The sequence below is a fragment of the Peromyscus eremicus genome, chromosome 17 (assembly GCF_949786415.1).
Source record: "Peromyscus eremicus chromosome 17, PerEre_H2_v1, whole genome shotgun sequence".
NCBI lineage: Eukaryota > Metazoa > Chordata > Mammalia > Rodentia > Cricetidae > Peromyscus > Peromyscus eremicus.
This window is the reverse complement of record NC_081433.1, coordinates 49216190-49288278: the sequence shown is the minus strand read 5'-3', so window position 1 is coordinate 49288278 and position 72089 is coordinate 49216190. Positions and strand designations below refer to the sequence as shown.

At 45.0% G+C, this 72089-nt stretch overlaps 1 protein-coding gene across 4 annotated transcripts; it reads right to left on the bottom strand.

The window, feature by feature from the left end:
• Window positions 1-19875: 19875 nt before the first annotated feature.
• On the bottom strand, window positions 19876-37110 carry Mfap3l (microfibril associated protein 3 like). 4 transcript variants are annotated; one of them, XM_059244313.1, is made up of 3 exons: window positions 37093-37110; window positions 35101-35531; window positions 19876-21221 (listed from the first exon to the last, which is right to left on the bottom strand). In XM_059244313.1, exons 2-3 carry the CDS (start codon window positions 35396-35398, stop codon window positions 20290-20292), a joined length of 1230 nt encoding a protein of 409 aa, XP_059100296.1. In that variant the 5' UTR covers window positions 35399-35531; window positions 37093-37110; the 3' UTR covers window positions 19876-20289. The 4 variants fall into 4 exon arrangements, with proteins under 4 accessions (XP_059100296.1, XP_059100295.1, XP_059100294.1 ...); XM_059244312.1 differs by lacking the exon at window positions 37093-37110 and adding an exon at window positions 36486-36680; XM_059244311.1 differs by lacking the exon at window positions 37093-37110 and adding an exon at window positions 36525-36680.
• Window positions 37111-72089: the final 34979 nt, after the last annotated feature.

Here is a 72089-nt window from a genome sequence, read left to right as displayed (position 1 = left end):
CAAGAAGATCAGCTGTGTAGCTCAGGAGGATTTGCTCTGATTCAATTAGTGCAAGGACAGATTACAAGATAAGCTCCTTTATAATTGGCAAAATCAAGTTCCTGAGTGTTTAGCAAAAACAAGTCAGGTTTTATTTGTCTAATCTTCTCATAAAAGTAAGAACACAACAGGGCTGACCTTCTGCCCACATGTTTATCAATAGTTTCTTTATCAAGTGGTGATCTCAGAAGCCATGAGGTTCTCAGAGATAAGACCAGTAAGGCAGGAGATATGGATTGATGAAGGGTTGAAAAGGATTTCTATTATTTAGTCAAACAATACCAAGAATACAGCTGTTCACCATTTTGCAAATGCTGGAAAAGAGGTTTTCACAGGGAGGTTTAGCAGGATGTTACTCAAGAAGGCAGCTGCTGAGTCCCACCCTCAGATACCAGGTTGTGGAGAACTGTGAGACTCAAGATCCTTCTCAGGTTAAGAACACAACGCTTGTCGAAATCAGACATTCAGGAGAGTGGGACAGAGGCCCTGAACTTAAGCAAAAAGTTTAGAATCTGGCTTTAAATTCTAACCTTAACCTGATCACTGCCTGCAGACTGGTTTGGACCTTTAGGATGGCAGCATTAGAGGCAGACAAAGAATAAACTGCTTTGAATGCACTAGTGTTTGTACAAAGTTCTGGACAATGTGGGAGGGATGAATAGGCTTCATTCTTGGCATTAGAAGACCTCTATGTGCCATATGCTGGGATGGTTCTGCTAACGTAAACTCGGCATTCTTGATTTTTCCATAGTTACTATTTTTTCAGGTGTATCAGGTCTTCTCTCCTGTCTCTGGTCATCAGTGGTGTGCTAGGCTGTGTATAATGTTTGTAGGAAGCGTAGAATGTAGGCTGTGTACATGCGTAAGCAGTTTGCCACACATGTTCAGGGTCAAATAGCTTGAGGTTTCTAGGATGAATTCTCTCCATGTTTTGACAATGGTAACAGTAGCAGAGTGCATTCTCATAGCGGGGAGCCTCAGAAGAAAATGAGATGTACTTGTGAGATCTTAGGGACAGGACAGTAAGGTGGTTGGTAGAGATAAATGAAGCCTGTCACTTTTAAGTCTGAAAAGTGTGGAGGAATTAAGGAGGTATCCAGCTCTAAAAAATTTTGCCTGTGTATATATGTTTGATATTTGTGTATATGTGTGTTCTTACATGTGTGGATGCACATGCATTTGGAGGCCTGTAGTTGAGGACGGATGTGTTCCTCAGTTCCTCTCCACTGTGTTTGAATCAGGGTCTTTCTTTGAACCGGGAGCTCACCAATTCTAGCTCGTCTAGCTGGCCAGCTTGCCATAGCGATCCCTTCTCAGCCTTTGTAGTGCTGGGAACACTGATGGCCATCAATCAAGCCTGCCTGCCTTTTGTGTTGGTTAAACCCTGGCCTGCATGTTTGCATGACAAGCCCTTCATCCGCTGAGCATTCTTCCCAGCCCATGGAAGGGCCAACCTCAACTTGCAGAGGCTCTTGTAAAATAAGGGGGAGGGAGATTTTAAAATAATACCTGGGCATTTTATGAACGTCAGTGGATGCACATGGTGACTAAGAATGTTGGGGGTTGACCAGAAGTATTTTTGAGGGCCATGGCCAATCTGAGATGTCAACTTGACTTGACTAAGAGATGCCTAAAACATTTGTAAAGCACACTTCTAGGTATGTCTGTGGGTGGGTCTCTAGAGACAGTTACTGAGTGGGATAAACCCATCCTGAACGTCGGCATCACTGACCACCCTGCTGACCACAGGTCTGAATAGAACAAAAAATAAAAGCAGTGAAGAGTTCCTGGGCACGCGGGCTCCAGTTTTCTGGAGTGGATGCACTTTTTCTTTTCTTCTGTTTCTGCTGTCATCACCCGCAGATGTCACACTTGAGATCCTTCAGCCTGGGAACTCAGACTTGCACCAGACTCTCCAGGAAGCTTCCGGATCTTCGGTCTCAATACTGTGCTCCTATCACTGGTGTCTGTTTGGCTGCATCCAGATTCCTGGCCTGAGCAGCGAATGGCTTACCCTGGTTTTCTAGCTTGCAGACAGCTGTAGTGAGATTGTCCAGCCTCCGACTGTTTAAGCCAGCATTAGAAACTCCCTCTAATAATTATATGCACATTCTATTGGCAAAAGATGAGAATCAGGAATGGCTAGCTAGCGTCCTCCCAGTTAAGAAGTTGACTTTGTAAATTCAAATACTAGCCTACCTACAAGCACTGGGCTAACTTCAGACAGGAAGAAAGCAGGAATGTTTATTTCTAGGAAGCCGAATAACTGGCCCAGTATGTCCCATAATAGATCAAGATGGAGGGGTACAGAAGGTCAAGGGGAGACCTGACTTCCTTAAGGAGAGGAAATGGTGAGTTCTTGGAAAAAGGAAGTGGCAGCAGGCTGTGGAAGCCCTCCCTCCATGGATGCTGTGAATGGTGGCCCTCCTCAACCATGGACTCTGACTGGATAAAAAGTGAATGTAAGTGAGCAACACCAGAATACAGGCTCAGGACTTTGGACTCAGTGTGCTTTGCAATCTGTTTACTGTGTCTGGGTCTTTTCCCTCCCCAGTCTTGAACCAGTCCCTTCCAGTGCTCTTTTTCCTTCTCTTGCAGCAAAGACTGGCAGGGCCATGGGAGCAAGTCAGAGCAGATAACGCCGCTTCTCAATGGGGAAAGGAATATGTAAACCCCTCACTGTTGCCTAGTTAGAGGAAGTCTATGGTGAAGATGACGGAGAAGGTAGAACAGCCTCCAGGGGGTGGAGCCTCCAATTTTGTTTCTCACTAACTTTTGTTACTATTTCCTTTGCTAGAAAAGAAACCTAGCGTTAAGCCAGGACTTTCTGAACAGTAAAGTGTTTTCATCTATCGCTGGGCACCCATACTGTCCCCCCAAATATCTACACTGTAGAAAGGAGGTGGTTTTGTTTTTCCTAATCCCAGAGCGACTATGAAGTGTTGACCCAGGAGATGATACACAACGGCATAGAAGTCATTTCAGCATCCCAATTGACCTGTCTTGAGTTTAGTACAGATTTCTAATTGTAAAAAAAAAAAAAAATATTTTATTCTGACAGAAATGAGTGGCATAAGCCTTTTTAAAAATGAGGCTAAAGGGAAAACTAGAAAATAAGGAAAATTGAAAGGTCGTCTTGTTTGCTTGAGATTTGATCCATGGCGTTTCACACTATAACCCGGATCGACACAGAACTCACAGGGTAGAGATGGCTGACAGCAATCCTCCCATCATGCCTTCTCAGCCCCTGGATCTCAAGCACAAGCCAACACGGCTATTATTCTTGCAAAGAGGAAGCACACTGAGAAAAAGCATTGTCTTAGTCTATTTGGCTGCTGTAACAGCAATACCATAGACTAGGTGGTATACAAACAACAGAACGTTCCCTCTCACAGTTCTGGAGGTTAGGAAGCCTGGGGTAAGGTGACAGCTGAGGAGGGGTTCAGTAAGGGTCAGCTTTCTCAAGCATGGCACCTCCTCCTTGGGACCCCTCTTGGTAGAAGGGGCGAAAGATTCCCCCTTAGGGCCCTTTTGTTGGACTTCAATCCTGTTCTTGAGGGCTCCACATTCACGAACTAATTACTTTGTGAAGGTCCCATCTTCTAATACTATGACACTGTGGATTATATTTCAACCTACAAACGTTAGGTGCACAGAAACATCTGGATTATAGAAGCTACCCTGGATATGGAGGTCTATATAAATGAAGTTTAAGATTTAAAGAGAATCTTCAAAATGTGCTTTTGGGGCTTAGGGGCATACCTCAGTTGCAGAGGGCTTGTAGGAAGACTGGTGTATGAGCCTCTTGGTTTGATCCCAGTACTGTCCTTCATTGGTGTTACTTGTTTAATACAATTCCAATAAATCCTAATTAATTGGTAGAGATACTATTTTCCTTTAATCAACATGTAGTAAGGCTAATAGTCTCTAGGATTTCTTGGGGGGGGGGCATGTGCAGATGCGGACACGGTCTGATCTTTGCCCTTATACCACTTGCTACAGAATCTGTATGGACTTGCTATTTGTAGCCTTGGGGATATTTGTTTTATTTTTTGTGCACGTGTGTGTGTGTGTGTGTGTGTGTGTGTGTGTGTACATATGAGGGCCAGAGGTGAAGCTTGGCTATTATTTCTCAGGATGGCCAGATGGTCACTCATCTGGTTTTTTGGGGACAAGGCTTTCCACTGGGACCTGGGGTTCCATGCTTAGGCTAACTGTTCAGAGAGCCTCAGGGATCTTTTGCTCTGCCTCCTATGACCCACCATGCCTGGCCTTTTACATTGATGCTGGAGCTCAAGCTTAGGCACTCTGCCAGCACTTTGTGGGTGAGTGATCTCCCCAGCTCTAGTTATTTCTTTCTCTCTGTCTTATAGATGAATATTATCATGGAGACAAACTAAAGAAAAGACATATAGGCTTACCTCGCTGTAGCAAGATATTCTGATACCAAGAAAGCAACAAGAATTGTCAAACCCTGCTATTGATAAATAGGTATAAATGAATTTTTAAAACTGAGAAATATATCATATGCAGAAAAAAATCTGAGTACAATTTAGAACAAGTCTGAACCTCATAGTTGGAGCATGGTGTACATAATTTCATTCTTAACCCTGAGTTTTGATCATAAACCACTGAATAGCAATATTACTGATGAGGCAATTATAGGGAACATTTTTGAGGCTGATGAACTAAAGCATTCCAATTAATTCTTCATACTCTGAATAAATGAGCATTTGAAAAATGCCTTAATATTGCTACTTGGACTGAAAATCTACCTACCTTCCACTGTTGTTGGGAATAATTTCTTGAAAAAGAGCTGACAATTTGATTTTTAACATAGTACACCAATTAACTTTGAACCAAATGCTTTAAGCACTGAGGTTCTGTCTGTTGAAGAAATAACAATAGCAAACGTGGAAGAAATTACTTAGCTGAAAATTAGGTAGTGAATGTAATTTTCTTATGATTTTGCTGATTAATTTACATATGCAAATACAGATATGATATGCTGTATGTTACAAATTGATTAGTATCTAGGCGTGGCTATCAATGGTTGACAGTATGAAGAAGATGCTTTTTAATATTCTCAGTCTTCTTAGACAGCTCCTATCTTCAATGGTTTCAGGATGCTCCCCTGTGCTGAGCATCTCCATCTCTACCGACCCTTTCGAAGTCTCTTTGGAGTCAAAGTTGCTCTTGTTTATCTCCTTCAACATTCCTACCTCCTGGGATGCTCAGGTTTCAGTGGGTTAGGTAGATGAATAAAACCGCCCCTCCATTCACACAATTGAGTGCCTGTGAAATGGGGAAACTGAGCAAGACTGGTGTCATGGTTTGGGTGTGAGATATCTCTCACCATCTCATGTGTTTGAACACATGGTCCCTAGTAAAAGATAAACGGCACGGATGTGGCGCTGGTTACTGTGTGGAAAGGTCACGGTCATGACAGAACCCACTATCAGTATTCAGAGCTTTATTTTGAGGAAGGGAGGGGGGACTGGAGACAAGGCCTGGTGGGGCAGGGGAGGGAGAGAGAGCAGAGTGGAGAGAGCAGAAGTGAGCCTGGGGTCTGCATCTGGCTTTTAAGGGCTCCCGGTAAGGAGCTACACCACGCACGCGCTGATTGTGTGACCACACCCGGCGCATGTAGTCGCCAGCGCACACTGATAATGTAAGATGCAAGACCCTGAACTGCGCATGTGCAGCTGGAGTAAGGCAGAGTTCTAACATCCAGATGCTACTTTGGGAGGTTTTGAAGCCTTTCAGACATGGAGTCTCGTGGGCAGTCACGGAGACAGGGCTAAAGTGTTTTATAGGCTAACCATGCTTTCTGGCCCAGCCCTTTGCTTCTTCACTGTGAAAATGACATGACCACCCTCTTCCTCTGCTCCTGCTGCCACAGCCACGGGCCACTCTGTTGCCATGCCTTTCCTGCCATGATGGACTGTGCTTCCACTCCGTGAGCCAAGTCAACCCTTCCTGCCTTTGGTTGCTTATGGCAGACCTTTGGCCGTAGCAATGAGAAAAGTAACAGACAACAGAGGAACTGTACAAAGGTCAATGTACTGGCAGTAATACAGTGTAACAAGATCTCGCCACTAGAGAAATTGGGTAAAGGACTCACTGGACTTAAAAAGAGTCAATGTGCACCTATAGTTATACCAAAATAAAATGTCTTGATGAAATACATGCTCTGTTTTTGATCTTAGCCATTCTGATGGGTGTAAGATGGTATCTCAGAGTCGTTTTGATTTGCGTTTCCGTGATGATTAAGGATGTTGAGCAATTCCTTAAATGTCTTTCAGCCATTTGAGCTTCCTCTGTTGAGAATTCTCTGTTTAGCTCTATAGCCCATTTTTTAATTGGACTGTTGGGTAGTTTGATGTCTAATATCTTGAGTTCTTTATACATTCTGGATATCAGCCCTCTGTCAGATGTGGGGTTGGTGAAGATCTTTTCCCATTCTGTAGGCTGTCGTTTTGTCTTGTTGACTGTGTCCTTTGCCCTGAAAAGCTTCTCAGTTTCAAGAGGTCCCATTGATTGATTGTTTCTCTCAGTGTCTGTGCTACTGGTGTTATATTTAGGAAATGATCTCCGGTGCCAATGCGTTCAAGACTACTTCCTACTTTCTCTTCTATCAGATTAAGAGTAACTGGATTTATGTTGAGATCTTTAATCCACTTGGACTTAAGTTTTGTGCACGGTGACAGATATGGATCTATTTGTAATCTTCTACATGTTGACATCCAGTTGTGCCAGGACCATTTGTTGAAGATGCTTTTTTTTCCCATTGTACAGTGTTGGCTTCTTTGTTGAAAATCATATATTCAGATATGGAGCAAGGGGAACACTCCTACACTGGTGGTGGGAATGCAAACTTGTACAACCACTTTGGAAATCAATATGGCGATTTCTTAGAAAATTGGGAATCAATCTCCCTCAAGACCCAGCTATACCACTCTTCGGCATATTCCCAAGGAATGTTCAATCATACCACAAGGACACATGCTCAACTATGTTCATAGCAGCATTATTTGTAATAGCCAGAACCTGAAAACAACCTAGATGCCCTTCAACTAAAGAATGGATAAATAAAATGTGGTACATATACACAATGGAGTACTACTCAGCAGAGAAAAACAATGACATCATGAGGTTTGCAGGCAAATGGATGGAACTAGAAAAAATTATACTGAGTGAGGTAACCCAGAATCAGAAAGACAAACATGGTATGTACTCACTTATAAGTGGATACTAGATGTAAAGCAAAGGATAACCAGACTGCAACTCACAACTCCAGGGAGGCTACCTAGTAAAGAGGACCCTTAGAAAGACACAGGGATTGCCCAATGACAGAGAAATGGATGAGATCCACATATGCAAACTGGATGTGAGGGGGGGTAATGGAGGGCAAGGGTTGGGGAAAGAAAGCTTAGGGGAGCGGAAGGTCCCAGCTGGATCAGGAACAGAGTGGGAGAACAAGGAAAGAGATACCATGATAAATGAAGACCCCATGGGAATAGAAAGAAGCAGAGTGCTAGAGAGGTCCCCAGAAATCCACAAAGATACCTCCACAATAGACTACTGGCAATGGTTGAGAGAGTGCCTGAGCAGACCTACTCTGGTGATCGGATGGCGGAACACCCTAACTGTCATGACAGAACTCTCATCCAGTGACTGATGGAAGCAGATGCAGAGATCCATGGCCAAGCCCCAGGTGGAGCTCCAGGAGTCCAACTGGCGAGAGAGAGGAGGGATTATATGAGCAAGAAATATTGAGACCATGATTAGAAAAAGCACAGGGGCAAATAGCCAAACTAGTGGAAACATACGAACTATGAACCAATAGCTGAGGAGCCCCCATGGAACTGGATCAGGCCCTCTGGATAAGTGAGACAGTTGATTAGTTTGAACTGTTTGGGAGGCTCAGTGGGACCAGGACCTCTCCTTAGTGCATGAGCTGGCTTTTTGGAACCTAGGGCCTATGCTGAGACATTTTGCTCAGCCTTGGTGTAGGGAGGAGGGGACTGGACCTGCCTCAGTTGAATCTACCAGGCTGAGATGAATCCGCAGGGGAGACCTTGCCTTGGAGGAAGTGGGAATCGGGGGTGAATTGGGGGGGGAAGGCTGGGGGGTGGGAGGAGGGAGGACAGGGGAACCTATGGTTGATATGTAAAATTAAATAAATTATAAAATAAAATAATAATTTTTTAAAAAAGAAAGAAAATAAAACAGAAAAAAAGAATAAAAGACAAATTTTAAATATGAACAAAAAAGAAGTTCTGGGAATTCACCTTTGATTGTACGTGGACCCACCAGTCCAGCGCAATGACAGAGGGTGTCCAGTTGTGCTCAGGGATTGAGGGTCTGAGAAACCAGCAGTACGCTTTCTCAGAAGTGAGAAGAAGAAAGAAATACATGCTCTGTGTCCCAGTTTTAGAGCATTCAGAAAGATAATGTTCATCCACATGACATATAAGCCAAACCCAGGCTCACAACAGTAGTCAAGACTTAGATGACCATTATGAGCACGTACACGTTTTGTGCTATTAAATTCACATTCAGGGAACAGAGCGACTCTAAAGCAGGTGTCGTAAAGACAGCTATCCTCTCGATTTTTTTAAAGATGCCTCAAGATTGCCACAGGAGTCCCCCAGTCAACAGGAAACGGTAGAAATGCTTGTCCTGTGACCAAATAGGACTTCTTGAGAAGTTGGGTTCTATGAGGGAGTTGGTCTTCACAGCTCCTCCTAGGACTAGAGTTGTGAGAAGTTGTCCAATCATTTCTCTCTCCTTACATGTTGAAAGGGAAGTACAGGCAAAAGGAGCTTTTCTGTTGAAGATCCTAATGCTCTCAAGTAACAATGCCAACGGGGATCTTTTAAAGTCTTTATGTTCTTCGGTGTCCTCAGACCCTTGGTGTCTCTGCCTGTGTCAGTGGTTCACCCCAATATTCAATAAGTGACTTGTGCTTCTAGTAATCAGTGTTGTTGCTACCTATGCTGCTGCTGTATAGACTTAATCTATACACATCCCTGGGCAACCTCACCTGCATCTTCCATATTAATTGGCAGTTCTGGCTTAGGTTACTGTGCTGAGCTTTAGTCCTCATTTCAACCATGTGGATAACCATAATGTTCTGCTAAACAATATATCATTCTCATAACCACTCAATCCTCACTCTGAGATGCTCTAAAAACAATCTCTTCCTGCCTCATGAATGGCACTATTGTCTAGTGACCAACTCAGGTCAAAACCAAGAGTAGTATTCCTCTCAAGTGTTGGGATTACAAGTGTGAACCACCAACATCTGGCTTGTATAATGATGTAAAGTGAAGTTATGTTGAATTGTTCAATGAAATAGAATTAAATAATCCAGGGTAAGCTTATGTTTGAATGTATTCTGCTCTCGTAGAACAGCTAACTAGCTATTTTGCATGTTTAGGACCATCTTCTGCAGTCAGAAGGGAGTGGGAATTATTGTCTTATTATATTTTACTGATTGGCGCTTTGAACAGCAGCATGAATCACAGAATTCCCAAAGCAGTTATGATCACAGAGCCAACTAGTAACTAGAGAAAAACGGCAAGTGTGTTTAATAACAGACAAGAGACACCCAGTGGCTACACCCCTTCCTTCTCATTGGTCTCCCCAACTCTTGGGTCCTCTCTACTGTTGTTGAGTTTGAATAGTTATAGCTAGTTTTGTCAAAAACTGACCTTAGAAAACATAGCTCAAAGATGTTGACTATAATTCCAAAAGAAGCACAAACTCAGCACATTTTATTTAAAAACAAACAATAAACAAAACAAAACAAAAAACTAGCAAAGAACTTACTTAAAAACAACAACAACAACAAAAACATCTTCAAATATTCACATAGCTGTCTGAGGAGATCTTGAACCTCCCACTTAAACAGATCTCTTATCCACGGAAGGATGTTTGGGTGAAGATTTTGCTTGGCTTCTCTGTCTGTGACCTTACAGGGGATCTGCATTACCTGTCACAGGACCTGCTTCAGTGGCACCCTGGACTCTCACTCCTATGCTTTTCTTGGAGGGGATGTCCTAATTTTCTTTCTACTACTGAGATAAAGACCATGACCCAAAGCACCTGGGGAGGAATGGGTTTATTTAGCTTCCATGTTCCAATCACAGTCTATCACTGAGGGTCGCCAAGGCAGGAACTCAAGGAAGGCAAGAACCTGGAGGCAAGAACTTTGGCAGAGACCACAGGGGAACACTGCTTATTGCTGCTTTTTGTGAATTGTTCAGTTGCTTTCCTCTACAGCTGAGGACCACCTGCCCAGGGATGGCACCTCCCACATCTGTCATTAACAAAGATAGGCAACCTGATGGCGGCAGTCCCTCAGTTGAGATTCTCTCTTCCCCAGATGACTCTGGCTTCTGCCAGCACAGTGAAGGGCTTCTTTTGGGTGCTGGATTCTACCTCCAGCTCCTCTAGTAGCAAACAGACGGATTCTCCAGAGTGGAGAGGGGACCCGAGGGTGGTGTTTTAGCTTGTCTGGCAGAGCTCAAACCTTTATGCTTGGGTGTAGGGTGAGTTCCCTTTCTCCCAAAAGTTGGTTTAGGTTATTGTGGGGGATTAGATAATCCAGACAAAGAAAAGGAAGCTGATTGGTTCCTAACACAGGAGTCCTGCTGGTGGGAGATTTGAAAGTCCAAGGGGAGGGGGCACCAAGTCTTTGTCTTGGGGGGAGGGGGCAGAGCAGGAAGTTGGTTATTTTAAGCATTACTCTACCTAGGACTTCTTATCCCTGTGCATCTGCCTGCTGTGGTCTGCCTGACTCCTAGTCTTTTGAGTGATCTAGAAGTCTTTAAAAAAATTAAGAAGGAAAAAGCTAAATCCATACATAAGGACGCGGAGGAAATGTGGGGAATTTCCTGTTCTGTGTGTTTGCGTGTCATCTCGTTGGCGAGGCTGTGTGGTCCTTGTGTCTCTTGGCGCTTCCCCTATTATCTGCAGCTCCTCTGCTTTCACAGTCATGCTGCAAATTCCTCATTGATTCAGCATGTCTGGGTGTGGGATGTTTGATTAATGTAGTTTGGCTATGGAGAGCCTGCATGTGCTTGTCTGAAACACAGCAATTAGCAATTTCAAAGGATTCCTAGAAGTAAAACATACTTAACTCCTTCAAATTCAGAAGGGAATGAGAGAAGGTATCATAAAATACTCAACAGATTACAAAAATACACATAATTTTACATTTACATTCTTTTCAGGATCTGGCAGCGTTCACAGACATCTCTAATGCATCCCAATTATTGTGAAGACAGAAATTGAGATGAGCTGATACATGGAAAGCAACACTTTTCACATTGTAAAAATCTGGTGATCACCAAATTCCCCTTTCTGTTTTCCCTACAAAAGAATGTAGAACATGAAATTACATTGTCTGAGGCCTCAACACTTTCAAATTTTTGCATCAGCCGACAAATCTCTGTAACAATGCAATTCCGAACAAGGAGGACAGTGTGTAGAGCTGTGACACACTTCTTCAGACAGACTTTCTGTTTCTGTGTGTAGTGGTTTGAAAGAAAATGGCCCCCAAAGGGAGTGGCACTATTAGGAGGTGTGGCCTTGTTGGAGTAGGTGTGGCCTTGTTGGAGAAAATGTGTCACTGTGGAGGCGGGCTTTGAGGTCTCATATATGCTCAAGTCATGCCCAGTGAGACAGTTGACCTCTTGTTGCCTGAATGATGTAGGATTCTCATCTCCAGCACCACATCTGCCTGCATGTCACGATGCTCTCTGCCGTGATGATAATGGACTGAACCTCTGAAACTGTAAGCTGCCATCTCAATGAAATGTTTTCTTTATGAGTTGCGATGGTCATGGTGTCTCTTCACAGCAATAAAACCCTAAGACATTGTGTCATGTGAGAACCCTGGTGGTTAGGATTCTGAAGCCTCTTGAAGCTTCAGGACTTTGTTCCTTTGCTTGTCCAGGTTAGATGTCAGCAGCACCAACAGGCAGTCCAGCCAGGTTTAAATACAGAGACACTGATCACTTTAAATGTCTCCAGTGTGGAAGAGCTTTGTATCAATCATGAGCAATTCCAAGAGCATGCTGTGCGGGTGTTAAACCTGAGATTTGAGAGAGAAAAACCAGTCCCGAAATTTGAGCCAAATTTAAGCTAGCTTTAATTAAATACTGACCAGGATGGACTCTGGTCAGGTCCACTTGGAGATCCTCAGGAGTGATTCACATTTTGCAGACTTAAAAAGGCAAAACTTACAATTCATTGCATTTCCCATCAGGTCCAACAGGGGCAAGAATACATCCTGATGTATTTCCTGCCTAAGTACCCTCTGCCTACACGCAGTCATGCACATCTGTTGTAGTCGGGTCCAACAAACTTGTTTAGGGAAGTGAAAACATGTGGGTAATAAATCTGTTATTTCCCGAGAACTACGACTCCTAGCATTCCAGGAAGTTACCTTGTTCTAGGAGAAGTGGGGCTTACAGGGTGACTAACTTTTACACAGGATTTACAAGGAACAAGAAAAAGCCTCCCAATTTTGCTAGAGGTCTATGCACAGGTGATTTGTTTGGTTCTCTGGGTTTCCTATTCTACTGTGAATCTTAAAACCCCAGTCAACTGTAAGAAAAACCATTCTACTTAGTGAATGAAATGAGGACATGACCTCTCCCAGATATGGTTGAGGAGGATTTTATTGTAGATATGAGGGAAAGAACAGCCAGAGGCATCGGGCAGGGTCCAGAGAGAGCATGGTCAGCAGAATAGACCAGGCCATGAGAGGAGAGAGAAGGGGAAAGGCAAGAGAGGAAGGGAAGAGAGAGGGAAGAAGAGAGGAGCCAAGGACCCAGGGAGCACCTGGCCAAAATGGCGGAGTTATACAGGAAAGAGAAGCTGGGGGAAGGGCAGTGAAGTGCTGGGTCTGGAGAGGTTTAGGGTAGGGGGTGGCTGTGGGTGAGAAGTGCTGAGAGGAGCCGGGACTCTGTAGTAGATACTTGAGATGCTGAGAGAACCTGATGACCAGTGTCTGCCATAACATGTTAATAGGCGCCTCAGTTAGCCTCCGGTCCCAGGGTTCCTCCGGACCTAACAGTTAGTTAGTTGCAGGTACTCACCAAAGTAACTCAGCTTTGCAATAAATATTGGGCAAGAAGTAGAAAATATGTGGATAATGATCAATTTAGTGAGATGTACTGTTTAGAGAAAGTCATATTACCATATTACACCTCATTTTAAATTTTATTTTATTTCATATTTGTCACTATCTTAGGAACATTATTTTAACTTCGGTGATTTCACCTAACATTTGAAGGCAATTAGTGCTGGCCATTTAAGAAAGGATCTTGAGATAACATATGATACATACTTTTTTCAAGTCGATTCTAGTAATTCCTTGAAAACATAGTGATCTACTTGGTAATAAATATGTTGAACAGAATTTAAGAATAGATTCAAACAAAGTTTGATGACAATTTTACTATTGAAAAACAAACAACAAAAACCCCTCCTGTCGGGCCAGCTGTAAATCTCAGCAGCTGTCCAGAAATGATTAATGGAGGAGAGAAGGAAAATGTCATGTCAATTAAGCCAGCATGGAGGGCAGACCTAAGACCGGCAAGCAGCCACATGGCAGTGTTGGTGAGGCTTTAGGAAAAAATAAGGAAGCCCAAAGTATCAGGAAAAGGATACTTAGGTTCTAAAAGGATACTTAGGTTCTGGCCAACATCCAAAAAAAGAGATGGGGGAGAAAAGAGGAAAGGTTGTGTTGTTATTCTGACTCAGCCCCCAGAAAGGCAGGAAGAACCAGCTGAACCTCCTGGTGGCTTCTCTGGGGCAGGGGTGGGGTGGGGTGGGGGAATTCCTGAGAAGGAAAAGCATAGTATCTCATTAAATGAAACTTACTCTGCCTATCTCTAGCCTGGCTTATGGCGAGTGCCCGTTCTGAGGGGTAGTCCCATGACCAGGTAACTGACTTGACCTAACTAGAATGTTAGGTCTCCACCCTGGCTAGAGATTCTCTTCTCTCGGCCAGTTGTTTTAATGGGTTTTATTGCTACTTTGAGACTATGGTTTGAATGTAGCTATATCCCCTAACATTTCAGTGAGGTGGTAGTGGGACTTTAAGGAGGTGGAGCCCAGTAGGAGGCCCTGGGGTCACTGGGGAGTGTATTCTCAGAAGGGCTAGGCCTCCTTGTCTTCCTGTTCAGAAATACAATATTTTCATCTACAATCCTGCCATTGCCATCCATGCTGAAGGGAACAGCCCAGGTGGGTCCTGCGTAGAGTACTGTGCTCTCTTTAGCAGCTAAATTTGTGAGCTAAGGAAACCTCTTCTTCATAGTTAGCCTGTGCCATCATAGTACCGGAAATGCAATAATGTCCCTTTTGATGAAAGCCCTTCCCTCACTCATATTCTCCAATGGCACAGCTCATGCAATAGGGTCAGAAATGCCCAATCATTTGTTATAATCCTCCATGTTGGGCGCATTAAATTTGGTTTGTGTAGACAGTATAGAAGACAGTTTTATCATGGAAGGACCAAGTCATGCTTCCCATTCAAAGGACCACCCAGAGACAAGCATTTAAGATTTTTTGACTCAGCACCTAAAACTTTCCACAGCTGAATATTTTGCTTCCTGGGGTAAAGAGTTCTCCCCCTTGTAATTCTAAGAAGAGTGGAACTACCTGTCAGTGACGCCACAGGGAAGAACCTCACACTTGCTTTCCAAGTCTACAACTATATGCTTCTCAGAGAGTCACTCCCACACACTGCACGTGACCTATCCACTTGGAGACCACAGCATTCCAGAACCTGAAAGTAATATTTTTGGTACTGTTTGGGTCTTTAAGATACAAATCAGCTTAAATTTACCAGAACAAACTTATTCTTTCCTGTTACGATGCAGCTGACAATCTGTTCCTTAACACCAATATAAATCTCATTAACGTTTTTTGTTGTTCAAGCAATAATTTTTTTTAGTCTCCTGTCTTACTCACCCTACATCTCCTCTAAAAGGATTTGAGTTTCTGCAGGTTACTCGCTCACTGAAGATCCTACCCAGTGTGTCTCTGGAGTCAGCCCGGGTCTCCAGTCGTCCAGGTGACTGGAAGAATTTCTACTATGATGCATTCTTCCTTGCAATGTGTGAGTTTCCTAGTCCAAAATTCATTTCAGAAGGATCCGCTGCTTGGTGTTATGGCTAAAACTGAAACAGTCTAGATAAACTGCTTTATAAAGGTTGTCAAGGTAGCACTAAGGGCCCTGAGCTAGGATCAACATGACTTTTCCACCTTTCCCAAGAAATGCTGCAGATACACACACACACACACACACACACACACACACACACACACACAAAACAAAAACAAAAGAAAGTGGGGAAATGATTTGGGGCACCGATGAATTGGGCACAGATTTTATATAACTTGCAAGGAGTCAATCAAGCCGCAATTACGTTCCCTTCAGATGGGACATGACACATGAGCCACACACCTGTGTAAACCCTTTATTGAAGCAATAATCAGACTACAGGATGGATCACACATCATGTTTTCTCCTTACTACAGTGATATCAACGTATACCTTAGTCATTTGTTTATAGCTTTGAATGATTTCGTATTTCTTCCTGACACATTTTTCCATCTCATTTCCGGTCTCACAAAGAATGTTCAGAACTAGTGAAGCACAGTAAACCAAACATAGATGCAAACATATTCTCTGAAATGAACTCACTGTTCGTGGTTCTGTAATATTAGAAAGAGACATCTTGAGGCTTTTATAATTAGTTAAATAATAAAATTAATTTATTCCATAATATTCTTAGAATGACTTCCTTTCTACTTTTATTCTATCTATCTTTAATGATTGAAGCATTCTCAGCGTTAGCCCCTTTACATTTATATTTGAGGGGAAAAAAAGTCATTTAAAGAGCATCCTTCTCACATGAGATTTTCTTGTATAATAGTCAAATACCTAGCCTTTTGGAAAATATAAGTAATTCTGTTCTATTTGATGATTTTTACCAATAAATGATTTGTTTTGTCAAGACCTGTTAATCTCTGAAGAAATCATAAAGAGGTCATTAAGAAAATGAATTTTGTTAATGGTTTGAAGGCTTTAACGGTGAAATGTAAAATCGATATCTTAAAGTTAACTGATGTTCAAAGCTAGGTGTGTGAATATATAATGAAGTTTGGTTGATAGTTAAAGAGTTTCAGTAAGTGTTTAAGGAGTAACAATAGAAATGGGGATTACTTGGGGGGAGGGGTGGTGAGAGGATGCGTGAAGACATGAAGAATAGCAGTCAAGAATGTGCTGAAAAAATAGTGTTTGAAATAGACTTTAATGCTCCATTTCTTATCAAATGAAAACACGGACATCCCCAGTTAAGCTAACCATTGGGACTGCCATTTAAAGGCTCTAACACAGAATAAACATCCTCCTTCAAACCACGAAAGAAAAGATAATTGACTTGTTTTTCTAAAACATTTCTTCCAGTGCCAGATGGGTGTCCCCATAGTCCCCAAGAGCGGCTGCACTGCGTATCCACTGTGCCTATTCAAAACATGCAAGCATTCTTCATGCTCTACACTTTGTGTGCCACAGAGCTAAGGAGATGCTCCGTCACCAGGGAATGACAACCCAGGCATGGGATTTAATGCATGTTCTCAGTCTGTTAATGTGGTTTACACATTCATAACTAGATTCATTCACGTTCCTTTCTCATCATCTCCCATTTGCCCTTCACAAGGACGTGTCCAGTTAAGGAAGAAACAAACAAGATAAAGAAGGAAAAGAGATTCCAAAATCCATTGAGTGGGCTATCCGGCCTTTCAGTCTTCCCTGTGAAAAAGTAATGTTCATGAGCACCCCAGACGTTCTGGCCGTAATGGCACGAAGCAACAATGCTTGGCATGGGTGAGAACATTCAGATATTTCCAGAGCAATTTATATACAGTATGTATCACATAGATCACATTTGGTTCCTAGAGATTTTAGTCAAGTATTAGCATTTCTTTTTGCCAACTGTGATGTACAAAAAAGATGAGAACAACAGATATGCCCTAAAGATATGAAAATATAAATATATAAAACAAAACATTATAAATTACATAGATTTTTTCCCCCATATAAAATTTTGGGTATTTTTCCCATTTAGAATAAATACCATCCAAGTTTATAGACCATCTAAGAGAATTAAATATGCATATGTATGTGAATCATTTTCAGAATTTCAAGAAAAAAATTGCTAGAGGTATGACTAGGATGACTCAGAAACTAGAAACTGATTTTTTTTTTTAAAGGATGACTATAGAAGACCCAAAGGACATACATAGGTTGGGATTGAGTGTTGAGCTTTTAAAAGTGCTCCAAACAAGTCCATTGTGCACAAGCATGTGTGCATCTGTGTTCAATGGAACTCCATGAATGATTCTAAGAACCTGAATGGTTCCCTGTTTTGGGGAAACTATCAGCCGAGTGTTATGAGGTCTTCCACCTTTCATATTCTAGTATGAGGCTGTTCTCATTTGGGAAGGTCCTGTGGAGGGGCAGCAAGAGCATAGAATTTCCAGACGGACAAATTCCATATCAAGCCAAGTTCCCTTTAAGGTTGGATACTGTTATACCGATAACATTTGATACCTTAAAGAGGGAGGTTTGAAAATCATCCACTTGTTTTCTATCCCACTTCAGTCTAAAGAATCAAAATCAATCTGGACACATTCTTTGGTCATATATTTTAGCTCTTGCTAAATCTGCCTACTTTAGCTTATTATCCTTAATCAGTGTCTGTATGGCATGGATACTTTGCCCTCCACTTTCCATGGGGAAGTCTGCACATGGGCTTGGATGAACTGAGAATTGAGGAGAACAGAGTTCACATATCATCACAGAAGATTTACTAGTCAGTCCCTGTTGTTACTCTGGGTATCTATGTCAAAAGTAAGCATTTGTCAATTCCATTACAGTCATGGAATCTGTATATTGCAAGAGCTGGGACTAAAACTTTTCTTCAATGTGACTTTATAGAACCAGAGAGCCCCACAAGAAGTCCTGGCTCCTTATGGATGCAGGCTACAAGTTTCTTCAGGTGACCCATAAGACTTTTCAACTAGGTGCCAATAAAGAATTCCTCTTAAAGGGGAAATCGGTCAAACTCCAAATCCCGTCAGATTGCTTTGCACATGAATTGTCTATAACCCTGTCATGGTCATTAGTATAGTCAACCCTGCTACCCTCAGTTACAGATGCACCCACAGTAAAGTATGTACCACATAAGCTGTTCCTATTGACTTAAGGGTTATTACAGTTTGAAGACTTTCCACAAGATTCTAAATGAGCTTCGAGGGGTCATCTAGGCTACTGACCATTACTTGCATATTCTATTCACACTCAAATGAAATGATCAACGCCTCAGTAAGAAAGGATGTCCAAGGACATTTCCTCTGGTAGAGGGGTGATTACTAAACATCTGGGGTTGTTCTGATGACCCATGCGACCTCTGACATCACAAGCCTGTCACACTCATCACCCTTGAGATGGCCTTGACTCTGATACATTCTTTTAGGTTTCAGTCTCCCTTGTTTGTGTCTGAAAATAAAATCACGGCACTCATCATTCTTATCATTAAATCTAAATTGTAGAAGTGGGACACATTATTTTTTGGAGGGGAAAAGTTCCAGAATTTGTTGAAGATGCTATGATCTCTTTCATTTGAGTAAGTAACAGGGCATCAAAATGGCATGGGAACCCAGAGATGAAAACAAAAATCTTTAAAACAATTGTGAAAAAAAGTAAAAAAAAAAATTAAATAAAAAGAAAAAGTTTTACTATTGGGTTCTTTCTCTGAATGTGATGCCATGGAAAAAGAGCAACACTCAGAGCTCATGCCAGCTTGCCCTCTCTTACAGAGAGGGGTTTTAAAATCAAGGCCCAGATTTGCTAAAAGCCTGGCAGCTGGTTGGTTGTTGGCACAGTCAAGAATTAAATCTATGGATGGCTGGATTGTCTTGGTTCTCTAATATCAAGCTGCCTTACACACTGCATTTTGGCCAAAGAATCCAATCACTTCAGGATAAAGTCCTCTATGTCATTATCCTAATTTTGCAAGTTGCCTTTCGACAATCAACAAGTTAAGCATGCAGTCTAAAGGGGACCTGGCTACACTCTTCACAGAGTGGCTAGTTGCTGCCCTAGGTCTAGTGCTGAGCTGAACAGCATCCTAAGGGCCCTGCAAGGCCTTCTGGGAAGCAGACATGCTGTACCTACAGGAATTCACCAAATGCCTCTGTCTTCGGAAGCAATACATCTTCCAGGTAAAGAACCTGTCTTCATCTGGAGGGCGAGGGCACTTCCATGGAAAACCATTTTCATGAGTGCTGTGGGTATATCTAAGCATTTATAATCTTGCTCCTCACCTCAAGCTGCGCTCACCTAAATTCTCTCAGAACTGGACAGCTAAACTTTTTTTTTTTTTATTTGACTGTTAAAGTGCTATTTGGGGGCAAAGTTTTTCTCAGTTTCACAATAGCAGCTTCATTGGAAACAAAAAGTGTATGAACATAGGTGTGCAGGTTTTTGTTTTTGTTTTTAAGGAGAAAATTAGAAAAGAGAAGTGTAATAACTACTTTGGAGCATTACAAATGACATAGATATCAGCCGTGTCAGTGACTGACACCCAAGACTCTGAGGTAAACATACTAAGCAAAAAGAAGGACAAAGGTGACATGAAAGGCTCCGTCAGAAAGAGCAATTAATATTAATATAATAACAACTACTCTACTATAAAAGAACCGTGATGATTAAAACTGAGAAGAAAGTGCAACAAACCCATGTATGAGCATTTGCTACTGTAGCAGACTTATAATTTTCCAAAGAAAAGCAATGCAGTGTGCATTAGACAGGGCTCCTGAACTCAGAATGTCTTACAAGAGTGTACTCTTGGCCAAAAGGACATCGCCAATTAAGAGATTTGGCAGAGAACGGCCTCTACAATTCAGATCACATGGACAGACAAACCTCTGCCCCATCTTATCAGTTCTGTGCCCCAGCACTTCTCACGTCTTTTCCTACCGGGGTGAGTCTAGTCATATGAACTCCATGCAGGTGTCTTCCCTATCACGGGGGCATCACTCCTTCTAAGGGATGAGAGTCTCCTGGTAAGGCTTAGCGGCAAGTGCATACTACATTTGTATTACAAGGAGCAGCCCCTGATTTTTCTTGATATGCATAGCTTTTCAGAGTTAAGATTAGACATGGCTTTCATAAATAATGCAGGTGTTTTTGTCACATGTCACTGCTGGCTCTGTCGTTTCCAGGTGTGCTGGTGGCAGGCCTCGCTCTGGTGCCTCTACAGGTGACGCCTCTTCGGACGTCAGCTCCGTGGTCGTTATGTCTGTCGAAGGCTCTCCAGTCTCTGGGGAGTGTTCCTCTGACGGTTCTGTCTCCTCTTCATCTCTGACCTCAAACTGTCCGCCCTCCTGGTCATCCACATGATCCTTTCTGGACTGCGGGTGAACCGAAACCTTGATGGCAATCTGCTGGGGCTGTTCATGCAACGACGAGGCGTCTGAGTCGGCGGTGGGGGACTCACTTCGCTTCAGAGAGTTGGGGATTGTGTAGACCTCATCCCTATCTGCGGCTTCCTGGCCTTCTGGGGTATGCCTCACAAAATTCTGCCCCTGCTCCTCTAGGCCAACCACTTCCATGATCTCCTCCATGATCGTCCTGCAGTTCATGATGAGGGGAGGCAGGGGCACACTTCTGGCAAGCTCTTCGATGTACCGGGCAAATTCCATGGTTTTGAACTGGGTCACTTTGGCAAGCTCTAGAGTTTTGGCTGAGGTGATAATGGGGATGCGCTTAGCGATCTCAAATGCCTTCTGCAGCTTCTCAGCCCCTTCTGTCCTAAAGAAGTCGTTGATGGCTTTCTCAGTCTTCTTCAGGTGGCTGCTCATCATACACAGGCGGGTGATGTTGAGGATCATGACGACAGTGAAGGCCACGAGGCACACAACCATATAGTACACACCCATGTCTCCAGAGGTAAAGACGACTCGCAGGGTCACTGTGTTGTTTACGGTGCCATAGCTGTTCGACGCCACACACGTGTATTTACCTCTGTCTGAGAAGGACACCTTGGTGATGTTCAGGAGGCCGCCATGCAACATTTGCCATTTTCCTGTCAGAAGGGAAGGAAGAGAATTCAATGGAGAGTATATGATTTCCGTGGCCACACAATCTTATGCCCACCCATCCCCTCTGCAACACTGCAAGGAAACACTAATACTGGCCGTATGTTACGGGCAATAAAGTCCCACTTGAGCAATTTCCCCAAGGTTAACTATTTAGAAGTAGTATATGTAACTAGTGCACAGGTTGGTACTTGAAAAGGTGTATGCTTTTCCGAAACTCACCCTTCCTTCTTTTCATGGTGAGAGGGCTCAAACCCATGCTAGACAAGTGCTCTCCCAGGGAGCTGCATTCCGAGATTCTGGTGTCCCACTGCCCCATATCCCTCCCTCCCAACTTCATGCCCTCCTTCTCTAGGTCATTATTAATAATCCCCTCCATCCAATCAGTGGTGTCTGTGTCCATGTGGGTGTGGGGACATTCACTGGAGTTTGGGCAGCCTCCCAGAGGCAATGTCCCCAGAGGAGTGTGACTTCCTCAGTAGACAAGGTTATGTTGTTAATTCCACACTATAGTGTGGAATTCCAATTCCTGGTGGAAGATAAGACAAATAATCCGGAAAACACAGTGTTTTTAAGAAAGAGTTCCTTAAGGTACTCTGTGCTTTCGTAGCTTGCCTGTGAGCAGGACTCCACTGAACATACCTCATAGGAAGTAAGAGCTCCGAGAATGGAAAGCATTTTGGGTTCAACATAAAACCTGGAGAAAATCAATTAAGTCATAATGGTTTGCTTGGGTGACCCATATTCAGGACTGATATTATCCTTCTATGACTTCGGCTAATTAAACATAATTTATGTCATTAATTTTGAGAATTCACAGTGAAGTATCTATACTGTTTAGAGTTATAAGCTGTCAGCGAGGATTCGGAGGTCAAATATAAATTAATATCAACTAGCTTTAGCCTTGAAAATGAATGAAGCCCACCAGGATGATGATAAGCCTGGCAAGGAGAAGGCACTTTGAACAATACGACCTTACACTAACTAGCCTGGGAATGACGTTCTAAATCCAGTGGGATGGGATGAATTCCCAGCCTGCCTCCCTGCAGCTCTCAAGATTTCTGTGAAGTAGGGTATCAGGTTTGGTTTCCAAGTATCGGATCAGAGTCAAAAATGAAATCTTAACACCCACCTCATGTCGTCTCCCAGAGAGCAATGAAGCTCCAAGCTAAGTCTCTCGGGAGTTTTAAGGAATGGGCAGATAGGTTTTCAGAAAAGGCATCTTGTCCTCTGAACCAACCAACCAACCAGAGGAGCCTCCTGAGAGGCTGGATGATTTAAGTGTCTGCGATCGCCATGTATCCGACTTGCCTCTCCCCAACACGGTAGTGACTCATTTGCAATTAAAAGTCTGGTGAGGCTGAGACTAGCTCAGCTACTCCTGAGGGCAGAGAACTCGCCTCACATTCACAAGGCCTGAGTTCAAACCCCAGCACTGGTAAGTTCCCGAGCTCATAAACGGTCAGGGTCTCAAAGGACTGCTGTCTGAGGCATGAGAAGGCCTGGTGTCTTCTAAGCCAACGGACATGCCTACAGAGGCTATATTCACCAATGTGGTACTTTCCTGGGTTTCCAGCACCTCCCTGTTGCTCCCTGCAGGGACTGGGCGGGCAGGAGGCCTCCCCTTCCACACTGTCACACTTCTTTGCCTTCTGAAAGAACACATGTGAAGAGTGATTCCTGGTGTCCTCAACTAACCCTCCTCTCTGACAATCCAGCCAGTGTACTTCCCCCAAGAGTAGAAAGCTCTGGCTTAGAGTCCAGCGATGTCAGTTTCCAGTGACTGTGTGGGAACAGGCAAACCCAGCATGTGGCCTGTGAGAGTCTCCATTCGGAGGCAGTTCAGGCAAGCTTTCATTCCCTGAGCATGAATTTTAATCTTTCTGCCGCAGATGTAGCTGCATAGACAATGACTGGAGGCCAGGGAAGCTGCTTTATCAGTTTATTTTCTTAGAACGGGCATGTTTCGTGTAGACTACAGCAGGCATGGGGGTGAGGGGTGGGGAAGACTCCCATGGATGGACAGTTTATTCTGCATGGAAGGTGCTGGGTTTCAGAACAGCCTGGGAAGGTGTTCTCCTATCTGCCTGCCTTCTGATGGAGGAGAGTGAGAGATGAGAAGGGTCAATTTAGTTATCTCCACACCACGGCCTTTCTTCACCCATTACCTGGAGAAATTATTATCATCACAAAGCTGGAGCAGTATGCACTTGGGACAGGAGAAAGCAGGAGAACAGGAAATACAAACAGAAGCTTTCTCCCCATGCTTGAACAGGAACCACTTTCATAGAAAAAGAAAGTGTAAAAACACACAGCAGCTACAAAGAATGGGTGTTTTCCTCTAGTGAGTATTTTTTGATGTTTTGAATTTGACCTTTGTATTTTTTCCAGACATACTTTAAATTTTCTATTGACCCTCATTTATCTAATTTGAGGCCAAGCCGTTAAATTCAGACAGGCAGATACTTTGAAAGTGTCTTATTGTATTGTTAAAAGGAGCATGGAATCAAACATGAGCCAATTTGTTGATAACTGCAGTTCATTCTGGGAAACTGGTCTTCTAGCACGTAGCCGATAACTTACAAATATGGTTCATAGCTCAGAACTATGATTCCTCAAACTGACATCTCTTCGATGCTTTCTCCAGCACAAAAGTCTCACTTACTTTTTCTTACAAAAGCTTTTTATTCACGGGTAAGTGTATACACCTGCATAAGTTTATATGCACAATGTCCGTTGCCGAGCCCAAGGAAGCCAGAAAAGGGAGTCAGGACCATGGAACTGGAGTTCCAGGTGGTTGCGAGCCATCCTGTGGGTACTCGGAACCAAACCTGGGTTGCAAGAGCAGTCCGTGCCCTTAACCACTGAGCCATCTCTCCAGGCCCTGTTTGCTTTTAGAGTTTGAAGCCCAAACGTATATATGCGAAGTGAGTATTGTGACTTAACTGTAAGGCAAAACAAATATAAATACATATCTTGTGATCCCCAAACAGTGTTTTTTTTTAAACCATCATTGTAGTTAAATAACAGACTACCACCCTCCACCCGCAATTTCCTAGTCCATCCTAGGAGGACACGGCACACCAATTTAGTCCTTGAAAGCCAACAACATGTTTGCTTTACGGATTCAGCTAATATCAGTGGCACTCAGGGTCCTGCCTGTGTGTCCGACAGTAAAGTGAACACGTGCTCTAGATTAACATTCCGTCACCAGATCACAGAACAAGTCCAAATAGTGGAAGCCTGTAAACGCACACACCCTCACATGCACACCCACACTCCCCCACATACATATAAACACACACATCAACACACACACACACACCAACACACACACACACACACACACACACGCATATACATACCCACACATATACACACACATACACACACACAAACCAACACATACACACACACACCAATACACACACACATACACACACTAACACACACACACACACACCCCAAATACACACATGCATATACATACCCACACATATACACACACATACACACACACAAACCAACATGCACACACCAATACACACACACATACACACACTAACACACACACACACACACCAACACACACATACCCCAAATACACACACACACATATATACCTACACATATACACACACATACACACACAAACCAACACATACACACACACACCAATACACACACATACACACACTAACACACACACACACACACACACACACACACACACACACCTTCCAGTGCTCCTGTCAGATGAACTAAGGTTCTGATTATCTCAAAGAGTATCTGTTTCTTTCTCTTGGCTGCTAAAGTTCTCTCTTTTCTGGACACTAAGTCTCCAAATTCTACTTAACCTCAGCTTATCCTCTGATTAGCGAAAAATATATGTGTACACGGTCATTTAACACATAGAGACCTGAAAACCAGGAAGATGTCATGAATTCTACTTGGTGGTTTTCCTCCATCAGGTTGGACCAGGCTCAAGAAACATCTCCGCAGGGTAGACCCCAGCTGGCAACATGGAGTGCATCCTTTCTGTGCTATAAGGGCCCGTCCACCTCCGTCTGCGAGGATACCCTTCCCTGAGACCTAGGCTGGAAGGGGCCCAACTTTGGCTGCCGGAACGTGAAAGGCATACGGACACCCACAGTGACTGTCACAGGACATCTTCAGTGCCATGAATACGAAGCAGGGCACACACCATGCTGCTGCCGAGCGGTTTAAACTGTAGCTGGTGGGAATGTCAGAGCTATGCGCTGAATTTTCATGAAGCCGTACCACTTCAGTGCAAATAAAAACCTGAAGTGTCAGCAGCGGAAGCCAAGACAGCTCACCAGCGATGCTTTTGGAGGCAATAAAAAGGGCAGACTGTTAATGATTACTCTGCCTCCTGAAAATAACACAAGACCAAATGACGAGCCTTTCCTAGCGCTCATTTGCACTCCCCCTCTTACCCACTTTCTGTGTCTAGCTCAGGTTGTAGCCCCTACCCTCAAATTCCAAATTCTTTCTCTCCATCCTCTTTCTTCCCGGTGGTGCCGCTTTGCAAAGTGACAGTACCTCAGAGGCTTCAGGGTAAGACACAGACACATTCATGATTGTAGATTAGTGGTCACCTAGCAATCTGTCATTGTCTTCCCCTAGGAACTCCAGACATGCGAGCATCTCTCACGTGTGAATGAGCATGTGGTGACAACCTCTCCTTTGCAAAGAGAAGAGCTAACAGATGTGGGTTTGGAGCTGTGCCGCAGGACGTGTGCTGGGCTTCACAACAGAGCTGACATTTTTCAGAAGGGCAGCGGCTCTCTTTTATCTTGCCCACTCATTCAGTCAACAGATATCATTGAATAAATGGTCTGTGTACCAGGCTCCACGCTAGACGATGAGCATACAAAGATGAGTAAGACACGATTCCTGACTACAAAAAAATCATCCGGGCCCCACAGGGAGAAGACTCCAACAGACAGCTCTAGGACTGTGTGCCAAGTGCCAAGGCATGTGGACAAGGGGCAGGCAGCAGGGGGAAAGGGAATGAAGGCACAGAGAGGAGACTCTTAGGGCCAGCGGGGGCGGGGGGGGGGGAGGGAGCAAGAGAGAGCACAGCATGAGCTGCTGAGCTGACAAACCATGTATAAAACTGAAGCAGGGCTCGGATGGAGACAGGCTGGAAAGGACTCCAGGCCAGGGTGCAGGGGGCCCTCATCACACATAGCAGAGCAGGAGCACGGGGGTCCTTCTACTTCTGCATCTCACTTTGACTGTTCCAGACACAACATGCACATTTCTTCTAATAGAGAGGGCCCCTACCACTTCCTCTCTGCCGACACCACTCCTCTCCTCACTCTGAGCCCCCTGCCTGACTTCACCCTCATAGCCCATCTCATGCTTTGAATGGCTATCTCTGACCCTGATTAGGTCCGAGAAGAAAAATCTGAAAGTCCAGATCAAAGTAACTAAGAGTTTTAAGAGTAAGAAGGCATTTCAGATCACTGGAGAAAGACCTTTGGGCTGACTGGACATTGGAAAGAAGGCATGTAAATCTCTGCCTTATGTAATAAATAAACATCCATTCAAGCACTCTTAAGATATAAAGTTAAAACTATGAAATTAATTGAAGGCATAAAACTTTTGGAAACCTGGGGGACAGAGGCCTTTTCTAGGCTTTTAAAAGAATTTCAGACACTATAAAGGAAAATGTTGATGGATCACATTTTCCACCAAATGAACATATTTTGAATCATAAAAACTTATCACGGAAAAGTTAGAAGAAAGTTACAGACTGGGAGAAAATTCTAGAATATGTGACAGACAAATGCTTAATGACTATGAAACATAAAACAACACAATAAAAACCCCAAAACAACAACAACAACAACAACAACAACACCTTATGAGTTAAGACAAAATCCAAACGAAGAATAGGGAAATATATACAAACAGGCAATTTATAAGAAATAAGGACCAGAAATAGTATCAGAGTTTTCTGGCCAGGACTGATGAAATAAACCATCATTAAACTTAAAGGGTTCAAAGCCCTGTTTTAAAAGATTAACTTTCACTTTTCATGTTGCCAAAATAAAGAGGAGGGCAATGATTGCGAATTGCATTTCTCAGAAGGTAGAGAAGGACACTCCTCCTGTGGCAGGTAGGTTATACTGGTTGGATGAACTTTTGGAAGCATGATTGGAAGCCTCTATAACCTTCCTGTAGACCTCTTGCCATTTATCAAATCAGGTAAGCCCCTTGACCAATGGGCAAACACTAATAAACATGACAAAAAAAAATCAAGGCAATGAAAAAAATTTCATTTTCAGACTAATAATAATGCGTCTTGCTCAGATTATATCTCCTCCTAGAATTCCTCTCCTCTGGGGAAGGGTATAGTTCCAGAACATTCCTTCCCTTCCAGCTGTCTCTAGGAGAAGCTGCACCTTGGTTCCAAGGCCTGATAAGCCTGGGACCGTGATCCTGGCATGTAGGCCTGTGCGTGAGTTACAGCACAATGTCACACCAATAGGACAGTAGACCTATGAGATCAACAGAACTACATGCTAGGATTCTGCCATTCCCCGAGCTGCATGACCACACATGCGCAGTTCAGCAGCTAAGCAAGGTCACGCAATCTGTGCATGCGTGGCGTAGCTCCGTAAGCCCACCTGCGCATGTGCAGGGGAATCCTTAAAAGCCGGACACAGACTCCTCCTCTTTCTTCTGCTCTCTGGCCCTCCCCTCCTGCTCACGTGTCTCTTCCCAGGCCTGGCCACGCTCTCTTCTGTCTCCCCTCTTCCTCCTAATAAAGCTCTGATACTGGGTTTTGTCGTGCCTTGTGGCTCATGACCTCTAACGGTAACCAGCACCATATACTTTTTAAAACCAACATTACATAATTGGAGTTAAACCTATAAGCAACAAGGAACCCTCCCAAGGCAGGCACTATTGTGATTCAACATGAGACCAGCACATGGCACCATTACAACTATCTGGCACCTTCGTGGACAATCTTGCTTGTAGTGGGTAGCCATTCCAGCTTTGATCTGGAAGTTCCAACCCCCATTGAGGCTTCAGTAACTGTCACGCCTACAAGGTGGGGCCAAGAGAGGACCCTGAAGACCCAAGATCCAGATGCACCAGGTCTCTTGGTTCCTGGACCCTGGACGCTGGCTGTAGACCAAATAGAGTTCTCCAGAGAACACCGCCGCCAGACTGCGCTATACCTTTCCTAGACTCTGTTACCTATCCCTTCACTTGTGAGTTACCCCCACAAAATAAACCTCCCTTTTAACTACATGGAGTTGCCTTAATAATTTCACCAATATTTGCTCAGACCACCGATGCGTGGAAATGAACATCGTCCACAAGTTAAAGAGGTAAAGAGCCACAAGGAAAGTGAGGACATCAACCTACAAAGATCCAGTAGGTGGTCACAGCTAGCGTCTCCAAACACCAGTCCTGCAGCTTTTCTGCTTTTTTGTTTTTTGTTTTTTCCCCATGGCTGAGCATTAAAGAGAAACACTAGGCTCTCAGGCCATACACAGGCTATTTATTTGAAGGAAGGAGTTTCTTCCTTAGCAGCATGTATGCATGACCTGGCTGATATGTAGTTCCTCTCTACCCCCAGGGAGTCGGGCAAACAGATTAAAACTCTGCTCCCAATCCTTGGGTACGGTGGACTCTTGAGCTCCACACATCCCCACCTCGCAAGGAGGAGGGTTCAATCTGACAAAATTAGCATGCTATTTTTTGAAACTAATTTACATAAAAATGATCAGGTGGTGAGCACTCAAATGTACGTTTATGCAAATATAAAAAAGACAGTCTCTTCAATGAGTATTCCATTACACTGAGTCTTCAAATAGGCATACAACCCATGTGTTTGTGCCTGTAAATGGGACACACATTTTCTGCTGTGCGAAATCCAGACTGCTGAGGAGAAAGGATCTCATGCCTCTCTATAAAATATAATTGAAAACAAATTTAGAACTCCACGGCTGCACCTGTTCCCCGGCCTCTACGACAGATGACAGACTCTTGAAGTCACTGTGTGAGTCGGGTTACAAACACTACAAGCTGCAAGCCCTCTGGAGGTCTTATCCCCACCCCTCAATCCTCCCTAAGAGTCCTCTTCAGAGAGAGTGCTGGGGCCGTTCTAATAAGCTTATTACCTGTGTCATACGGAGCAAAAGTGCCTTGGGATAATAGCTCAGCTATCAGCGCAGGAAGGGCGGGGTGGAAGGATTTTGCTGTTCAAATCGGCACTTCTGTCCTGCTTAGACCAATTAATATCTGAAAAGAGCCTGCTGCCTTTATATCCTTGCAAATGAGAAAAAAAAAAAACAACCTGATCCTCTTGCTAATTTGATATGATAATTTTTAACAAAAGTGCCAAGCATGTCCTTCTATGCATGCTAGCTTTTTCTGAGAGCAGCTCCACATGGTTTACCAATACAGGAGGATAATCCACTTGCTTCATGAAAGTGACTTCCATCTGGGGGATCTCAGCTGTCATTCTCATGTTAGATGGATCTGAAAGAGTCTTTTCATGGCTAAGACTAGCTGCCTGGGCTTACATTCCCAAATCAAGCATAATTCACTAAAGAAACACACAAATGGTGGGGGTTAACGTTAACATGGACCCAAACACCATTAACTGACCCCCTTTTTGGGAAAATACACTGAGTTTAAAGACCTGCCTCAAAGGTCTACTTCAGAAGGTTTCTTTAGTGAGTGGGGAGTGTCTCTTTGGGTAAGAGCAAGGCTGCTCAATAGTGGCACAGTGGCCCATGGAGCTGGGTAATTCTGTTTTGTCGTAGGACCTCTTCTGCCCATTGCTGGCTTTTGAGCAGCATCCTTGACTCTTGTCCATTGGACAATGAGAGTGGGCTCCCCTGTAGATCCCCTTTACAAGAAGCAAACTTGTCTCAGAATTGGCCACATAGATTCTTGGGGGTAGTAGGAGCTGAATACCCATACACGTACAATCAAAGTGGAAAGTTTACCTTGCACAGAATATACTTTGCAATTTCCATATAGTTTGCCTGTAGGAGAAGGAAGGTATCAGCCATCATGGGTACTTTGTACGCAAAAGTGAATGTCCACTAAACTGTCAAAAGGTTATGTTGAAATAATTTGGAATTTCAAATAGCATTAAAGGGAATGTTTATCTTTTGCACTTACTGAAAAAATATGGCAATTATTAGTGCGTGTGTCACAATACATGCGTGGAGGTCAGAGGGGACATCCTTGAGTTGGGTCGCACCTTCCACTGTAGGTTCCTGAGGCTCAAACTCAAGTTGTCAGGCTTGCAAGGTAAGTGCTTTTTATCTACTGTCTTGTCTTGCCAGCCAAAGATAAATTTTAAAGAAGTTCAATTTCTTTTGGCTTATGTATATGAGTGTTTTGCCTGCATGCATATATGTGTACCTTGTGAATGCCTGGTGCATGCAGACGCCAGCAGAGGGCATTGGATCCTCTGGAAATGGAGCTACAAATGGTTGTGAGCCACCATGTGGGTGCTCAGAATCAAATCTAGTCTCTTGTCAGAGCAGCCAATGCACTTAGCTGCTGAGCCATTTCTCCAGCCCCGCAAAAGTAATTTTTTTGAGGTTGAAAACTGAGACAAAAAAAGGGAGAAATTATCCGAACATTCTTTGTGTTACAAAAGACTCTATATTAGGAAATGGAGATTTTAGCACTTGAAATATATTATTGTGAGGACAGAACAGAATAGTAACAAAAATAGCAGCTGTCATTTACTGTGAGCTTTGTAAGTTCTAGGTACCATGCCAAGCATTTAACAGACAAGTATTTATTTACTCAAGACTTGCAAGTCTGGCTTGGTAGTAAAGGAATGATTCTCTCTGGTTTACAGAAGAGAAAACTGGGGCTTAGAAGTGCTCGCCACTGCAATTGCTCTAAAAGTGGTTTAACGCCTTTGGGAGTGTTCATAAATTCTCAGGCATTTAATGTGCTAAATGGAGAATTTGTGGAGGTTTGTGTAGATTGAGTTCCTACTTTCCACTGACGGTAAAGGACTATTTGTATTTGATGTTGTAAGAACTGGTCCCCTATATGTTACATATACTGCACATTATATGTAGTATAGGTGTGCATGCACATGTGTACATTTGTGCATGCATGTGTGTGCATACCTATGTGTTTGTGTGCGCATGCTTGCATGCATATGTGCGTGTGCATGTGTGTTTGATAAAGCAGAGAGGAGAGAAATGGCACTTTCGAAACCTGGCTGACTACACTTTGCAGAACTGGCATTTCCAGTCTACCAGAAGAATCTGTGAAACAGCGGAACAATGTAAAGGTAGCTCTGGTCAATTTTCTCCTGAGTGCTTTAGGCAAGAAAATTCTTAATTGTTTTTGGAGACAGGGTAGTATGCAAAACACATCCACCCAAAAAGTAGATTTTAAAGAAGGGGATTTAAAGGGAAAAATTGTCATCTCTATTTCCAGGGTCTTGTACAGGTCAACTTCCTTGAAATGCTTATTACTTCTCTGATGGAGGTGCTAAAGTGAATTGAAATGTTTTAACATTGCAATAAGAAAGCACAGTGCAATAATTAGATAATTAGTGCATCTGCAGTAACTGGGGACTTTTCATAACACTTCCCAGATGAGTAGACATTTCTACTCATCTCCAGTGCATTTCCAGCTGTTTGAGCTCATGCATGTTTGAATTCAGAGTGAGTTCTTGTACACGGTTGGTGGACCATCCACTATCCACCCTCCGAAACACTCTTTTAGTGAACTTCAAAACCGTATGGATTACACATGATGACTTCCTGATCCTCTGGAAATGAGGTGAGAAGAACCGGGAAAGCCGAATAAACCAGCTGCTGCAATACCAGGACGGGAAATTCACTCTAGCACAGGGGGCCACCATGCATGACAGCTAGCTCACTTTTTCAGCCTAAACAAGAGAGGAAATTGTTTTTTTCCGGGCTAATCACAAAGTCAGTGGTAATCAGCTCCTGTGAGCAAACTGACTATGACTTGGAACACATTTTTGTGTGCATGACACTTGCAGCCTATGGCACAAAGATCCTGACTCTAACTAGGATGATGGTAGTTAAAAGGTCTCTTCCACGCAGGAATTCTTCCCACATTCGCTCTAGCTGTGCCAGATGCTCCACAGTATTTCCCAATGGTTGAGACCTTGAGACTAAGCGGACTCTGGTCTGACACAGAGAAAGCAACACCAACTGGCTTTGCACTATAACATTTGTATGTTTTCTCCAGCCTTCTGACTTCCCATCTGCATCCTTGAAGATTGACAGCACCTCACTTACATGCTTACCAGAAGGATTAGAAGTTATACCTATAACTCGGTGCCCAGGCTTATGTGCAATAGCTGTTAATGAAGATTTTCTGAATTCCATTCATTTGGCCTAAATTACCCCCATGTATCTATGTGCAGTCCTAGCAATGGGATATTAGCACGATTTTCACCCTGTATTCACTCACCCTTTGGCTCAGTTGCAAATGAAACACTGCTCGGTTTACACTTCCAGTGTTCTGGCTAGAAAACACAAGTCTACATCTGTGTTATAAAATGGGCATTTACTCCATCAGCAATGAGAAATTAAAGACTGTGCGCTCTCCCAGGCCACCCTCGGACACAGCACACAGCAGTGCTAATATTTCCTGAGGCATTCTGTTCTTTCTGATGCTTCCATGTTCTGCCTGCTTGTTAGGTGTAACGCTTGCTCCATTTCCCCATGTGGCTTATGCGCTGAAATGACTATTATTACACATTGTAATTACAAGAGCTGAGCTGGGACATCAAGTACTGGTATCATGAGTTCTTTTAAAAGTTGAAAAGACATCGTCTTTGATAAGATTTAAAATAGTTAACTGATTTATCAGCAAGTCTTCAGGGAAGATGTGAGCACTGCAATCTGATGCTGTAATTCTCAAGCTGCTGATAGAGTCGAGTCTAAAGATATGGTATTCTAATGGGCCGTTTGAGCTTCCACAAGCAAAAATAAAATTAAAGCAAATATAACCACCATCTAGTATAGCTCAACCACCTTTACATACTGATGAAGAAGGCCAGCCAGCGTGTCTACTTGCTGAGACTGACTCCACGGTCCCAAAGACCTTTGCAATGAAGGCATTGCGTATTTCTCTGAAGCAGTAGGGTACAACTTTGGAACGACATTCAAAATGATGTGACTGAAATGTAGGCTCCAGCATTACATGATTACCATAGTTTTCTTCCTCTCTAGGACTCAGCAGTTTAGTGCACAGACCCCTCTTTAAATACCCAGGAGCAACCTGTGCTTCAGGGTCCCTGTGGAAGGTGGATTGAGGTCTGGAGTTGTTGAGTCCTCTCAATTCTGTCATCCTGATGTCCCTAGGAGTTGCCCAGCCCTGCAGAGAGACCTGCTGAGGTCTGCACGTGTGTTACCATGCTTCTGTCCTCCCTTCACTGGTGTGGTGTTATCCTTCTGACTTACAGTTGTGGAAGAAGGGGTGGTGTTCCTCATCTCTCCCCTGTCAGTAGTGAAGGTTCTAGTCACAGCCATTTCATTGACAGCAGGACCTCAGGCAGATTCCAGTGAAGGGAATTCAGATGGCTATGTGTGTAAAGCCCCCTCTACCTTAGAATTCCTAGGACAGCACAATGTGAGTTGGTGGGGAATGGCTATCATTTGCCTAGGTTAAACATCCACATGGTTTATTATATGTAATATTTTGATTGAAGGGAAGCAGCTATCCTGTACGGTGTAGTCGTGATTGGCTAAGCCAAACAATGCCAGCAGTAGCATAACAGCCAGGAGGCACATCCCTGGCAGTTGAACTTCGAGCAGCCTTCCCCACTGGGGACATAACTGTGAAACAGAAGCGTGCAACCGTAAGAACCTCCTAAGGAGATGCAAAGCATTTGACTTTCTCTGTTTGAAGAGCAATTAAGATAATATGAGGGGAAGAGATTAAATATGGAGGTGTTTTTTTTTTTTCTGAAGCAGAAACTCATTTGGGGATTGTTCATTGGTTCGAGGGTTAAGGAGCGGGGAGGGAAACGGAAAGGAGGGAGGGGAAGAGGGCTGCTGCTGAGCAACGGTCTTTGTATCCTCCCACCTCCAATGCACTACTTCATCCCAGTCAGAAGCCGAACCAAGCAGATTAACTCCTTCTCATCAATCAGAGCCTGTTTGGGTTTTCACACAATCACCTCACACATCTCAAACAAGAAGAGGAGATTCCAGGTGCCTCTGGACAAGCCTGTCTCTGGATGCAGTTTCTGGTGAAGGAAGCTCAGAGCTTGGGAAGAGGATTCACATCTTTTCGTCAAAAACTCCTTCACTAAATGCCAAGTGTCTCATCTGCAGCCCCAGGTTTCCAGCCCCCTTCCCACCGCTGACCTCAACCAGGTCCCCGGGAGCGTGGAATGGACTCAGCAGGTAGCTGAGAGTTTGCACAGACACTTCAAGAAGTTGCTCATTAAATCCACAGTCAACAAGTTAAACTGACATTTAATGATAAACAACTGTTCTGCTGCTTATTGGAACCAATCCCAGGAGAGGAAACACAAGTCTTAGAAATGGAACATAGACTCAGGGAATATACTCTTACGCTCTATAATGTCTTGAGTGCATTACAGCGTATCATCCAAAGAGGTCTTTCCAAAGACATCCATGTTTGCCCTTTGTCTTCTGAGTCAAAGAGCAGAAAAATGAATTAAATTACAACATGAACCCTTAAGAGTATATGGCCTCTCTCATGCCTTTGCACAACAAGGCAGGACGGAACTTTTAAGTGACCTGTAGGAGGACAACCAACACTAGGGTATGGGCTCTTAAGTCCCGGTTTATAATCTACGACAAGAGGCAGAACTTTGAAACCTACCTCCTCCTCTCTCCTTGTCCTCTTCCCCTTCTTTCAGCAGCTTGCCAACAGAATTATACCACTTAAACGCTAGGTCAGGGCCGCCACGAACACTGCAGTTAATCAAGGCGCTGCTCCCCTCCTTGATGATGATATGGTCAGTTTTGGCAATGATGACAGGCACAGAGCCAAAGACCACGTCCGTGCCATTTAAAGTGCTGTTGGTTACACTCTTAGCGGTTGCTAGAGTGGAGACTAGGATTAAAAAGGGCACAGAAGGTGGTAAGCACACAGTCAGATGGCTCCTCAGTAGGTCCATCTTCTTTGCTTGTTCCGTAAGGCAAGAGATGGTTTTGCCGATGGAATCTTCTCTCAGACTGTACGCTGCTCAGGGCAGGCCATGGGACGAACCTGGCCTGGATCCATGGAGTAAGTACTTGATCAAGAATCTGCTAAAAAAGAAAAACCATATATGCACAGATATTAACATTGATACCTTAAATAAAACTTGCAAAGTAATAGCAATCTGCTAAGGTATGCGGTATTAGCTTATATCATTCTTAAACAAAACACATATTCTCATGCTCCAATATTAATTTATAGGACAGAAATCTTAACAGCATACATTTATATATCTGTATTAAAACAGTAAGAACAAATATATTTCTTATGCTAAGTTAATATCATCTTAATTTTTGTTTGTTTGTTTTTGTCTTTTGGTTGTTGTTGAGACAAGATCTCAGATAGCCTAATCTGGTTGGAAATTTGCTATATAGCTGAAGATAGCCACGAACTCCCAATTCTCCTGCCTCTACTTCCTAAGTGCTGGGATCATAAACATGCACCACCATACCTGAGTATTACATTACTTCTTTTTTTTTTTTTTTTTTTTTTTTTTTTGTTTTTGTTTTTTGTTTTTTGAGACAAGGTTTCTCTGTGTAGCTTTGCGCCTTTCCTGGAACTCACTTGGTAGCCCAGGCTGGCCTCTAACTCACAGAGATCCGCCTGGCTCTGCCTCCCGAGTGCTGGGATTAAAGGCGTGCGCCACCACCGCCCGGCCACATTACTTCTTAATTTACATTACTTTTTAATTTTACATTACTTCTCTATTTATACTTTTTTCTCTTAGTATTATAAGATTTCCTTCTACCCCACCTCCTGTCTTCATGATAACCTAAGGGTTCCTTCTTCCTTTACAAAACACATGTTTTCCAGGGACCATTCACTGGTCCCAGCTCAGACTCTGCCAGCATTAGGAAGGACTCCCCCAGAAGCAGTCTGGTGTTCTCACAACTCCTCATTATAGCTTCCATACACCGCCCAACTCCCTCATCCCTATGCACGGCATGTAGTTTCCCCTCTCATCTGTGTTACTGTGAACATACTCTGTGTTACTGTGAACATACTCTGTGGTACTGTGAACATACTCACTAACGGCCACTCACGGAGTTCCCTGGTTTGGATCTGCATTTGCCTTCCCGAGGCTGAGTAACATCATCAGGATGCGCAGGGTGACATGTTGGGTTCTTCTGCGTCTAAGATCTAAGTTTTACTCATTCCTTTAGCCTCCATTTCATCCGCTAGCTACTCTTCCAGCCACACCCATCGTCCACATTCTAAATTCTGAAGTTCCAAGTAATTCTCAGGTTCTAAACAAAGCACCTTTAGCGGCAGTCTCCCATCCTTCAGGATCCTTTCTGATTCCCACTGGGCTTTCTGGCCCTTTTTTTTTTTTCTTAGTCTCTCCCCATACAGGAGTTTTATGTTTTATTTATGTTTCATTCAGACCCAACCACAGAGACCCACAGTCTACAGTGTCTTCTCTCCTTGTCCTCATGACACATTTATTCAGCTCGTAGGTGACCTTGATCAAGCCAACTGTTTGTCCTCTTTACTTCTGCACCCAGGAGGCAGACTGTTGGCAAGAATTGCTCAACCATATAATTACTACGATAATGAAGGCATGATCTCTAGCTCTTGCCAGGCATTGGTGGCATCTGGCAGTCTGTTTACCTGCACTCCCTTGGCTCAGTATTGTCTTTCCATAGTGCTTATGACATCATCAGCTTGAGAATCAAGTGTCTCAACCCAGTGGTATTCTAATCTTAAAACAGCAGAGACCATGTCCCTTCTACCAGTGCTTCAGGTCCTAAACCCCCACTATCCATTGCTCTGCCTTTTGGAAAGCATCTTGTAGCTTATGCCCAGTTCCTTACATGCCCTATCCCCTCCATACCGTCATTTTCTATATTTTACTTGCTCTTTCTTGAACTTCCTCTGGTTAAGACCAATGATCACTCCTTGTTGCCAAGTGGTTATCTTCCTCTACCCAAAATAGTGTGGCAATGGGTATTATTAATTATTCTTTCTCAAGAGTTTCCTTCCATGATTTGCACTTTCGGCTCTCATTTAAAGGTTTTTTGAGACGGAGTCTCACTATATAACCTAGAATGGCTCTGAACTCTTAGTCCTCCTACTTCTGCATCCCCAGCGCTTGAACTACAGACCTGAACCACACCATGCCCAACCCCTATGTCATGCTGTCCTCATTTCTTACAATTTAGTGAATTCCTAGGGTTCCTCATTAGTTCATCATTACAGGTGAAAATACGGATGTCAACGTGTGACACATGTTTAGAGACCAACACATTGTGACGGGCAAGCCTAAGTCAGGGAGTCAGGGAGGACTTCACCGAAAAAGTGACCCCTGAGCCGGGACCATCAACGCCAAGACCCAGGGAAGAGAACTCTGGTTAAAAAGGAACAGCAAAGGCAGGATCCTGGTTGAGGAAAAGCGCCCCGGGAGGGGGTGCTGCAGGATGGGAGGGAGTAAGGCAGGCTCTGACCGCCACTGATGGGTTTCACAGGTCAGAACAAGGAGCCTGCATCTTAGCCAGTCACTGAGAACATTATGGAAGGGAACTGGAAAACATTCAACTCACTGTAGTATAATTCACATACGTTAATCCTCACCCATTTGAGGTCTATATTTTAACCTATGCAACTGTCACAATAAATAAGATGAAGTGGCTTTTCTCACCTCAAGGTCCCTGTTACCCCTTCCCAGTCTTAGCATTTTATGGTCTAGTCTAACGTTTTTGAGCATAGCTCCAATGGGCTAAGGGTCATCTCCCCATACGCTATCCAGTTGTCTTAGCACCCATCTGTAGAAAAGACTGGTCTTTTCTCCAGTGGATTACCTTGTCTTCCTGTCAAAGGCCATCGTATACGGATGGGTCTATTTCAAAACTTCTTACTCTGTTCCACCGATGTTGAGATCTTACCCTTTTGCCTATACCGTACCGACAGGACCATCTGCCTCACTCACCTGCAGAGTCTGCCATGCCTCTGACACACAGGATGCTAAGCCTATTGCTGAGGGGATGGAGACCTCTCCAAGGGCGGGGATGATGGCACCAGCTTCAAACACAATCGACCTGAAGAGGTAACTACTGATGATAATATCAGCAGGCCACTCTTGTTTGTTTGTTTGTTTTCCAGAAGAAGGAAAAGCATTTTCTCCATAGTTTCCTGGAGAGTCTAATGCCTTCCTTGTCCCGGCGTCAACAGCTTACAAACCTCGTGGCCGAGGCAGATAGTGCCAGCTGTGAGGCATGATAGGCCCCGCCGTGACTCTTCACTTGGCTTAACTTGTGGTTTCCTTTCCTCAGGGTGGTTGTATGTTGACAGGGTCAGTGTAGAACAGCGGCTGGAAGCAGGGCTTCAGCTAGCAGCAGGGCTTTAGAGAGGCTAGGCCAGGGACCTGGTTCTCTACGCGCTGTTATTGGCTGGTGTGCTTTTCGGGGCAAGTACTTACTCAGCACAGGTGAACTCTAAGTACACGGAGCACTTGCAAAGTGCCCGGCTTGATAAGCAAGAATGACTGGCTCCATACGAAGCTTTCTCTACGGCAGCCAGGCTCCTTAAGTTTCCTTTTAAGTGATGCTATTTAGAGAATGTAACTTGGTCGCTTAATGCCATATTGATTGTCACCCTGTCACCAGAAGCCATGACGGTAGCTTCCAATCCTGGAAGGTCCTTTGGAGGCACTCCAGTCTGAGACGCTGCCGCCGAAGGCTACGTCTTTGAGCACCCCACTGGGGTGAGCATGCTGAGGGCAAAGCAGGCTGGATTCTCTCATTTTTTTTACTTCCTGATGACTGGGCCAGAGCACATGCCCTCAGACTAAGGGCAAGATAATACGGGTGAAGGACTTAAAAAGTGTAAGGAGTGAACAAACCATCGTGCATTCCCGACTAGCCAGCCATAGTCCTTTTCACAACTGGGGAGCTACAACAGATATGCATGCAAAAAAATGCCTGTGCAAGCCAAGAGCTGTTTTCAGACAGAGGCTGGCCTTGCTGGTACTGTGATTTCAGGTGCACTGTTCGGGCTAGGGCACCACGGTGCTATTGCAATCACTTCAGGAGGTACCCGGGCTAAAGGCATGGTGACTTCTGCACGTGGCTCCTCAGTCTCTGAGATGACCCGACACAGTGACTTGCATTTTAATGTGGGAGTCGTAGTCAGCAAGCTGCCAAGCCTCCCTTATTACACCTATCCTATCTCACTGTGGAGTTACTAAGAGGCATATAATATAACTCAAAGACCACATGAAAGATTTGTTTCACTCAAACAAAAAATCATGAAAATTTAGTTTGGCAAAATAAAAAACAAACAAACAAAACAGAACAAAACAAAACAAAATAAAAAAAAAAGAAACAACCCTCCCTCAAAACAAAAACAAACAAAGCACCAGCTTGATGGACAGTAACGAATTAGTAGTTATTTTAGTAACTCAGTCTATTGCATGCCACGCTCTTTCCCTTCCAGGTTTTGACATAGCATTTGTTAAGTGGTGAATATAATGCCAGGGACACAGGGGACGAACAGAACTGTAAGAATAAATCCTAGGCCATAGATGCTCACAGTCTAGCTGGAGAGAGCAAGAGAGAGGTGCCGCTGGGTGACATGGGTTCATGATTGAGTGGGTTAGAGGGGGCACTGGCTCGCTGGAGAGATACATATAGGCCATGTTCGTTGAATGCTACCCAGAGCTCTGCTATCTTCCATCTGGCCCTTGTGGCATGTCCCAGGGCCTCCAGCGTCCCCATGGCACCCACCGTGTGCACGGAACGTCAGGCACTCTTCCTGTCCCACACTCTTGTTCTTTTCTCTTTCACATTGAGGAAACGTCACCTACAGACCTACAGGAGTTCCTTAGGAAAAGGCACCCAGGAATCACATCTACATACTTGCCTTATGAAGCTACGCTTTAGTGGGATCCCAGTGGCGATTGTTAGTGAGTAAACGACAGTGCACAGCCCAAAGCGTAGAAGATATCACATGACTGGATGTAAGTAAGGGAAAAGCACCTCGGAGTGGATGTTCAGAATAAGGGCCTGTCAGACTGGGATCTGAGAGCAACATTAAAAGTTTAGTTGATAGCACTCTGACTTTGTAAAAGACAATTCAGGCAGCCAAGCGTAACCGTCACTACTCTAATCCCGGAGCTTAAAATGCAGTCCTTCAAAATGCAAGAACAAAGAACACACATTTCAAAGACAGGGTTCAACACAAACGACAATGGGCAGATTGTTAGGCTTCATGTGTTTGCTCGTGGCCTTTGGGAAAACTTTAATAGGATACTTTATTTTCTATAAATAGGGAAAAGGAGAAAAATGTGCGACAAACATCCAATGTTCTTTCTTTAACTTGCCCTTTCCCTATTTCCCAACACTTGCATTTTACCTACAAGTATGTAATAAGATGCTCTGTTGAATCCTGTGTCTTTCTTCTCTACCTGTACCCTGCAGGACTATAGTTAATGTATTATGGAGTTAGGAGAAAAGGGGCCTCTTGTTAAGAGTAATTTTAACTACATGAATATACATTATTGTTTTTTTTTTTTTTCTTGGCAGTATTATTGCTGGCACCTTTCCATCCACGGGGACAAGTCACTTGTTTAGTTACACAATGGGGTTTTGTCACAACATCTATGAGTCACTACTGTTTTCACTGGTGCCCAGGTGATGCCCTGAGCAGTAGAGATGCCTTCTGGTGGAAGCCACATTCCTGACAAGTTTGCACGGATCCACAAAGGAGGGGAATGGGAAGGCAGGCTTGTCCAGATGGTGAGAGCGGTGGTATGGAATGCTGAAGACATGAGCACTCTCCTTGTTTACAAAGGTCACCCCGATCAGGACTCTGGCTGCTGATGCAGCAGTTGCTAGGAAAGAAGAAAGAGTCAGAGCCTGAACAGAAAGCAACAGGGAAAGAAAGGAGTGTGTGGTGATATTTTATTTGCGCTCTAACAGATAAAAATCTGGGGATCAGAGGACAGAGCTAGTCACTAGATTAGACATAGAGGCCAGACAGTGGTGGCACACACACCTTTAATCCTATCACTCGGGAGGCAGAGATCCATCTGGATCTCTGTGAGTTCAAGGCCATACTGGAAACAGAGCCAGACAGTGGTGGCACACACCTTTAATCCCAGGACTTGAGATCTCGTGCCTTTGCTTGGGAAGGACACACGTCTTTAAAACCAGGAAGTGATGGCAGGAAGCAGAAAGGTATATAAGGTGTGAGGACCAGGAACTAGAGGCTTTTAGCAGCAGTTCAGCTGAGATTCCCTTGAGCTGAGGATTTCCTAGCAGTAAGAACATGTGGCTTGGCTTGTTCTATTCTTCTGATCTCTCGGTTTTCAACCCAATATTTGGCTCTGGGTTTTTTATTAATAAGACCGGTTAAGATTCGTGTTACAGGAGCGGGCAAATTGAAAAGGCACAAGGATTAGAATGCACAGGATCTAAAGACTAACCCATAGCAGGCTGAAGTAATATCTGAGCAGTGTTGTCTACAAGCTAACGCCCTTAAGAAATATCTCATTTGCCAAAAACCAGTGCTGTTGGTAGAACACACGTGTACACACACATTACGGATTTCAGCTAACACTCCCTTGGACGTACTATCCACCATCTGTGAGAAATGGCCCAGGAGAGTCTGTGGTAGTTCTGGCCTGGTCCCCTCATTTCTCCTTCGAGCTCCACTGGTCTCCTGTCTCTGACGGATGTTTTGGGGACAAGCAATAGTGATGCCATCCAAAGGGACAAACTGTCATAAAGCAGGATGCACACAGTGTATCTTCAGAAGGGCTGAGGAGGCTGTGCTTGGCTCCTACAAAGAGAAAGACTAGGGGGGACTTAGGACACTGTGTGCACACCTCTGACTTAGTGCAGTGCTAGGACTGTTTCTAGTGACTCACTGGACAGAACAAAATACATATCCTGACTGACTGACGGCTGAGAACAACCACCAGATACTTCATAAATCCCCATCGCTACTCCATCAACCACACAGTACGAAGTCCTCCAAAGAACTTTATGCTTTGTTAATTTTTTGACATAAAGTGTACATTTTTTTAAAAATGATCCATTTCAAATCATGGCTTTTCCAACTTAAAAATGAACTATAGGACCCTATATGCCACATGTACACTGTGATTTTTTGATGGTATATAATGCTAAGAAACCACTCACATTTTTTTTTAAATCGCATTTTCCCTACATAGTCTGGTGTTCTGATTACAAATACGTATGTTATAGGGGCTGGAGATACAGCTCAGGTGGTAGAGTGTTTGCTTAACATGCCTGGAGTCCTTAACGTGCATGGTTTGATCCTAAGCGCAGATAAACTGAGCTCAGCAGTGCATGCCCATAGTACCAGAACTCAGAAGGTGGAGGCAGGAGGATCAGAAGTCCAACAATCATCCTCAACCTCATAGTGAGTTTGAGACCAGCCTGGGCTATATGACACTTTGTCTCAAGAGAGGATTGGGGCTTAAAAACATGTTTATATTGCCTTGCCTGGGGTCATGAAATCATTTTAAAAAATCCAAAAGTTTAATGCACAGGTGAGATACTCTTGACAACCTGTTAATTACAAATGCTTGTTAAACTTGATTACTGGAAAGGGTGTGTTCTAGGGATTTGTTACTACAGCCTTTTAAAGATTTATTTATTTATTATGTATACAGAAGAGGGCACCAGATCTCATTATAGATGGTTGTGAGCCACCATGTGGTTGCTGGGAATTGAACTCAGGACCTTTGGAAGAGCAAGCAGTGCTCTTAACCTCTGAGCCATTTCTCCAGCCCACTACAGCCTTTTAAAGAGGAAAACCAAACCAAACAAAAACTGTATAGAGGAAGACAATTACTATTAAAGGTTTTCCTTCCTCTGGAGATATAACTATTAGAGAAGTTGAAAATGGTCTATCATATGTATTTGTTCACAGAACTTAAAACACCAGTCCTGGAAAACCATAGACATTGTTCAAAAGGTTTTTCTTTATGTAAGATAAGAAAGAGAATCCAAGAGAATGCAACACTTGCCCAGGATTAGTGTTTTAGAACCAATCTAAAGAGCCCGCAGCTGCTCCTGCCTAGATGGAGCCTGTTAGACTCTCTTGTCACTAGAAGGGCAATGTTCAATTTGTTCCAGTGGTTGGAACTTGCAGTGAAGACTGTAACCAAAGGTGTGTCCTTCAGAGCAGCTGACCTTTTTTTTTTTTTTTTTTTTTTTTTTTTTGGTTTTTCGAGACAGGGTTTCTCTGTGTAGCTTTGGAGCCTGTCCTGGATCTGGCTCTGTAGCCCAGGCTGGCCTTGAACTCACAGAGATCCGCCTGCCTCTGCCTCCTGAGTGCTGGGATTAAAGGCATGCACCACTACCGTTCGGCGAAGCTGACCATCATTATAACACATATTTAACTTCCTCTAATTCTCATTCTAAAGCAATGAGCCAAAATAGCCCGCGTCTCAATGAATGTAAACCTTTAACTGCTACACAGGGAAGCTTCCTTACATATATGACGGCAGAGAAAAAACCTGGGAACAGGATACAAATGGGAATGATCTGCAATGCCTTTGCGCTCCCATGGCAGGGATTTTAAGTTCTCATGCAGACAGCTAGGCATGGTAGCATACACTTGTAATACCACCACCCTGGAGGCTAGGCAGGATTGCTGTGACTTTGAGGCTAGCCTGGGCTACACGGTCAGACACTCTGTCTCCACAAAAGCAAAAACAAAAAAGAAAAGAAAGTTGGTTATGGCTGGCTAGGAGGCTTGTTTTGGCAGTTTTTCACCGAGCTCTTGAGTCATCCCTGCGCGATTCCACAGTCAACCTAAGGTGGGGTCAGAGCCACCCCTGGCCACTTTCTGCTTTTTGTCCTTCTAACACTAGAATATATTTCCCTCAGCATTTTACCCTTAGTAAAAACAAAAGCAAAACATTTTCCCTACTCATTTGAAGTATACATGTAGGAAGATTCAAACTTTCTAGTCCCAGTACATTTTCTATGTCTGTCGTGTATACCTGCAAGTACATATGCCTATGTGGATGCGCACATCCCTCTTGCTCCTGTGGGGGCCCTAGGTTGACACTGGGTGTCTCTGCTTAACTTTTGAGACAGTCTTTCGGTGAACCTGAGCCTCATCAGTTGGCTAGAGTGGCTGACTGACATCTCCCGGCCTCTGTCTCCCAGTGCTGAGATTACATCCAGGCTCACAGCAGCACACCCAGCTTTCTACATCTGTGCTGTGGCTCTCGAATCTGGTGTTCATGATTGCACAGTGAGCCCTTCATGCCGGAACATCCCCTAGCTCCTCCCAGTCATTTCTTACGTTAACTTGATAATCTCCACTAATCTTTCTGCCAGCTTGCAACTCTTGCTTGTCACCTGTCTCAAGCCCATTTCCCAACAATGTCTTGGTGCATATGATTTAGAGTCTCCTCCAGCCAGAGTAAAGCCAGCAGTAACAGCCAGGATCTACAATCCTGGATGCATCCGTGGGTCCGGACTCTTCCTGGGGCCTGGGAAAAATGCTCCGAGGATCCCATAGGACAGGGAGGAGTTTGCTTGGGAGTGTTAACTCCTAGCTAACGGTCTACAAGCTGAGTGACCAGCACTACGCTTGTGTCCCTGCGTATCCTACGAGAGGTCTCTAAACCAGGGAGTCAGATGATAGTTTTTAAAAAACAGGATTTAATTATTTTTACTTTATATACATGCACGAGTACCTGCGTGGATGTAAATGTGCCATGTGTGTGCTGGTGTCCACCGAGGCCACAAGGGGCCTCAGATCTCCTGAAACTGCAGTTCCAGGCAGCTGTGTTCCATCTGATGTGGGTGCTGGAACCAAACCTGGTTTCCCTGGTCCCTCTACAAGAGCAGAGAGTACTTTTAATCGCTGAACCATCTCTCCAGCTCCATCTTTTAAACAATTATTATTATTATTATTTGTGTGTGTGTGTGTGTGTGTGTGTGTGTGTACATGAGCACCATGGTATGCATATGGAGGTAAGAGATGTAGAGGTCTGAATATAACCTTTGGGAACTGGTTCTGTCTTTCTACTGTTGGGATCCAGAGATCCAAATGAGGTTGGGGACTGAACTCAGGTCATATAGTATGCTAGGCCAGTGCTTTTACCTGTGAGCTATCTCTCTGGGCCAGGGAATAATATTCTCAACACACTTTCTTAGCTACGAAACAGGCCAGAACCAGTTTTGAGTTCACATTTTCTTGCTGGTTCCAGATACTTTGTAAAAGCTCAAGGCCTGCCCCGTGAATGAGTCTTTGTGCACACACACAGCCTCCCAACTGGCCAAATGCAATTAACTCGCTGCTCTGGAGTTGAGAGAGCAGTTTCCCATGCACTCTTACAAAGGGTGCCTGATTATTTTGCAAGGGCACAGCCTATAATAAAACTATCAAACTCATTATGAGCCTCAGGATATTAGTAGCTCCCAATAAAGGAAAGAATAACTTCCACCAGGGACATGTACTGTATTCCAGCCTCCAGCCAGAATTAAGAACATGCTGAGGATCTTCCTAGAGCCAAGAAGAAGCTGAGACTGGAGAAAGACAAAGGGCAGGCAGGGGTTTCTGGGGGGAGAAGCAGAGTGGGCTCTGAAGGTGGAGGACGGAAATCCTCGGGAGATGTGAAGAGAAAACCACTTTAGAATTTTAGGATGAAGGCCCTCAAGCTGGGATGATGACCTTGGCTCAGTTCTTTACTTGCACAACTCACTAGACAACACGTGGGAGTCACCCAGCACCCCTGAGCTGCAGACCCATCTCTTAAGTCCTCCCCAAATCTACAACTCTCTAAGCCCAGTAACCAGGGCCGGGGCAGGAAAGCAACGGTAAGGAGTGGGGAGACAAGAGACAGAACAAGGGAGTTGTTAGCACATGGGTTAAAAAAAAAATTCTACCCCATGGTTAATCTTCAGTGTCAGCTTGATTTGATTTGGAATCGCCATAGAAACACCTATCCTGATGTTAACAGGGTATTTCTAGAAGGGTTTACTGGAGAAAGGAAGATCTATCGCAGATGTGGGCTGCGTCATCCCAGGGGCTGCGGACTCGGACTGAATACAGACCAGAAAGGTAGCTGAGCATCAGTGTTCATCTCTCTGCTGCCTGACTTCTTTCTCACACTCCTGCTACCACGCTTTTGCTGTCCCCTTAACCTATAGGCCCAAATAAACCCTTCCTTCCTTCCTTCCTTAAAAACATCCCATCCCAGTATCAGCCGGTCAAAATGTGACCACAAGCCTTTCGAGACTTGAAGGGTGGCACACAGGAACTGCTGGTGTGCCCTAAGACGTGATAGCTTTCCTCCTCTGGGAACAGAGCTTCCTGTGTACACAGAAGACATGGACTCCAATTCTCAAGGCGTGAGGACCGTCCACTCAGACCCTCTTTATGAAGCAACCCTGATCCTGACAGGGACTAGCCACAAGTTGGCAGGGACCATCCTAGGTACAGCCAAGGCCTCCAATTGCCCTTCTGAAACAGTTAAGGGTAAGGACTGTACTTCACTGATTACGGGAGCACCTTTCTGTGCCTGAAGTTCATATTCTTAATTTGTATTCACAATTATCCAAGCACCCTTCATTCCCTGTGCCTCTGAGTATTTGATTAAAGCCATTCAAATGCACAGCCAGGGACATGGACCAACTAAGGTTCTGCTTTTCACTGGAGTAAGAGTTTATCCATTTGAAAAACATGCATCTAATACTGGAGATGGTAGTTAAACAGCTTTTCCTCCCTCCTGGCTTACCAGCCCATTATCACAAAGTGGTGTTGCATAACCAACATTCCACGTGTGAAGTGGTTCAGCCACTCCTGCTAACAACTAGACCTCCATGACACAGAACAGAAGGGATTCTGTAACTCAAACTCCACGTGACTTAATTCTTACTAAGACCGTGACAATAACTTCCTTTATAACCACCTAACACTTATGGCTTCTAAGACATTCACCCTCTGATGTTATCCCTTCAGAACCCCGCTATGCTCTGCGGTGGGGGCAGGCCTGTGGGATTCTGCCCATGTGACCCTGGAATAAGCAATGCCAGGCTGCAAGCCTGAGCCCAGGAAGCTTCTCGTTGTACTCTGTCCCTCGGATTCCCAGTCCATGGCTCTTGCAACCCGTACACAGTGATCAGTGAGGACACAGCTCAGCTTAGGAAAGCTATCCAAATGCCAAACACTTTTTAATTGAATTTTAATACATTTGCATACATTTCTAAGTAATCATTATTTCAAAGATTTGGGGCAAGTGAATAACATTTTTTGGAAGTTAGACTAGATCTGAATTGTTTTCTAGCTCACTTTATTCTGTGAGAGTAAGATCATTTGCCCACCAACCCTACATGTCTTTCAGTATTGACAATGCAGCAGATTGTTAGAAGCTAACAAAATCAATTCACAGTCGAGATGGCCCAGTGGTTTAGAGCACTGGCTGCTCTTCCAAAGGACCCAGATGTGATTTTCAGCACCCACATGGCAGCTCACAATCATCTGTAACTTTACTTACAAAGAATATGATGCCCTCTTCTGGCCGCTGTGAACACTGGGCACACAGTAGACACATAGGCAAACATGTAGGCAAAACACCAATACACATAAAATAAAATCAATGTTTTTTAAAAAAAACCAAACAGTTGGAAATAAGAATTCCCTGGTTTCCACACAGAGTTTCTCCCTGCCGTGATGAGCAAAGGACCCGGAGACCCTGAACGTGTTTGCAGTGATTTCTCATCTGGTAAAGTCAGGTCTATAGCTAAGTGATAAAAGCAGTGAAGAGCTGACCCCATCAACTAGCTGGACGAAGTATTTATAAAGCTGTTAGTATCATTTCAACACCAGTTGCTCTGGGAGAAACGGATCAAGACCTGGTCTTTACCTAACAGGTGCTTAGCATGTAGGGCAATGCACGGCACAGAAATACACAGGGATCAAACCGGAAAGATCACAGGATGTTCGCTGGGCTTGGCCAAGACCTGGAGGGTGAACAAAGTTTTCTCAGCAGGAAGAATGGCTTCACTGTAAAAAGAGAAGGCAGAAGTCAATTGTGGTGGCAATGAATATAAAAAAGCCTGTGTTGTGGGATATTTTCACAAAGCTCATCTACTGCATCTGTCTTGAGTGGCATCCCAAGAACTCTGGGATGCTGGGGTATACTCCAGATGAAGATTTTGGAATAGATGGTCCAGGACTGAGGAAGCAAAACCTGACATTCCTGTAAAAGAAAGAGAGGTGACTGACCACAGCCTGGAAGGAGGAATGAGGTGCCCGTCGAAGGCAAGAGGAAACTAAAAGTCTAAAGCAGCTTGGTGTACAAACATCCACGGGGAAAGGATGAGCCACCACAAAGGCAAAAGATGGGCATAAGGTCCACGCTTTCTGGAAATGAGTCTCAAGATTCTGGGAAGTATACTGAAGTAGAGAAAAACTGGTCCTTTCAGAGAAGTCTAGCGACAGTCCCACTCAGAGATGAGGTCATCTAGGGTTGTCCAAAGTTTGACGTTAAAAATTAAAAAGAAAGAAAAATTAACATGGTGTGTGGGGGTGATGGAGAGAGACAGAGACAAAGAGACACAGAGACAGGGATTGGCAGAACAAAGAGGAGTAACAAGGCCTTCTTTCCAAACTGGGCGACTTGCGGAAGGGGCAGGAAGACAGAATGAGGCCGAGAGCCACCCTGGCCTGGGGCAGGATTGCCCATTCCTGAGCTTGATTTGTAATAACACAGAAATATACAACACGAGGTGAGTCACCACAGGCAACAAGCAGGAACCTGGAAGGGTTTCTAGAAATGTAAACTGTCCACAGCCATCTTATGTGCATGCCACAGGTAAAGCCTGGAGTTGGTCACCTGCCTCAGCTAAGGACAAGAGAAGATGGGCTTTGTATCGCTTTCCCATGGTGACTGTGTGTGTCTCCCCATGGTGACTGTGTGTGTCTCTCCATGGTGACTGTGTGTGTCTCTCCCCATGGTGACTGTGTGTGTCTCTCCATGGTGACTGTGTGTGTCTCTCTCCATGGTGACTGTATGTCTCTCTCTCCATGGTGACTGTGTGTGTCTCTCTCTATGGTGACTGTGTGTCTCTCTCCATGGTGACTGTGTGTCTCTCCATGGTGGCTGTGTCTCTCCATGGTAACTGTGTGCGTCTTTCTCCATGGTGACTGTGTGTGTCTTTCTCCATGGTGACTGTGTGTGCCTCTCTCTCCCATGATCTCTCTCTCTCTCTCTCTCTCTCTCTCTCTCTCTCTCTCTCTCTCTCTCTCTCTCTCCTGTGTGTCTCTCTTCATGGTGACTGTGTGTGTCTCTCTCATGGTGACTATATGCCTCTCTCCATGGTGACTGTGTGTCTACCTTCTTCTTACAGAGGAACTGGATCTTTGGGGAAGAAGGCATCAGCTAGACTCCTTAGCATAGTACTTACAGCCACAAGTAATGTCCATGCTAGTTTCAAGCAGGTGCAGAAGGGACAGGTTTTTCTTTTGCGCGCACGCCCCCGTGTGTGTGTGTGTGTGTGTGTGTGTGTGTGTGTGTGTGTGTATTCTTGCACATCTTGGAGAGATACTCCTTAAATGAACCCAGGAAAACCATCTGAATTAGCCTAGCCTCCACACTCTGACCCTGTGTGAACTGGGTGGGCCCCATCAATGGATAATTCTGGAGCTCATTGCTCCAACCCATTTATTTCTTCAAGGACCTTGCTTTTCCTCTCACCGTCCACAATCTTAGTCCCCAATGGAAGGGAAGGGCTAGGGTTACACTGAAGTATGTGTTCAGGAAGTGTTCCGTTTTCCACTGATTACAGAGGCCAGTGCAGTAGACCATCCTCTAAAGACACCCTCTCAATGCAAAATTAGGGAAGTCCGCCCACAGCAAGTTTCTCTCAGCCCCATCCACAGGCCCCATCACTCCCATCTAGAGGTGGCAAAGTGCCAGGGAATGAATTCCTTTCGTCTATATCTTTCTTACAGAGTCTGTGCCCTGTGGTGGTAAGTAAGGTTCATATACACGGTCCTGGGGGTAGGCATTACCTCCCTTTCCTGCTCTAAGTACACACAGTGGCAATGAGTCTCTCTGGGGCTGCCAAGTCCTGCCCTGGAATAGAGCCTGGGAGAGTTGCACCAAGCAGGTGTGCCGCCATATATACGCAATGCCTGACACTGACAATCCAATTAATTGCATGGGAGTTGTTTTAAATGCCTCCCTTCATTTCCTGCCCAGATGTCAAGATCAATCACCGAGTCCCAGCAAGTCTTACTCCTAGGGAGCTGGCCACCACCCCGTTTCTGCCCTGGTGATCATCACCTCCAACAGGCACCACCCTGACAGACACCTTCCTCCTTGGATTCCTTCTAGTCCCACGTGCCTTCAACTTGTGTGCCTTGCTGCTGTGATCAGCCGACTCTCTAAAATCTGATGGAAGACATACTCCAGGGGCGGAGGATACAATTTAGCTCATAGAATGTTTGCCTGGTGCACATTTGGGCCCGAGTTCAAATCCCTAGTGTGGCAAGCAAGCAAGCAAGCAAGCAAGCAAAACACTAAACAAATAAAATATCGTTTTGTACAGAGTGAATCTGAACTCTTGAAGAGAACAAACGTGGCTTTTCATGATGCCCCCACTTTACCATCAATTCGGAGTTTCCTCCCTCCTTCCTTCCCTCCCTCCGTTATCTCCCACATACGCCCTCGCTGACTTCTTATAGTTCTCACAGGACCTCTGTGACTCCCAAAGCTGTCTTCCTTCCCCTGCCTAACTAGAAATACTTTGCTCATCTAGGAAATCTTGGCTAAAAGGCTCCAGACACTCCAGTCTCACCAACCTCACCCAAAACGCCATAATTTCACGTGATTGCCTTTTTTGCACACCCATCCCTCCGTTAGATGATGAGATTTCAGGCTTTCAGCTTTTGTTGAATGAATCCACGAATCAATGCATGGATAGAAGATTTACTTGAGAGTGGTTGGTTTGAAGCACAGATGTGGAAAGAGTGGGGTATGGTGGCTGACTGAGGCGGTCACAGGGAAACCCGTGCACTCAGAAGGAATACAGTGGCTTACAAATCAGGAGTCCAACATCCAAGAAAGAGCAAGATCAAAGCAGAGGTACAGAGACTGGAGGCTCAGTGGGTAAGAGCACTTGCTATAGAGAACCTGGGTTGGGTTCACAGCACCCACATGGTGGCTAACAACCATCTGTAACATCAGTTCCAGAAGATCTGACACCCTCTTCCAGCCTCCTTAGCACAGTATGCATGTAAAACAGACATGCATGAAAGCAAAACCCTCATACACATGAAATAAAAATAAATACATCCTAAAAGAAGAAAGGCATAACTAACGGCATGATATTCCAAAGGCTAATTACTTCAGAGAAGGTTCTGAAAGGAGGGCCTGGTCTGGGAAAGACACATAAAATTCTTCAGAACCAAAATGGAGTTGCTTGATCACCCCTAACGAAATGAACACAGCCAGGAAGTCATAAAGGGCGGGTTCTTAACACATGGTTACCCGAGAAGTGCCATCGCACAAACCTCTAAAGTTGTATACAAAGTGCTTCTATAAGGGCACTTACCCAGCGACTCTGTGGAAACTCAGACTGCAGCCACTCTTGTCAGCTCAAGGCTGATGGTCTCCAAATACCTGCTGCAATCCTCCTCATCCTGGTTTTAACTGCCCCCCCATCCCCGCCGCTTGAGCCTCTACAAAAATGCCCATCGTTTGCTTTGCCACAAATATTCCCAGTGAAATACTCTCTTAGTCCCCAATAAACACCATTTTTTTTTCCTTTGTAGACTCTCTCCCTGATTGCTTTTTCTTTTGATTGACAAGTTTATTCTGAGCTGGTATACCACAGTGGAAAAAGAAGAAATATCGCATCATCGTGAAAGGATATTTGGGTAACAACAACAAACAACCATATGAAGTCATATAAATGGAACCTATACAGTATACATGCATACATACACATGTACATACATACATGCCATCCTTTTTATTACGATAAATTTTAATAAAGCCCTACTGTTGTTTCTTTCAATAACGGAGCTTGACAAGCCTACGGCACCCTTTCTACACTGTCTGAAAACAGTTTTTCTTGATTTTTTCCTGCAATATAGTTTATTTTCAGTTCTGAGTCATTCTTCTAACAATACAGTAGCTTTCCCTGGTTTAGATTTTTCTAGGCACAGAGAGATACCAACTCAACCAGACTGTAGGTTTTTACAGGGCAAGAATTGAGGCCTTGTCCAGAAAAAAAGACTAGATGCATTTGAAAAGAATAGCTGGATTTCTTATATTTGAACACGAGGTTCTGTGATCTCATATTAGCAGCTGTCACCAATCTCCCCACAAATAGGAAGCCCATGGCAAACATAACTGACTGACTATGGTGGCCTTCCGGATGAGTCAGCACAAGCCCATGGTATTGCCAGCAGCTACCAACCGGGCAGAGTCGGCCCATGCAAAAATCTCATCATTTTCATTCAATGATCCCAAATTTGTGTTTTCAAAACTCCCTGCTCAAATGTGCATGGTGTAGAGACAGTGGAATAATGGTTGCCGCTAAGAAGGCAATGAGATGGTCCTACTTTAACAATGAGGTTATGTCCCCCTAAGCCACTATAAAATCAGAATATACTAGGTTGGACCACCCTGGATCAAGGCTCATGCTTTGAATGTAAGAAACACACACACACACACACACACACACACACACACACACACACACACACAGAGAGAGAGAGAGAGAGAGAGAGAGAGAGAGAGAGAGAGAGATTTGTGTGTTTAAATACTTCGTCCTCAGCTGGTGATGCCGGACAGTAATGAGACCTTTAAGAAATCTATCTGGAGGAAATGGGTCACTTGTGGGGAGGAAGGACAGGTATTGGGGACTACGGCCAGGCCCTACTTCTGAGCCAAGCTACTCTGTTTCCTACTTGGCTGAGATATGAGCATGTAGCCTCATGATTCTGTTGCCCATGCCTTAAGGACTATACCTTCTCTGACCGTGAGCCAAAAGGAAGGTTGTTTTTGTCAGATGTTTGGTTTCAAGCCATGGGAAGTGTAATTAACACTGGAGCCATCTCTAAGCTATAATTAAGGTGGAACTTGGTCTATCTGCTTCCGTTCCTATAGCCTACTACAATGAATTGGGAATAAAAGTTCTCTTAAAACTACTTATTACACAAATACATAGGAATGATGTTATTTTCAGAGATCTTGACCAGCCACCGACAACCTCTGGGTAGACTGCCTTCATGTATCTGACCTGTGCAAAGTTTGGTTTAGCTGGTGTGGTGGTTTTAACCATGGGCTCAGGTATGCGGACTCTTGGTTTCAAGCTGGATGTGCTGTTTGGGGGAGGTAGAGCCTTGCTGGAGGATGTATACCAGTGGGAAAGTCTTTGAGAATCTGTAGCCCTGCCCCGTTTACAGTTCACTCTTGGTTTCCGGTGTGTGGATAAAGATGTAACGAGTGAGCTTCTTGCTCTAGCCGCCTGCTGCCATCCGTCCTCTGTCATTACGGATTCTCACTCTGGAACCATAAGCCAAAATAAACTCCTTCTTCCGTAAGTCACGTTTAGTCATGGTGTTTCCTCACAGCAAGGAAAGGTAACTAATATAGCTACATCTGGATTTTTTTTTTTTTTAAGGAAAATAAACCTGGCAGAAATACTTCTGTTTTAGTTTTATTTCCGTTGCTTTGACAGCTAGCCAGACAAAAAGCAGCATAGACAAAGAAAGGGTTTATTTATGCTTACAATCTCAAGTTACAATCTATCATTTCAGGGAAGTCAAGGCAGAGACCCCAGCAGCTCATCACATCACACCCAGAGTCAGAGCAAAGGGAGATTAACACTTGTTCTCAGCTAGCTTTCTCCTTTCTTATACTGTTCAGAACCTATCCCCCCCCCCCACCTAGGGAATGGTGCCACCCACACTGGGCTGTGTCTTCCTACTAACACTCTAGACAGTTCTTCACAGACATGCTCAGAGACCAACATGATCTAGATGGTTCCTCATGAAGACTCTCTGCCCAGGTTACTCCAGATTTTGTCAAGCTGGCAGTTAAGACCGGCCAACAAACTGTTCATTTCATATTGTTATTTTAAAAGCCCAAGCCCATTTCCCACTGTTTACCTATAGTGGGATATAATCCAAACTGCTTTGTGTCTAGTGGATTTCATCACCGTGAAGGGAATGCTTCATGTCCCTTCCCCTGTCTCTGCCTGCTGTCTCATCACACCAAATTTTCCTTTGAGTATGGAGGCATGAGCTTTCTATGGCTTCCACAACAGTTTACCATGGTTTTAGAGACTTTACACAACACTCCTTATCTTATTATTCTGGGGCTTGGAAATTCACCTCACGTTCTAGTCTCCTGTCTGTTGTAAAATATTCTGACCGAAAGCAACATGGGGAGGAAAGGGTTTATTTGGCTCTGTCTTCCAGGTCACAGTCTGTCATTGAACAGGGCAGGAACTCTATCGGAAGCTTGAAGCAGAAACCATGGGGGACCATGCTTGCTGGCTTACACTCTGACTCATGCTCAACTAGCTTTTCATAGGGCTCAGGCCCTCCTGGCTGAGGAATAGCGCCTCCCACCCCACTGTGGACTGAGCCTTCCTATCAATTAGTCATCAAGAAAATGTCCAAATTAACCAGACCAAAATTTATCCTTTCTGTACATTTAGAACCGGCATTTGGAACAGAAGCTGTGAAGCTCCCTATTACATTTCACACTTCGAGTATAGAATATATTTTGTATTTATAGTTAATTTGGGTGTTTGATTTTTTTTTTATTTGCAAGGTTTTCTTAACAGAATTCATAAAATTAAAAAAAAAAAAGGACAATGCCCCATAGATATGCCCACATGCCAGTCTCATCTGGGCAATGCTTTACATTGCTCTTCCCTCTTGGGTTGTGTAAGCTGACAATAAAAACTAACCGGCACCCGTGTATCTTAATGGGCTGGATTCAAGGCCCGGGTAGAGGAAGAATCCATACCCTTGCTTTTGCAGCTGCCCACATTGTCTATCATCTTCAAAGCCAGCAGCAGGCAGTGGAAACTTTCTCAAGACACCACTACACTCTTCCTTAGCCTCAAAGAGCCCCATGAAGACACAGAGCCCATGTGGACAATACAGAATTATCGTCCCATCTCAAGGCTCTTTCTTCATCACATCCAGAAAGTCACATCGGCATCATGCATGGGAGGCATTTTTTCTGCCCATCCTAATAGGTTCCTTTCGTAGAGAGGACCCACTTCTCTGCTTTAAAGGCTCTGAGCCCATTCTCCGTATTCCTGAGAGTCTATGCAAAGTCACCATTTCCTCCTCCAGACCCAAGGAGGTCAGTTTTCTCTGCCTCCTCAGGCCCACACACATACATGGACTGCAACACTTGTTTTGTGCTCTAATTGATTCGACTTCAGGCACATCACTCCAACTAGACGGTGAGTCACGATGTCTTACTCATCCTTGCAGCTTCAGAAGCCTAACCATAAAAGTTGGTGGGGAAGAAAATTTAATGTGATGTTTTAAGGCAGGAAGAGACCTCAGGTGGGGAGGCAGAGGCAAGACCAATAAATCTACAGAGCCTCTGTTTGGAGCATAACTGTTAAATGACTCTGACAGCCTTAATTAGTTATGATCACATAACCAATTAACCCCTATTCTTTTAACTATTCCAGGGAGGTTTCATAGCAAATTTAAAACCAACCATTTGCACCTTAATGCTGATGCTGATTTTAACTATAAATGTGATCGGCCATGGAAACTGCCAAAATTGTAAGTGCTCCCCTGGGCTTGGCTAGAAAAGACAACTTGTAGCCCAAGTGCTAGGATCGATTCTAAGTTAGGACGTGCTACTATGTACATGTTTCCTGAGTTCCCACAAACACACTTGCCTAACAACACTAACTGGATTGGTTAGAGATTGAAAGCAACTGGTCACAGCAGCAGTCACTTGGCATTTAAGTGTTTGGAAGTTCTTGAAAAAAAATTATTGAAAGTACAAATTAAGCAATAGCTGTATTGCTTAAATAGCCTTAAACATTTTAATTGTAAGCCAAGGTGAGGGGGGTGGCGAATAAATTAAGGTCCCATGAATGTGGGGGGATCTATTTTTAAAGTAAATGGTCTATTACGTGTATATATAGTGCCACTAGCAAAATAATTGGGTGCAGAAATACAAACAGAGAAACACTCCTAAAACCTAAGTGCTCTGAAGTCAAGCTTGAGGACCCAGAGGCCAAGCAGGAAGGAGAGATTATTATCTGTTCTGTCACTTGAATACAAAGTCCCCTTTCTTGTTTTTCTTCATTAGTAATAATAAAACACTCTCCAGCCTAACTCCTTTGGTTTTGTTAATGTAAGGTTGTGAGAAGTAGAGTTTGTGACTTTCAGGACACTGGGTAAACCAGCCTTTGGTTAGATTTCATTGTGTTTCCTAGCACTGAGAACACTTGGTTAGTTGTAGAACCATATGGAGGCCCATTAATCTATATGAAAACTCCAGAGTCATATAAGGTAAGCAGAGGCTCAGCCTCCAGCTACGGGCCAGGAAAGCATGGCTAAGGAGAGATTCTACCTATTTCAATCTAAACAGCACAAGGTGTAGCTCTGTAGATTTTAAACGTGATGCATTGTACAGAACCAGGAAGTGTAGCCACTCAATGTGCTGGGTTCCTCAAACTTGTAAATATTTTAATGGATGTATAAGGGTAGCTGTAGGAGAAAACAGTGAAGTTGCAGGGGGCGTACAAATTGCATTTTGTGTATTAGCCCAATGTCTGCAAACTACCTTGCTCTAATTTGGTCTCTGCTGAAAATAACTCTTTTTCTGTCTTGCATATTTCATCCTGAACATTTTACTATGTTGAGTATAGTAGCAAAAAAAAAAGTGTTTCATCTAGAAAAAAAAAAGTGAGAAAACTTAAAATCCCACTGCGTTTCTGCAGTGCCGTTTCCAAGTTTTTAATATAAAGCCAAAGGAAAATAAAGATTGCTGCAGTAACCAAACTTCGAACAAGTGTCATTCAAAACAATCACAACTGAACCATAATGTTTTCTACAGTATTAGCAGCTAAAAGCACCTGCGAACATTTTCTTTTCTTTTTTTTCCTAGTTGGCTTTATAAACCTTGGGATTTGCAATCTCAGGCCATTTTAGAGAGGAAGACCAGCAACGCTCAGGTTTCAAATGAATTGGCCCTACATTTGCTCTTTTAGCCGAAGAAGCACGTTTCCCCATTCCAGGCCACGAGGCAATTCCGTGTCAACTTGCTATGGTGTCAACTGCGACAAACTCCAGGAGCTCCAGTGAAGAGGAGGCGGCTCTGAGCACCCGCTGCTTCCCATACTCCTGCAGCATCAGGACGCGGCGCCCTCGGGGCTCCCCACGCCGCCTTCCGGGCAAAGGCCAGTACACCCCCTTCTCTGTCTGGGGAAACTGAGGCACCATGACGCGAACGATCCACAGCCCGGCGTGGGGCCCGGTCTCTGCCTGGCGTCCTCCTCCTGGGAGGAGATCCTAAAGGCTCTGGGTCAGTGCGCTGTAGACAGCTCGCTCCTGGCCCTCAGAAGGTTGTGGCACGAGCCTGGAACTCGGCTGTCCCCAACCCAGCAGTCCCCGCCCTGCACGTATTTCCAGCATCCTACCACCAGCCACGAGCTAGGACCGAAGGGCACCTCCAGGCGCCTAGCCTCCGCCAGCCCAGGCGTCCGAAAGTTGCGCAGCTCGGGTGGTCGCTGACCACAAACCCGGCGCGGGGCTCGCTCCCACCGTACCCCACCGCCCGGGCTCGCCCGCCCGGGTGCCCTCACTGACCTGACACCGCTGCGCCACTCCGGTGGTCGCCGTGCGCCGCTCGCCATGGCCACCGGGATAGGTCTGCAGCACCCAGCGCGTACCGACCTCCTCCGCCCGCGCTTCTTCTGGATGCGGGCTGCGAGCCCTGCCTCCGGGAGCCGGAGCTTTCCACCTACGGGCGCCGGAGCCGGCAAGAGCCGAGCATGCCCAGTGCGGCTCCCGGCGGTGCCGAGGCCCGGTGCGCGCTGCAGAACCGGGTTTTCGGGGCAGCAGAGGGCGGAGGCGGGCCGCTGCGGGCGGCGGGCTCCACCCACCCAGGGGGCGGGCCACGCTCAGCGAGCTCCGCCCCTGGGCGGGGCCGCGCGGCCACCGGGCGGAGCTCCTGCGCGCCGAGGTGACTTAGCCCAGCTCTTGCACCAGACGTGGTGGTGCTGGGGCGTCGTGACTGGTAATTGTCGGGGGGCAGGGCGCTGCAGGCGCTGTCACGGCAACTTTGGCGTCGCAGTGGCGTCCAAGGACACGCAGGGAACAGGCGTCTTCGAGCGCCATCCTGGAGGCCACCGACCACCAGCCCATCCACCAATTAACCTACCCGGTCTCTAAGGCGATCACACCACCTCGTGAGCCGGGGCATCGGGGAGGGGGGGCCTTCCCGGAGGCTGATCTGTCACACCTAAAGCACAGGGGATGACTCGAAGCGACTGGGATAAGACACAGCAGGGTGTTTGCGGGTGGCGGGGTTCCGAGGCGGAGGCGGGGGTGAGAATTTATAAAATGCCCCTTAAAATTATTTGCAGTTTCGACGTTCTCTCTAACGAGGAGTTCAGTTGTTTTCTTGGTGGGAAAAATAAGTACTCTAAAAATATTTTTAACACCTACATAAGTTTTCTGTGCATAATCCTGCAGTCTTATTTTCTATGCACAATCCTGTAGTATCAGTGGATTCCCCCACCCCCACCCCCAACACACACACACACACATTTCTTTTAGAGAGCTTGTCAGTTTCTGGGGCAGTGACCAGGCTCCCCCTCCCCTCTTCTTTACTGGCCCCCTCCGGCCACGCCCCACACCAGCTTTTTTTTTTTTTTTTTTTTTTTTGGCAACTCTAGACTTCGTCCCCCTCCCACCCCCCCCACCCCCGCCTTGGTCATAGGCTGCTGAGAAAACACGGAGAGGTGGATTGCGCAAACTAACACTCCTAAGTGGCTCCAGCTGTCAGACCCGGTGTGTCCCACCCTGAGTCAGGGACAGCTGTCAAAAAGACAGGCGGCTGTTTAAGCGATCCCAGTCCACCTCCTTCTCTGTGACCGGCAAACCCAGAGGCGGAGCATTGCCCGTGACCCGCAAGCTCCCAGCTCAGACCCGCAGAAGTGGCTCCGGACCCCACTGAGCATGCTCCTCCGGACAGTGCCAGACTGCCACACGTGGCTGCCTCTGGCATCTAGCTGCCCAAGGTTGAGGAGCATCACGACATCAGGGCTCAGGAGACCCGACAGCAATAGTATGGACACGTGGGCAGAGACGCCGGTGCTGAGGGTCTTGTGGGCCGATGGATGTGTGCATGCGTGGGCTCTGGTTTCTAAGCCTATCAAAACCCAGCCCTTCCCTAAAAGCTGGAGAATAAAAATCACACTTTAACATTAGTTTCCATAGCGCTTCGAATAACAGCACACCTTAGCGCAAAGAACCTTTCTGCCTCTTTCAAAAAGCCTAATCTTTTCACGTTATTCAATAAGCATTCCCTGCGATCGCAGTTGAGAACTACACGGCGTCTGTCTCCCTTTGTTCAGATAAGTCCTAGTACATTCTTGTAAAGTAGTTTTGTATTCACTTCGGCTCTGGTCCTTTTCCTCCCCACTCCTTTTTAATAGCACGGAACGTACGGGATACTCCCATTCTGTCTTGGAAACACTTGCTGCAGTGTGCTTGCGTGTGTGAAGGGGGTTGCTTTAAATACTCGGTGAGGGAAGCCTGAAGTGGGAAAAGCATACAGGGAAAGCATACAGATTTGAGATGAGTAAAAGGAGAAGGAGGAGAAGAAAGTAAGAGGGAGAAAAGGGAGGGGTGGAGAGGGAAGGGAGAAGGAGGAAGAGAGGGAGAGAGAGTGGGAAGCTGCCTCTCACTGAGTTTTGAAAGATGAGTGGCCCACTAAGGTTTATGGAAATACTAGGAAATAGCCAGAGTGACTGCGGGTGGCCCTTCATGTCAGCCTCTCGAGTTTCAGTGTGGTTGGGGTCACCATGTCTAGTGGGAATTTCCCTCCCAGAAGAACGCTTATGGGCTTCCTCTTTGAACCCTAACCCATGGGGGCCATTTCCATGCATCCTCTGGGTTTCTAGAATCTGATGTTGCTTAGGTCTAGAACACTGCCCTGGATCTTGCTGATCTCCGTAGACACAAGTATCCCAAATAGTGAAACCTGGAAAATGGTGTCCAAGATGTCTCCTCAGCAGCTATCTTGGAACTTATGTTTGAAGCTATCTCTGCCTCAGTTTACCTGGTGTGGCAGGTGCTTAGTTCTCTGATCACTGTGACCTTCCCTCCACTGCTTCTTCATGTTCTCTCCTCTTTGCACCAACCAATTTTTTTTTAATGCACCAAATTATTATCAGTGTTCCCTGGCCTCCCTCTTCTCTCCTGCTGCCTCTGATCTCTCATCCTTCTGATGACCGTCAGTTCCAACCTGGGTTAGTTGGCCATACCCAATTGCTAGAATCTTTTCAGGTGGCTCAAACACCTGTTTTGATTGGTCGGTGTCTAGTGTTTGTCCGTGTATCTCAATACTTTATATCGTCTTTGTCCCCGACTGTATTTTTTTCTCTATATCTCCCTAAGTTCGGGCCTTTATACGTAATCTGTCAAAACAGCCCAACTGGTCTGCCTCAGGAGACTCAAATCCAGTATGTCCTGAGCAGAATTCATGAGCTGTGATTGCTCTTTTGGAATTTTTCTAGTATTTTCTAGCAACTCAAGCACATAGATCACAAATCTAGAAGTTTCTAGATCTAGTCACCTGACTTTCATCTGTCATCCCACTGGTCCTAGGTACTATCCACCTGTCTGTAGGCATCTCTGAATAGCTCATATCCCTGTGTCATGATCTACACTGCGCTTTTCAGTCTTTCTCAGCATCACTAGTCATCATTAACGACAGTGCAATGATCTCCTAAACAAGTCCTCTCTGTGTCCCTCAACACATCTTAGAGTTTTTTCTTTTTCAGCACATTTGCCCCTGATGTGAGTTTCCAGCCGGGGTTCTGTAACACCCAGTATCCTAGCCAATCCAAATCACCTGTTGTGCAAATCCACACTTTCACACGCTTGTCCCTTCTTTTGATCTTCTGTCACCCTAACTTACCTGTCAAATATTGAGCGTTCAAGAGTGAGTTCAGACTGGGCACACTCTGGCCTTCCTGCGGTGACCTCCTCTTGGACACTTCATTTGGGCCTTGTATCTTGTCTTCATTTTGATATCTGTCTTAGTTCGGGTTTCTACCACTACTCTTTTTTTTTCTTTTTCCCCGAGACAGGGTTTCTCTGTAGCTTTGTGCCTTTCCTGGAACTCGCTCTGTAGACCAGGCTGGCCTCGAACTCACAGAGATCCGCCTGCCTCTGCCTCCCGAGTGCTGGGATTAAAGGCGTGTGCCACCACCGCCCGGCTTCTATCACTAATCTTATGAGGGAAAGCATTTCTTCTTTCTTTTATCCCCACCCCTAAAGGAAAGCATTTCATTGCGGCTGGCTTACAGGTTCAGAGGTTTAGCCCATTATCATCATGGCGGGAAGCATGGCAGCATGCAGGCAGACGTGGTGGTGGAGAAGGAGCTGAGAGTTCTACATTTGGATCTGAGGGCAGCAGGAAGAGAGTGTGAGCCACTTGACCTAGCTTGAGTTTCTGAGACCTCAAAGCCCACCCCCAGTGACACACTTCCTCCTACAAGGCCACATCTCCTAGTAGTGCCACTCCCTATGAGCCTAGAGGGGCCATTTTCTTTCAAACCACCACAATGACTGACCTTGAATTATTTTCGCTACTTGTCTTCTCTGCACTGTAGGGAACTTGACAGCCAGGGCTGAGTCTCAGGCACCTTTGTTTCCAATACCAGCAGAAGTTTGCCTGGTAGATGAAAGATAGACATATGTATCAATATAAAAATGAACATTTATTCCTTTAAAAAGTTCTTCTTGAAGTGTTCACTCAGATGGCAAATCTCACGAGGCCGGAACAAAGTCTCGCCCAATGCAATCTGAGCGGTACAAGCGAGGCCTCGGGTCTGACCTCCTTGCAGCCAGTGTGCCTTCACCACCATCAGGAATGTTTTGTGAGCCATCTGGTGTCCTGGTTTCGTTGGCCATGCCATAGCGAAGCATTACTAACTAATCCACAAATTCCATTGTTTTCCATTACCCTGCTTTCTCCTGGCAGTGTAGTTACAACCTTCTAATTGTCTGAAGGTCATTATTCTACTCCTTGGAATAGATTCTTCTCTTCCTGTTTAAGAATGGTCCCCCCAAAAGGCAAACTAACCATTTGGGAATTAACATGATTTTGATACTTCTCTCAATTCTCATTGTCCACTGATGCCTAGAACTAAACCCTGGGGTGGGGGCAGTCACCTGCTTCAGAATCACCTGGGGATGATGACTGTGCTGGTCAGTGTTTCTCACTTGATACGGACCAGAGTCACCTGGGAAGAGGGACCTTTGCATGAAGAGCGGCTGCTGTCAGATTGGCCTGTGGGTGTATCTGTGGGGTGTTTTCTTGATGTGGGAGGGCCTAGCCCACCATAGGCAGTGTTACCCCCTCAATCACGAAGATGGTCCTGGGTTGTGCAAGAAAGCAAGCTCGAACCATAGAAAGCAAGCCAGGAAACAGTGTTCCTCTGTGGTCTCCGCTTCAGTTAACTGCCTTCATATTTCTGCCTTGAGCTCCTCTTGCCTCGGCTTCCCTCAATGATATGCAGTAGCCTGTAAGCCAAACCAACCCTCCCCTGCCCTTGAAGGGACCTGCGTACTGCAGGATGCTCCCCTCTGGATCCCGGATTAAGCATAGACCACACCCGAATCCCAGTTTCCAAGCACAAACAAAATTGATCAGAAGTGAAGCAGGCAAAGGGTGGATTGTCATGGTTTTCAAAAACAGAGGAGGACCGAATCAGGATGGTAATAGGGGAACTGCATCCAGATGCAGACAGAAGGCATCACAAATAGCCTGGGTAGAGTTTTTGTGATTTGTGAGGGTTTCCCTGACCTGGAACTGCCGGGAATACTGGCCTTGAAGTGGGTGAAGAAAAAGCAGCAGTGGGAAGAAGGGGAGTGAGATTTATCTTGTTCAGCGATAGGTGGCAGTAGAGAGTGGGTAATCTTGTTGAGAGACAGTGTTTCTCTGTGTAAACCTGGCCGTCCCGGAACTTACCAGGCTGGCCTCAAACTCAGAAATCCACCTGCCTCTGCCTCCTGATTGCCAGGATTAAAGGTATACGCCACCCCCACCCCTGGCAGAATGGGTAATCTTAAGGGAGCAGGGATTGTAGGGTGTGGATGAAAACTTATAGCTGGGGCTAGAAGGAGAAAGAGAATGACAAGGTTTTAGATGAGATAGATGGACCCAATGTGGAATTTCCCAGAATCTGACGCAGTCCGGGTGTGAGTTCCACAGCATAGGGCCCTTGCCACTGAGGCTGGAGAGGCAGGGTTGGTTGCTTGGGAAGTGCTAGGAGAACCTGATCTCCCAGCTGTGTGGGACAAGTCGGAGGATTTATGAGGGCTTGAGGGCTTGGGAAGAAGCCATTAGGAATGTGTCCAGATGAGCGATCGGGTGGCCTGTAAAGTGTGTGTGTGTGTGTTGGGGGTGGAGGAGCAGGAGTTCATCAAGGATGAGAGGGAGGTGAGGGAGTAGTCCTGGTGATAGAAGGGATCTTCCAAACAGTAATTCAAAGGGAGGAAGGTTGCTAGGCCAGTGTCACAGTGTAGAACAAAGGCAGAGAAAAGCTAGAGGGAGGAATTTAATCCAGTCGAGGTTCCAGAGTGGATTTGGTTAGTATTTCTTTTAGGGTTCTGTGGGGCGTTTACCCACCAACCCCACAGCTCCCCAGAGTTTTCTTGAGTGTGAGCAGCAGGAAATATTAGATAGAAGGATTTATTGTGGAGAATATTGCAGAGATAAACAGATAGAAAATAAAGGATAGCCTCGAGAGGGCCTGGAACTTTTTCCAACGGCCCCCTCGACTGTCTCTGCCCCAGGGTATTTATAGAGATGCCAAGGGGTGGAGCAAAAGACCTCCTCCCCCAGCACAGCCAAGTGTAGACCATCTCAGACACCTGCACTCAGGCCCGTGGTCCTAATCATCCTCTATGAGGACCTGCTGGGTAAAGCCACGAGGAACCAGAGAATGGGCTCCCACAGGGTTCTATTGGTGCATTCTACCATGCCAGAGGACTGTGGATGACAGGAATATAAACATGCCAGAGTATTTAGAGCTTCAAATAAGCCCTGGGTGACTTGAAAGGTGACTTCTAACTGGAGGGAAGTAGATAGTCCAAAGTGAGAGATTATGTCAGAGTGCGGAAAAGTGGTGAAGGCCGATGCCTTTTTGTTTGTGACTGGATAGGCCTCAACTCAGTCAGAGAATGTATCAACAAAGGCTAAAGCTATTTAAAGCGTTTTACAGTGGGGATCTGGGTAAAGTCAATCTGCCAGTCGTAGCCAGGAAGCAATCCCGGGGCCTGGTGAGAGTGGGAATGGTAGTTTTAGAATAGTGGAAGTGGTGGTAGGTTTCTGACATGCATTGTACGTTTGTGTTTGGTTTTGTAGACATGTCTTATCTGCTGGGATGTGAATCAGGCGGGTTTGGAGAAGGGATAGAAGCGATTTAGCGTTAGAGTGAAATATTTGATGTAAGGAGCAGATAATGTCCTGTGTTGGAGAGGGTTAGGTGTGTTGTTATCTGGGTTATGTAGTAGGGTAGCCTGGAGGGAAGTCCGGTGAGTCATAAGGGACGAAAGGGCAGCTTGACTGGCTGCCATGTCGGTGCACTGATTGCCTCTACTGACAGTGGAGGGGCCAATGTGAGGCGCCTTGCAATGAACCAAGCCAATCTGAGAGGGTAAAAGAGAGGCCTTGAGGAGGTTATGGAGATATGAAGAGTTAGTAATTGGTTTGCCCTTTGTGTTTAGAAATCCTCCTTCCTTCCAGATGGCCAAGTGTGTTAGCAAGACGTGGAAAGCCTATTTGGAGTCTGTATACACCGTTAATGAGGTACTTTCAGCAATTTGGAAGGCTCTGGTGAGGGCTATTAATTCTGCCTGTTGATTGGGAATATGTGGGCATAAGGAGGCCACCACCTCAACAATGGCATCATCTGAGGCCACTGCGTATCCTGCAATATGGTGGCCATCTGACATAAAGGAGCTGCCATCTGCATAAAAAGTATAGGCAGAAGTAGCTGAAGGACCATCTTGTATGTGAGAAGGATGGTGGAGGGGGTCTTTGAGAGTCTCTGGACAGGAGTGAAGAGTGTCTGGGGAACGTTGGTGCAAAGGGATAACTGTGGAGATAGGCAAGAAATGTGAGTGATGAATTTTCTGTAAGAGAAGTTTGGAGGAATAGAATCCTAGACGGTGGAAGAGATTGGAGTCCTTTGTACATTAGGAAGAGAGAGGGAGGGATAGATTGTGAGGGAGGACCCCAGAGTTAATTTCTTAGATTCAGAGATGAGCAAGGCCCTAGGCTCCTTGAGAGTGACTGGTGTGTATTTAGTCTATAGTAGAGACTGTGCCTGGTCAGTCCTTGGCTTCCAGGTCCAGTAGATCCAAGGGAGGTGGCAGGAGGCTGGATGACCCTGGGGAAACTGTGCCCTGGGAGCAGACTGATGCCCAGTGGCCCTCCTGGTGACATTTAGAGCATGGTCAGGTAGGTCTTTGAGGATTTAGGCAGGCATGGGCACAGTGACCTTCCTTGCCACACTTGAAGCAATGGTCTAGTGGCTTCTTCTGACCTGACACCCCCTTTCTTTGGGGGTGCCCAAGCACCATGAGTCTGTTGGAAGGACTTAGCCAAAGGCTGGCAACCTGTGTTTTGGTTGTGCTCATGATGATTGTGACAGACCTTGAATGCCAGGGCAGAACCTCAGCCTGGGCTGTAAGTGGGCCTTGGTATAGACATTTGCATTTGATCTTTATGTCTGGGGTAGGATTGGGCAAAAAAAGTAGGTCATCAGGAGTTGTTGGTCATCTGTAGTTTCTATTAGCAGGGTCCGTGTAAGGAGTTGGAGAAACTAAGAGGGATTTTCAGATTGTCCTGAACTACTGCTAGATTTTTTTGAAAGTTAATTGATTTAAGGGCCATTCCCTTCAGCCAGAGAGGAGACAAGTGATAAACGGTCTCTGGCCCGACAATCATGTCTGTTATTGTAGTTCCAGTCAGGAACTATGTCGGGGACTGTTGCTATGTTTGGTGTATCTGATCGCACATGTTCACAGGCTTTCTCCCAGACATATCTGCATTCCTCGGGAAGAAAGGGTCATATAGAGATCATGGAAAGTGAGGTCATAGGCCCAGACTAGGGATTAGAATTGTTTGATGAAGGCAGTCGGGTCTGTGGTAAAGGAACCGAGACATTTTTTCAACCGGGGCAAATTCACGGAGAAGAGAAGGGATCATAAACATGAGGAGGGGCCATCCACACCTGCTCCTTCCCTAAGGGGCAGGACAGCACAGGGGCTGAGGGCTATTTATCACAGGAGTGAGTGTGGGGAGGGCCGAAAGGAGAGGGCTGGCACTGGATTCCAAGACACAGCCAGATTGAGGAGAGGTAGAAGAAGGGGAGAGGGGAGCGTTTGGGGGTTCAGAGGCCAACCTTTCCTGTCCAGGTGGAGACCAGGCCGATGGAGGAGAGTAAAGAGAAGACAGCTGGCAAGAGAGAGGATGCTAAAGATGGAGATAGAGAGTAGGTTCATCAGCAGACTCAAAGACAGGCATTCAGTTTCAGGAACAGAAGAATCAGGAAGTGAAGTGGGAGACTTAAAGGCAAGGCGGACATGGGAAGGTGAACAGGAGGCGCATAAAGAAGGCTTGGGGCGAAGAGCAAAGAAAGTAGAAACATAAGGGACCTCTTCCCACTTTCCTGTATGTACACAAAAGTTGTAAAGATCGTGAATAATGCTAGGACCACGGGAGCCTTGGATGGCCATTCTGACTGGTTTTCTGGGGGTTACTGAGGCCAAACTTGAGTACTGCAGTGGACGAGCTGAGGTTTGGGGTCTGGAGTTAGTTGCAGCCTTCTGAGACATCCCAAAGGCAAATCAGTTGGGATGGAGGGAGCACATTCCCCTCAAGAATGGTGTTCTGGGCTAGGATCAAGAGTCAATGGCATCCTTGAGATCCTTGAGTGACCGATAGAGAGGCTGCTGGGAGGGATGGAGTCATGACCTAAGCTCAGTCACCAGGAGGGAGAAGCAGTGATCCACGGAGAGATCTGGGACCTGTTGACAGGAGTTTTGAATGGTTAGGAATGAACACCAAATTCCAGCAGAGTGGCCGCCAAAAGTGAAAGGAAAGCCGCCAACCAAGCCAAGCAGAATGTGCCGATTGGCCATCTAAGGGAGTCTGTCCGCGGTAACCAATGATCTTCTCCCCGATCCCACGGGACAGAGCAGGGGTGCTAGACACTTAACAATCGTCACCTGTTGATGACAGCTGTTGTCAATGACATGTTCTCAATGACGGGGACCATTTAGGATAGCAAGGGTGGGGACTCAGTGATCAGCCACTGTTCCATGAGGAGATCAAGTATCAGGAGGACCGGAAAGGTGGAAAAAGGGTTTGAGGGCAGAGTTACTGGCCAGTTGGAATCAGAATCACAGAACCCAAATGAAGAGACCTGCGTCCTATGGGGTAGTCCCCTCTGAACTCCAGATTAGGCACAGACCCACAGCCAAACACCAATTTCCAAACACAAAGAGATCCTTTATTAAGCAAGGCAAAATAGGCAAGGTGGCTGAATCTGAATTGTGTAGAAACAGCAGCAAATAGCTTGGCAAGTGTTCATTTTAAGAGGGGAAAAAGGGGAGGTCTGTGTTAGAATGAGCTAGGATGTGTTGGTAAGTCCTGATTTGGTACTTTAAATAGGTTAATCAAAATAATGAACTTACGTTGTTGGACTTTATTGTATTGATAGTTGGACCTTGGGGATCTATCAGTCTCAGGAATGAGTCAAGCATTTGGCTAGACCTTGGAGGCTAGCTTTAGAAATGTAATCTAATGGTTTAGCAAGAGAGAGAAGAGTAAAGGCCAAAACCAATTTTGCCAGTCTCAGGCCTGATAGAGCCCTTCACCTCTAAATTAATATTGCAACAGAGAAGCAAACTGGAACAGTGGCCTTTCTGGAAAAGGTGTTCATAGAAGGAATGACTAACAATCATTCTAGGAAATTCTGTACCCTCTATTTGAGAACGTCAAGTTTTAAACCTGGGACAAATGGCTGAGGTGTCTATTTAACATATCTAAGCTGGACCTGGCCACAAGGTTCTCTCAGCATCCCTCAGTCCCTACCTGCTACAGGATAGGGCTGGCACACCTGCCCTCTACCCTGAACTCTCCTGCCCAGGGGCCAGGCTGCCCTTCCCCAGGGGCTCTTCCCTACATAATTCAGACATTTTGGTTACCTTCCCATTCTGGACCTCTGGCCTCTTGGCTGCTGCACCTGGTTCCCCTCTCCCTTCTCTCCTCTTCACTTCTTCCCTCTCCCCTCTCTCCTTTCTTCTCTCTCCCTTCCTCTCCCTGTCCCACATGGCCCAGCTCAGCCTGGTCATGTCCACTCTAGACTCTCCCAAATATCCCTGCCTCAGACTATGCTTTCCCACATATCCACAATAAACGTTCTCCTCCACCATACCTAGGAGCGGTCATGTCCTTTCCTTTCCTTTTTATTTCTTTTCTTTTTTTTTCCATTTAGAGAAACAGTTCTCAGCTACGTGGACAAAAAGAAAAAAGTAACAGGCATGTGGTTTTTCTTGCCTTGCAGTATAGTAAAAAAGCTTGTTTTCCTTCAACACCAAAGTATCCAAAGAAAAACAAAAACAAAAAAAAGACAAAACAAGATAAAAGAAAATAAAAAGTTATTAGTACAAAACTTAAAGTGGCTTCTATTTGGATGTCCTTTTGTGTGTTTCTATGGATGAAAAGACTATCAGTTAACTTTTAAAAAGTATTATGCACGTTTCTATTCATTAAATAGTACACTGTATCAGAGAGTCCAGAGAATGAAGGAGAGCAACCTTCGTAAGGACTAGCTTGTTTTTGTCTTAGTTGAAACGTACAGGGATTTTGCTTGGTGACTGATGAAGGGCAGATGTTATGCTCCAACACCACCTTTCTTAAATCCTGCCTCCTTCCATGGAGAGTGAGGTTTTGACTTTATGCTCTTCCTGGAAGAGAGCAATAAGAAGCTATAATTCTACATTAGGCTTTTCTTTGATCTTGTGAGTTTGAAACAGCACACTTGGGTATGTGTGGAGGGAGTGAACGGAAACAAAGGCTTCTCTCCCAGGAGTCTTAGTAGCTGCCACTTGAAAAGTCTGTGTCAGTATTAGGAAAATATTCTCTTCCTCTTACGGGTTGAGCCTGTGCGTCGAGGTTGGTCCCTTGGAGGTGTTTGAGCATGTGTGTGGTCTAACCAGTTATCCAGCTGGAAAAATCCAAATATCAAATGGCACACCTGAGACTCATAGAAGGCAGAGGGCCCAGCTGAAGCTCCACCCTTCTGGACCTCCTTCCACACTACATTAAAGCCTTTCTCTCCTGGAAATTGTGCCAGCCTATGACACCAATGGCCGTACCAATTGATCGCTCCTCATCTATCTTATCATGGCTTTGTTCACTTTCAGTAAAATTATTGGCAGAAAAAAAAAGGATGCACTCAGGATTCTGCCTCCTCTCTAGGGCAGGTTTTCTGAAAGCTTGTGTGCATGTTTGCACGGGATGGTTAGAAGCCACGAGAAAGATGGCTGAGCTCTCTGTGGAACCCATTGGAAAAGATTTTTGACTTCATAGGTGCTTCGTGCTTGAATTCTGGACACGTCTTGTCTTGTATACAGTTGGGAGTTTTGCTGTAATTTCTTCTGGAAGGAGGGAAAGGCAAATATCCCTATACAGGAAAGTGGAAACTGAAGCCGGGTCACCCACATAATCAAACACAAAGATCCAAACAAGACAGTACATTGTCCGGGACTGTGGCCCACGAGGTGAATTCTTGGTCCTCAGACTTGATAGGGAGGCCATATCATTCACATCAGAATACTGCTCAGAACACAGGGGCTTTCACGCCTAGAGGTCTGGCCTCTTTAAGGAGACCTCTGCAGGAGCAACTATGACGTGTGCCTGCAAAAGAAGAAATCCAAAAGTAAACTTGGCAGGTCACACCGTTATTTTCTTTGTGGGCTGGGGATTTTCATGCCTTTCTCATTGTTGTAGCTGTTTGTTAAAAGTAAGAGGAAAGGAAAGAGAACCCTATATTTTATCTTTTGAGTAGACGTGACATCAAATTTTTGGTGTGGACACAGAGCTCCCATGGGGCAAAAGCTAAGAAGCCCCCGAGCTACTGCAGAGAGAGGAAAAGCAGGGTGGGTGTAAGGGCCTTTGGGAATCCCAGGGACTTGCAGAGGTAAAAATCGGGAGATGCCCACAGAGCTGGGGAGATCTAGCTCCCATTTGGTGGGATTTGAAGAACACAAGGTGCGTGAGTGGACATGTGGCTTCTTTTCTAGTGAACTAGTCCTCTACTAGGTGAGATATGGACAGAGCCAGAAGTCAGTTGGCCAACGCCAAGATCCTACCTTAGGACCTCCATAGGGGAGTTCCAAGGCCCAAGGCATCCATTAGGTGTCAGAATGGGAAAGAGGATTTGACACATAAATTAACTTTGGATAGTGTCACCATTCTAACTTGACCCAACACTAGAAATGAAGTTTCTCAACAAATAGAAACATTTGTTCTGCCTCACAGCAAAAGCCAGAGTCCAAATGTGGTAATCTTCAGGATGGGGCCCAATTTCTTTCCTACATGTAGTTACAGGAGGAGTTGACTTCACTGGTTGTCTGTCAAAGACATGTCTGCTTGTGAATAGCAGGGTTTTTTTTTTTTTTCTCATCCAGGGATCATGTGGGGATTGTGTTATAACTGCACTTGTTGGGCTGAGGCCCACAGGTGATTTTCCAGACAATATCAAGTGCAGTTTCTCTGTAGAACTCTTTTTGATTTCATCTCACACAGTTTCTGGCACAAGGTAGATTCCAGTAAGTTACGTTGAATTGGAAATCTGTTGGGGCTTATTAACTGAAGCTCCCAGGAAAAAGATGTACCTGTATTAACCGTTCTGCAAGTCTGGTTAACTGAAGGCCAATGATTGTGGGGATTAGAAAATGTTGCAGATCTAGAGGCAAATTATCTTGTGTTATCTTAGCCCCCTAGACAGTCATTTATTATCTACATCTGTGTGTGATGTAACACCCATGTGACAAATAGGTAAATCCTTTTGGAATGTATGAAGAAACACCAACCCAAAAGCTAATACTGCTATTATCAGATAGCATCTGAAGCCTGTAGCAAAGGCTTCCCTCCTTCGCTGTAACTTGCCTGGGTATGATGTTTCCACCAATGTATTTGAAAAGTGTCTTGATTTATGACTTTCTTTGTCTTGTTACCATAAAAATTACTGTTACAATGTTAGAACATAGTATTTCAGGTAAACCTAAGTCTGAGTTCTTGGGCCATGGTCACTCTTATTTGATCCCAGAATAAACTACCTCTTATACCCTTTGAGATG

Bases quoted from the DNA above. Each gene is read 5' to 3' on its own strand.
- Mfap3l (XM_059244313.1), bottom strand. From the start codon at position 35,398: ATGGACCTACTGAGGAGCCATCTGACTGTGTGCTTACCACCTTCTGTG. The intron at 21,222-35,100 runs GTAGGTTTCAAA...CCCTTCTGACAG, and splicing joins GGACAAGGAGAGAGGAGGAG to GAAAATGGCAAATGTTGCAT.